We start from the raw sequence: 71,391 nt of genomic DNA, 5'->3' as shown, positions 1-71,391 counted from the left end.
CTGCTGCTCCCCCTGCTTGTGCTCGCTCTCTCTCTCTGTCAAATAAATAAATAAAATCTTTAAAAAAATAAATTTACTCAGCTGAACTTTTGTTTCTATTTTTTAAATTCTTTTTCAAGTAATCTCTATATCCAACATGGGGTTTGAACTCATGACCCTGAGATCAAGAGACATGTTCTACCAACTGAACCAGCCAGGTGACCCTACTCAGCTGAGCGACTGTTATTTAACTGGATAGAGCATAGGAAAATCTCCAGGATCTATTTTCTAGTAAGATAAGCAAGGACAGACTAGGATTACATCATCATTTGTGTGAGGAAAGGTTTAAAATGGGAATATATTTTCCTATCTTCTGGGTTTTGCATAAATACTGGAGGGTTGCATAAGAAACTCATCAACATGGTGGCCTGTAAGGGAAGGACACCTGGCAAGTGTTTAGGTTATGACAGCATGGGTAAAACCTTTTGATGTGTACCTTTTTGCATTATTGGGGTTTCTTAAACCCATAAGTGTGTTTCCCATTTAACAGTTAGGTATTAATTATGAAGCTCAAACCAAGGAGAGCATTTAGGACAGTGCCTCCAACTTGTGACATCTTGTCACTTGCTAACCACTAAATACATTCTTGTATATGCAGTGAATTTCTGGAGAAGATAATGAAGTGGTAAGGGGTGGGGGGTTGAGAAACTGGAAAACGGGGATGGGTGGGGGACTTATTCAACCTAAAAAATTTTATTTTTATTGAGCTATAACTGACATATAACATTGTGTAAGTTTAAGGTTTATACCATGTTGATTTGACTGACTGATTTTTGGTTTTGTTTTAAGTAGGCTCCCCACCCAGTATGGAGTCCAACACAAGCTTGAACTCAACGATCCAGGATCAAGGCGTAAGCTGAGATCAAAAGTCTGATGCTTAACCAACTGAGCCACCCAGGCACCCCAATACATTTATATATTGCAATATTATCACCTGATTTATTTATATATTACAATATTATCACCTGATTTGATACATTCATATGTTGCAATATTGTTACCTGATTTGATACATTTATATATTGCAATATTATCACCTGATTTGATACATTTATGTATTGCAATAGCATTAGCTAACATCTCCATCATGTCATAACACTTAACCATTTCACTATAGTGAGAACAATTAAGATCTAGTCTTTTAGCAACTCTGAAGTTTATAATACAGCATTATGAATTATAATCACAATGCTGTGGGTTACATCTCCAAGACTTATTTATCTACTAGTTGCAAGTTTGTACCCTTTGACCACATCTCCCCACTTTTTCCACCCCCTGGTAACCGCCATTCTACTCTGAGTTTCTAGGAGGTCACCTTTTTAATTTTTATTTATTTATTTTTTAAAAGATTTTATTTATTTATTCATAAGAGACAGAGAGAGAGGCAGAGGGAGAAGCAGGCTCCCCACTGAGCAGGGAGCCCAATGAGGACTCAATCCCAGGACCCTGGGATCATGACCTGAGCTGAAGGCACACGTTTAACCATCTGAGCCATCCAGGCGCCCAGAAGTCAGCTTTTTTAGATTCCACACGTAAGTGATATCATATGGCATTTGTCTTTTCTCTGGCTTATCTCGGTTTGCATAATGCCCTACAGGTCCATGCATGTTGTTGCAATCTTCTGTTCTTACATGTTGACCATGTACAAAAGTACTTTATACTTTGCAGTTTACCATGTAAACGATTACTGAGTCAAAGCTGGGCACAGTATAGAATCTGGCTAACAGGGAGCCTTATGCTGGAAAAGGAATGCTTCTGGAAAGAGCCTGCAGTGGGCTTGCCCCAGGGGAGAAGACATCTGGCTTATGGCAAAGGTAAAGATAGTGATAAATAGTAGCAGCTGATATGTCCCCAAACAGGCAGCTGGAAGCAAGGCCAGAATTTGACCCCAAGGGTTCATGATCTCCAGACTGGGGCTCTGCCCCGGCATCTGTTGCTGGGACCCTGTGTTCTGAGTCAGGCTGTGGTCGCCTCAGCCGACTGGGAGCGGTTCCAGGGCTGGTACAGGGTCCGAGGACGTTTCCAGAACCACGCCTCATTTGCCAGATAAACTTAGGCCTGGAGAATGAGAGACCAGGCGGGCCCTGGGGCTCTCTCCCCTCCTTAGGTCTCCTGCTATATTGTCAGACACGAGTCTGGGGTGGGGCATTTCAGGAAAGCGACTGGATGAATCTGGGTCCCGCGAGGGCTCCTGCATGCTGAGATCTTGCTCTAAGAACTGTGATGAGAAAGTGCATTTACCCTAGATATTGATGAAGATGACAAAAGTTCTTTTATTCTTTCCTTCAGCAAGAATCGGTTGGCTGCGTAGAACAGGGCAGATGGCCATGGATGAGACAGACGTGGCCCATCCAGGGCACACATGATCTGAGGAGAGAGGCAGACAATACAGACGGCAGAGACATGGATCGGATCCTTTCAAACATGAAAGATGCAACGTGAGGATGCACAAGGGTCCTGACCTGGTGGGAAAGATCACTCGGAGCTGGTGACATCCAAGCCAGAACTGAGGGATTAGGAGACGCCAGCCACGTAGAGAGTGGAGGAGAAGGAGTCTGGACATTTCGAGCATAGGGAGGAATCAGCTTCAGGACCCCGCATAAAAGGGGTGCAGTCGCAGTGTATGGAAAAAGAGCTTTTAGGCTAATGCAGTGTGGGACAGAGATGGCCAACCGGGAGGCAGGAAATGAAGCCACTGAGGTGAGCGGGAGCCGGATTGTGGAAGGTGTTTCAGGACATGATAATGACTCTGGCTTTTGTTCAAAGTGGAAAAGGAAGCAATTAGAGTCTTTTAAAACTGCAAACGACATAATCTGATTTCTGTGCTTTAAACCATCTTGCTAGGCAGAGAAAAGCCAGCAAAGTGGCTGGAGTAGAGACAAGAAGTGAAGTGAGTGAGGAGGCCAGAGCAGGCAGGGGCCCTGGGGAAAGATGCCGGGTGGCTGCAGGGGAGTGGGGGTCAGTATACTGACCGGGGCGACACCCACCCAGCGGTATTGACAGAGAGCACTGTCCCCGTTACAGGCCCTGCAGGTGAGGCCATGAGGTCCTCATGGGGTCGGACAATATGGAGAAACAGAAAACAGCAAATGATAGGACTGACCAGGTGCGGCTCCAGGGTAGGTGATCAGAGAAGGCCTCTCTGCCTGGGGCCTGAATGCCTTAGAGCAGAGCATTCCTGGGAATGGGAAGAGCAAGTTGAAGTGTGTGTGAGGGTGGGGGGGGAGTGCGTTTGCTCGGTCTAAAATGAGTCAAATGGGGGTGCCTGCCTGGCTCAGCAGGTGAAGCATGCAACTCTCGATCCTCGGAGTTGTGAGTTCGAGCCCCACGTCGGGTGTAGAGACCACTTAAAAAAATAAACCTTTAAAAAATAATCATAAAATAGGGGTGCCTGGGTGGCTCAACCGGTTAAGCATCTGCCTTCAGCTCAGGTCATGATACCAGGGTCCTGGGATCGAGCCCCGCATCGGGCTCCCTGCTCGGCGGGGGAGTCTGCTTCTCCCTCTGCCCTTCCCCCTGCTCATGCTGTCTCTGTCTCAAACAAATAAATAAAATCTTTAAAAAAATAAAATAAAATGAGTAAAATGAATGGTGTTGTAAGAGGAGAGTGGGGTCTGAGAACAAGCAGAGTTTGAGGGAGATATAGCTGAAAGGTCCTCAGGGAGTCCATTGGGGGCGGTCTACAGGGAGAGACACACACACCTGAAGGACAGGTATAGTCTTACTAGAGGGGACAAGTAGTGGTCTTATAGATTCACTCTGTAAGGACACATCCATCCAGAGTTCGTGGGTGAGATAATCTGAGGGACCCCCTAGCTCCAGGTAATGCTGACTCAGTGTTTTCATGACCAAGAGGCATCCATTCAGGACAAGGTAGCCCAGTCACCCAGCCAGCTCTATAGGGCCATGTCGTTGGGAGAGGGTGTCCGTGCCAAGATGCATGGACCTCCACTGTTCATCTGGCCATTTCTCAGGGGCCGAGCTTGCCACAAGCAACCTTGGTGGGTGAGGGGCTGTCTCCTTCCAGGACAAAGAGTAGAGGCTTGTTCTACCAGAGGTGGGCCCCCAAACCCCCGAGCTAGTGTTCTTCAGCTGCCCCCTCTGCTTGCCCAGACGGGACATGGGGGACCCGGAACAACATGGCACAAACGTGCAGCTCCTACTGTTGCGGTGCTGTGAGCATAAACCCTTTGTGTTTTTTTTTTTTTTTTTAAGATTTATTTATTTATTTGACAGAGAGAGACACAGCGAGAGAGGGAACGCAAGCAGGGGGAGTGGGAGAGCGAGAAGCAGGCTTCCCGCCGAGCAGGGAGCCCCATGCGGGGCTCGATCCCAGGACCCTGGGACCATGACCTCAGCCGAAGGCAAATGCTTAACGACTGAGCCACACAGGCGCCCCGAGAATAAACCCTTTGCGACTCAGGAGTGCAAGTCTTCTGCCAGCATCCATGAAACAGGGACATGAAAACTCATGAGTCTGTAAGAATTATAAAATGCCAGACCTTGACATGCATGTCCTTGAGGAGTGAACTGCCAATTCCCTCCAGTCTCCAAGGCTCACCAGGGGAGGTGGGCTCCGATGGGACTGTGGTCTTCCTTCCCATTCAGAGTTAGGAACTCAGTCTCTCAAAAGATTTGGAAGAATGCCTGGAACATAGTAAAAAATGTTAAGAGAAAGGAGCTATTCTTGGGAGTTATTAAATGGTTGTTCTGGAGGTAATGCAGATATACACTGTAAGAGGAAGCAGGGCTCATCTGAGGATATTCTGGGAAGCAAATGAATGCATCCAAGGGATCTGGGCTACAGTTTTATGGGAAGCAGATGAATGCACTTGGGAGTCTGGTCTCCCCCACTTGGAAGAGTTGCTCCTCCAGTGGTCATAGCTGATAGGATGATGACAAGCATGGTTATCTGTGCTTTTATATATTTATTAAATTATGTGTGTATTTATATGTATATAACATATATAAAATTATGGAGGCTGACATGTCCCAAGATCTGCGTCCAGCAAACTAGAGACCCAGGAGAGCCGGTGGTGCAGTTCTGGTCTGAAGGCTGACAGGCTTGAGACCCAGAAAGAGCCAAAGGCAGGAAACAAAAATGAATTTCCCAGTCCAAAGGCAGTGAGGCAGAAAGAATTTTTTGTTCTAGTCAAGTCTTCAACTGATTAGAGGAGGCCCACCCACATTACGAAGGGCCATCTGCTTAACTCAGTGTGCTGATTCCAAGGTTAATCTCCTCCAGGAACACCCTCACAGACATGCCTGGAATAATGCTTGACCAAATATCTGTGTACCTCGTGGTCCAGTCAGGCTGACAGGTAAAATTAATATTAACCTACAAGACTTTATCCGGGACTTCAGAGGAGGTGGCTCTGCTTCTGAGCTATCCTTGACACGTCTTTGGAAGTGTGCAGGGAGAGACTGAAGAGCATCATGGTTAGGAGCAAGAGTTTTGGTCCAATCCTGGCTCCACCATTTAAAGGTGAAATGCCTGTTGTATACTTTCTTACAAAGATGGCTGCAGACCATCCCTCCCGAATCTGTGGGATCATATTGCTTGTCCCACTGAGAGTTGGAGTTTGTTGACCTCCATGTGGTCCGATGACTTGCCTGGGCCAACAGAACATGCTGGGAGTGGTACTGTGTCACTCCTCAGCCTCGGCAGTACGAGACGTTGCAGCTTCTGATTGCATTGGGTTGGAAGCCAGCCACTAGATATGAAGCCTGGGCTAGACTCTGATGAGTGTACTGGAGAAAGACCCCCATATGCTCCCATCATTCCCACCAAGGCTCCAGGCATTTGAGGGATGCCATCTTGGATTTTCCATCTCAGCTCAGCCACCCACTGAACGCAGCTTCATGAGTCCCTCTAGTCGGCACCGCACGGAGCCGAAGAACCACCCGGCCGAGAGCCCAGCCAACCCCAGCAACCGTGGGAAGTAAGAAATTATTATTGTTTTAAGCTCTTCCAATTTTGAGAACTCTGTTGCATAGCAACAGATGACTAGCAGATTACTTCAACTCTCTGTGATAACACATACCTCAGATTAAATTATTTAATGCGTGGAAAGGATTTGGATCAACTCCTAACACAGTCAGTGCTCAATAACTGTTACCCTATTATGGTTACTCAAGCTTGATGAATAGGAGACATGCCAGGCAAGGACAGTCTCTATCAGAAGTGTGTTTCTGGCTGTCCCCTCGGGGCCTATTAATTCTGTGCAAATAAGAAATACGGATGATAAGCCCTATCCTTTATCAAAATTATCGTGGAAACCAGAGGCCCTGAGTTGCAACATGCAGTTACTGAGGAAAACCATCAATTTAAAAAAAATTTTTTTTTAAGATTTTAGTTTTTTATTGAGAGAGAGCGCGCACACAAGCGGGGGGGGGGGCGGCGCTGGTTAGGAGCAGAGGGAGAAGGAGAAGCAGGTGCCCCGCTGAGCAGAGAGCCCAACACGGGGCTCGATCCCAGGACCCCGGGATCATGACCTGAGCTGAAGGCAGTCGCTCAACCAACTGAGCCACCCAGGAGCCGCCCCCCACCCTTCTTTTTAGATTTTACTTTTTTTTTTAAGATTTTATTTATTTATTTGATAGAGAGACAGAGCGAGAGAGGGAACACAAGCAGGGGGAGTGGGAGAGGGAGAAGCCGACTCCCTGCTGAGCAGGGAGCCCGATGCGGGGCTCGATCCCAGGACCCCGGAATCATGACCGGAGCCGAAGGCAGACGCCCAACCAACTGAGCCACCCAGGCGCCCCTAAGATTTTACTTTTTTATGTAATCTCTACTCCCAACGTGGGGCTCACACTCACGACCCTGAGATCAAGAGTCACGTGCTCCTCTGACTGAGTCAGCCAGGCGCCCTCAGACAATCTTTAAGAAGTGGTTGACAGGAGTGAGCCCACATGGCTGGGTTAGTCATTAACCTTTGTGTAAATGGCTCAGAAAAAAGTGAACAAACATTGACATACCAAATGTCTTAAAATTAGAGTCCAAATTATATTTATCCCATAGCTCGCCATCATAAAATACTTGAATAACATTCATAGATTTTTTAAAAAATAGTCCCGAGGATCATCACCTCAAAACCTCAAAACTGTGACTGTTAGTATTGGACAGTTACATTTGCTGAAATGTTTGTTGTGAAATAGTCTGCCGACCTGAAGCTGTGAACCAAGTTTACGAAAGGAAAGGGAGCTTGCTTAACAAACTTGTGATAATTGCAGATGCCGGCTACACTTGGAGTGAGCATAGCGTAATGTATACACTTCTGGAATCACTTTGTTGTACACTTGAAACTACAGTAACATTGTATAACTGTTCTTCCATTTAGGGGCGCCTGGGTGGCAAGTCACTTGAGCATCTGACTCTTGATTTCCGCTCAGGTCACGATCTCAGAGTCATGAGATCAGGCCCCACGTGGGCTCTGCGCTCAGCATGGAGTCGGCTTGAGAGTCTCTCTCTCTCTCTCCCTCTGCCCCTCCCCCAACCCCACTCTCGCTCTCTTAAAAAAAAAGCCAAAATAAAAAGTATATTTGAATTTTTTAAAAAATGAAGAAAAAACATAAAAACTTGTGATAATTAACCACTGGCTGTGACTTTGCTGATATAATTTTAAGTATCTCAACCCATATAGAATATTGGGGAGGAAAAATTCTCCTCTACCCTTCAAAGGCTGGTCCAAGAATTAAACCGGCATGAGATAGATTAGCATGAAAAATCAAATTTACTTTCATACGTATGAGGTTCCAAGACAGAGAGGCAGGATGAGGTAGGTATCCATGCCCTGCTGAGCTAAGGAGTGGGCTGGGGGCTGGGATCTCAAAGGAGAGCAGGGCAGTAAGAACACACGTTTGGTAAGTAGATGTTTGCCCTGCCGTACAGATGGGGCACTCAGATAAAACTTATCTCTGATAATAACCTTTATCTGGGGGAAGATTCCAGTGTAGATTCTTCTAGGTAGTTAAGGGAAGGGCTAAACCTTCTCTTGAGCCTGCAGGGTCTCGATTGCCTTCCGCTCAGAATAATCCACATGCCAAAGTAGCACCTTTTTGGGGAGACCTGTTCTGAATCCCCTCAAGAAGATTGCAGACAGGGGTTTCTGGCTGGTTCAGTAGAGATCTCAAGGTCATGAGTTTGAGCCCCACATGGAGCATAGAAATTACTTTTAAAAAAGCTAACAGGGGCGCCTGGGTGGCTCAGTTGGTTGGGCGACTGCCTCTGGCTCAGGTCATGATCCTGGAGCCCTCGGGATCGAGTCCGGCATCAGGCTCCCTGCTCGGCAGGGAGTCTGCTTCTCCCTCTGACCCTCCCCCCCTCATGCTCTCTCTCTCTCTCTCATTCTCTCTCTCAAATAAATAAATAAAATCTTAAAAAAAAAATAAAAAAATAAAAAAAGCTAACAAACTTAAACTAGCCTTGGGGCGCCTGGCTGGCTCAGTCGGAAGAGCATCACACGACTCTTGATCTCTCTGGGTCGTGATTTCAAGCTCCACATTGGGTATAGAGATGACTTAAATAAATAAAACTTAAAAAAAAAAAAAAGATTGCAGGGGCGCCTGGGTGGATCAGTCGTTAAGCGTCTGCCTTCGGCTCAGGTCATGATCCCGGGATCCTGGGATCCAGCCCCGCATCGGGCTCCCTGCTCCGCGGGAAGCCTGCTTCTCCCTCTCCCACTCCCCCTGCTTGTGTTCCTGCTCTCGCTGTGTCTCTCTCTCTAATAAATAAAATCTTAAAATAAATAAATAAATAGATAGATAAACAAATAGGGGCACCTGGGTGTCTCAGTTGGTTGGGCATCTGCCTTTGGCTCAGGTCATGATCCCAGGATCCTGGGATCAGGTCCCACATCAGGCTCCTTGCTCAGGGGGGAGCCTGCTTCTCCCTCTGTCTGCCCCTCCCCCTGCTTGTGCTCCTGCACACGCTCTCTCTCTCTCTCTCTCTCAGGTAAATAAAATCTTTAAAAATGATAATGAATAAACAAACAAATAAAATGGAGGTTTTACATATGATTTCACTCATAAATGAGCAAAGGGGAAAAAAAGAGAGAGACAAACCAAGAAACAGACTCTTGACTGTAGAGAACACACTGCCGGTCACCAGAGGGGAGGTGGGGGGAAACCAGGTGGTACACGGACGAAGGAGGGCACGTGTTGTGATGAGCCCCAGGTGTTGTATGGAAGTGTCGGATCACTATATTGTACACCTGAAACTAATATAACACTGTTGACTAACTGGGATTTAAAGAAAAACTTAAAAAAAAATAGAGGTTTTATTGTTTTTCAGGTATGGTGAAGCCAACAGATCAGGACGATTGTCTGCCATTGAAAACATAGTTTAGGGGCATCTGGGTGGATCAGTCAGCTAAGCGTCTGCCTTCGGCTCAGGTCATGATCTCAGGTCCCCGGATCAAGCCCAGTGTCACTGGGCTCCCTGTTCAGCAGGGAGTCGGCTTCTCCCTCTACCCCTCCCCTCTGCTTGTGATCTCTCTCATGCTCTCTCTCTCTCAAATAAATAAATACAATTAATTAAAAAAAAGAAAGAAACCCTAGTTTATAACTGGTCTTTGTCTGGGTTCCTGACTCAGCTTCTAAAACTGTTGTAATTTCCTGAGTGATAGGGGAGGACAGGAGCATCTTTTTGTTCTAATATTTGGTCTTTGTGGGCAGTTCCCGGCACTTGGCTCCCAACAGCCTTGGACTCTCCAGAGTGGTGTCTTTTGTACGCTAAGGAGCTAACTGGTGGCCCCTACATGGCTTCAGCATGGCGACCGGCTGCCACCAAGACCCAGGCGTGGTTAAAGGACTGGAGCCTTCAGCCCCTGCCCCGGGCTGGAGGTCGAGTCCATCACCGATGGCAGGGGGCATGAAGCCCTGTGTCTGCCCCACCCCACCCCCCAACACCTTGCTCTCTGCATCTCTCTCTCTCTCTTTTTATAGAGGTGTTAGAGTCTGGGCACATGGGTCCTTCTAGGAGGTTGTATTTTATTTATTTTTTTAAGTAAACTCTATGCCCAATGTGGGGCTTGAACTCACCACCTTGAGATCAAGAGTTGCACGCTCTACCGACTGAGCCCGCCAGGTGCCCCCGTGCATCTCTCCTATTTGGCTATTCCTGAGTTGTATCTTTGATAATAAACTAGTTATCAGCAAAGCACTCTCCTGAGTCCTGCGAGCCATTCCAGCAAATTGTCAAACCCGAGGAGGTGGTTGCAGGAACCCCTGGTTTATAGCCATTCGGTCAGAAGTACGGGTGGCGAATTGGGACTTGGGGCTGGCATCTGAAGGTGGGGGGGCAGTCTGGTGGGACAGAGCCTTAACTCACAGGGTCTGATGCTGTCTCCAGGTACATAGGTTCAGAAGGGACCTGAATCACTGGACACTTGGCGTCTGGAAAGTTAGACAACTGGTTGTGGTGTGAGAATCCTCCCCACGTTTGCTGTCAGAACTGCCCATAGTAAAAACAGCACAGGTGCATTCCCAGATCCCAGGAGGAGGGGGCATGCCACACCAAGGGGAAACACCAGGGTCAGACAGGAGGCAGAAGGAGGGGGAAATGTGGCCAAGAGCCTGACCATGGGTTACTGTGGGAAGGCACAGGGGAGGCAGGGTGAACAGATTTAGGATGGGCTCTTGGCCATTAGGGGATGTCCCTGGTTGTCTGGCCCCTGGGAGAAGAGGGGCCATGAAGGTGGGCTTCTGCACAGGAAAGGCACACGCAAAGGCCAGTTTGCTGTTTCTAGGAATTAGCTGGACCTGAAAAGGGCAGTCCCTCCAGAGTCAGGCAGACCCCAACATGTCAAAGCATCGCAGAATAAAAGATGATTAATACACCCCTCCCTCCAAGGACTTCAATGTCTTGAGACAGTTTGGGGGGTCTCAGTTAGGGGGGAGGGAGCTACCGGCATGCAGGAGGTAGAGGGCAGACCTGTGAGCAGCCCCCACCCCCGCCACAACCCGCCACAGAATGACTCAGCTCCAGATTCCAGTTATGCTGAGCTTGAGAACCTTGCTTGAGAACAAACCCAAAGAGCTTATTTTTTCCACAGCTGATTCACGAATTCAGGAGACTTTTCCCAAGACCTCCCGTGTTCTGGGCCTTGTGCTGGAGCATGATGGCAGAACGATCCAGGTCCTGCCTTGGGGAGCCCTGTAATCCGCGGGCGCTGGCTGGTCCAGACCCGGGAGGTCTGAGAGGCCCTTGACAACAGCCCTAGAAAGAGTGGAACGAAGCGAGGGTTCTCTGTGCCAACTGTTTATATTCCTCTTCCTGAGCCTTTGATTTGATGAGAAACATGAGTAATTGTTTTGTTCTGCCGAGCAAAGTGGCATCTGCTTCATACTTGCCTGCTCCTTCTTGCATCTCCTGAGCTTGCCGTGCATCCTTGGGATGCACTCCGACACGCACCTGTGACCGGTTCTGTGTCTGTTGCGTGTGTGAGTACCCCGTGAGTGAGTGAGTGAGTGAGAGAGAATGCATGCCCGAGAATCTTGAGTATGTCCCCAAGGAATAATGAATACATGCAGGGAGAGGCAAGAATGATTTGGTTTTGCATCTCCCTCATTCCTTCCTTAACAACAAACACTGCAGAGGAAAATAACCTACAGACAACATCTGCAGGAAAACTAGGTGGGCAAGTGTCCCGATGAACCCTGAAATGCAAGCAGAGGGGCTGAGCCAAATGCAGACGTCTTTTTCGAAATCACAGCCTCACAGAGAGACGATAGCACTCAGGAAATCTCAGGAGGCACCCAAAGAGGCTCTGACGGGGGTCAGGAGAGGACTAGAAATGTTTAAGAAGATATCTTACATGTAAATTTTTTTAAAAAGTCAAAAAAAAAAAAGAAAAGGAAGATATTTTAAAAATGACAGCTGAACTGTAATAGGAATGAACAGACCCACAGAACACATGGTAGGTGAAATTGAGGATGGAAAGAAGAAAGAAAAAAAAAAAAACAGATATAAATGAGGAGGCTACAAACCATTCCCCAGAAAGTGAGAGGAAAGAAGAAAGATGAGGAAATAGCTAAAGAAGAAAAACCAAAGCAAGGGAGGGAAACAATGAGTAAAGTCAGAATCTAAAAAAAATGTCCTGAAACTCAAGATTTGGGCCTCCAAACTGAAGGGCCCAGGATGTAACTAGAAAAGCCAACCAAGGGGCGCCTGGGCGGCTCAGCTGGTTGATCCCGGGGTCCTGGGATGGCTGGAGCCCCGCGTTGGGCTCCCTGCTCAGCAGGGAGTCTGCTTCTCCCGCTCCCTGTGCCCCTCCCCCTGCTTGTGCTCTCTGTCTCAAGTAAATAAGTAAAATACTAAAATTAAAAAAAAAAAGCCAACCAAAACCAGTCAACATGAGGCATTCTAGAAAAACTACTAGTTGGCTTTTTTTTTTTTTAAAGAGGAAAACAATTATTTAGACATCTGAGCAATCGATCAAGTTGACTTAGAAGGGAAAGAAAATTAGATCAGCATCAAAAGTTTCGACCACAGCGCTGTGTTCCAGGAGAGACTGGTTTGGTAGGCATAGGATACTCAGCAGCATATTAAAACAAAGGAACAAAAATACATCTTGGCTGATTGGGGGAAGCAAGGATGACCCAGATTAGGAAATCAGTAATTTATCATAACTGAGATAAGTAGAAAAAAAAGCCTATGATCATCCCCAGACACGCTAAAGGGGCATTTGACAAAATGTACTATCTATTCTTGTTGGCACACAATGTATTAGAATGTGACAGTTCTTTAAAACATTAGATAGCTTAGCCTAAAATTCAGGATCTTGGTAAATAAATATTCGGGTAAATAATACAGCAGGAGCTAAACCTAAGTCAGGCACAAGATGAGAACCCCACTGCCTGGGGACAGCATGTTTTCCATTGTGTGCGGGTGAGCAGGACTTCTACCTGCCTATCAGCATTTGGGAAAATCTATTGATTTTTCGGGTCTGCCTGCAGGTTTTCCCACGCTTTGTGCAACCACGAGTGAAAGGAATCCAGTTGCAAATGACCCAGCACGACCATTTGCCCCACATTCTGTGCCCGCCTGCAGTGCTCAGGAACTCGGCCAGGGCGAGCCCCGACCGATGGGGGCGGGGCTGGGGGGTCAGGGTGACAGTTGGCCCCCCATCTTATCTCGCTTCCTTGAGGGGTTCTAACAGCACAGAGCGCGGCTACTTTCCTCCTGACTCCAGATGAGATTATCTGTTATCTGGGGAAAACCATCTAGGGGGACGCAACCTCATCCTTCTGCCCTGACCACCTCCTGGGTGCGCAGTCGCCTGCGGGCACTGTGGGCTGCTTGGTGCTGCCACGGACTAAGGGACAAAGTGACGCTTGGCCAGCTGGTGCTCTCTTCCTCCCGCTCCCTGGCTCCTTCCCTCCTTGGAGCCGGCTCCCTCCCAATCTCCTTCTCTCCCTTCCTCTTTAAAGAACTCAAGGGCTTGGGCGCCTGGGTGGCTCAGTTGGTTTAAGCGACCGCCCTCGGCTCGGGTCATGGTCCTGGAGTCCCGGGATCGAGTCCCGCATCGGGCTCCCTGCTCGGCAGGGAGTCGTCTTTTCCCTCCCGTGCTCTCTATCTCTTATTCTCTCTCTCTCAAATAAATAAATAAAATCTTAAAAAAAAAAAAAAGAAGTTAATGGCGTGCCCTGCCTTTAAATCACCACGTTATCCGGTGGCATTGAAAAATACCTGTTCCTTACTCAGAGCTGAATCCTCTGAGTAAAGGTGTCTCACCCGCGGCCCAGGATCCCACCCTCAGTTTTGCCCAAGAGAACAATGGCAGGCTTTCACTGGCATTCCTCAGTGTTTTATCCTGTTACAGGAACTTTGCCTACCTTGCTGCTTGGCAACTAGCCTCGTTGCTCACAGATGATTTCCAGGAGCTGCAACTCGGGTTACTCAGCCGTGAGTCATTTGCAAGTTGACGGGGCCAGCTCACCTGGCTTCCGCTCCCACCGCGACGCCGGCCGGGTTAGCACCTGCTGTGTCGGAGCGCCCTCTGCTGGTTGCTCTGTGGCTCTGCTGGCCGCGCGGGCCCTCTGCAGCCCCGGGCGGGCGCGCGGCGGAGGTTAGAGGTCAGCCTGCAAAACCCAGCCAAGGGCCCGCCCGCCACCCCTCCATCCCCCCCAACCCCCGCCTCCTTGGCCCCTAGAGGCATAATCCCGAATTTGGAGGCCACTGTCCTCGGGAGCTCGGCGGCTTTTGTTTTCGATTTTCTTTTTTAAAATTTATTTATTTTTTAATTTTTTTATATTTTATATTTTTAATTTTTATTTTATTATTTTTCGCCCTGATTGACTGCTGGGCAATTCGACTTAAGATAATATCCTGTATGGGGTGCCTGGCAGGCTCAGGGCATGGGGCTCTTGATCTCAGGGTTGTGAGCTCGAGCCCCATGTTGGGTCTAGAGATGGCTTAAGTAAATAAATAAACATACAAATATATATAACATTGTTTATGATTTTCTGCGACCATTAACTATGTGACTTGCACCCCACTGTGCTCAGCTGTAAAGGATGACTCCCACCTGCCCTGCGTTGTGTCCATTAACTTTCTTTTTTTTTTTCCATTAACTTTCTAGAGTGTGTGCAGATGTGTGGGGCCGGCACTGGTCCGAGTAGGTTTTCATACTAACTTTGACCAGTAGAATTGCTCCTAAAACTAGCCGGATGGAAGAGTTAATTCTGCGGAGATCATATCTCCGCTCGGCAATAAAACCAGGGCACTTTTTATTGGAGGCCCGAATCGAGAACACACTACATTTTGTTTGGATAAGATGACTCAATGCTTTTTTTCTTTAATTTTTGTATTGTTATGTTAATCACCACACATTACATCATTAGTTTTTGATGTAGTGTTCCGTGATTCATTGCTTGCGTATAACACCCAGTGCTCCATGCAGTACGTGCCCTCCTTAATACCCATCACCAGGCTAACCCATCCCCCTCCCCCCCTCCCCTCTAGAACCCTCAGTTTGTTTTTCAGAGTCCATCGTCTCTCATGGTTCATCTCCCCCTCTGACTTACTCCCCTTCATTCTTCCCCTCCTGCTATCTTCTTCTTCTTCTTTTTTTCTTAACATATATTGCATTATTTGTTTCAGAAGTACAGATCTGTGATTCAACAGTCCTGCACAATTCACAGCGCTCACCGTAGCACATACCCTCCCCAATGTCTATCACCCAGGCACCCCATCCCTCCCACCCCCCACCACTCCAGCAACCCTCAGTTTGTTTCCTGAGATTAAGAATTCCTCATATCAGTGGGGTCATATGATACATGTCTTTCTCTGATTGACTTATTTCACTCAGCATAACACCCTCCAGTTCCATCCACGTCGTTGCAAATGGCAAGATCTCATTCCTTTTGATGGCTGCATAATATTAAGGTCTGGAATATGCTTTTATAGAATCAATTGATTTTTTTCCCGTCTGTTGGGCTCCACATATGGACCTTTGGTTTTTTGTTGCTAAGCCACTTTGAGGGAGTTAGAGTGTGGGCCCTCTCTTGTTATAAATCATAATATCACAGACCCCCGTTCACTGCTTCCCAAGACACTGGGTCATGATAACATTCACTTACCTACACGCCCTCACCCAGCTAAGAAGGGCCATATCAGCAGTTAGGTCCTCCGAGCACCCCAGCAACAAACATACCTTCCTTTCAAGGCTTCTCATCAAATCTCCGTGTGATGCAGGGTATCCGTTCATTTTAACCAAGGCTAATTCAGATTTTTAAAAAAGATTTTATTTATTTATTAGAGAGAGAAAGAGAGCAGGAGCCTGGGGGAGGGGCAAAGGGAGAGGGAGAAACAGACTCCCTGCTGAGCGGGGGGCTCTATCCCAGGACCCTGAGATCATGACCTGAGCTGAAGGCAGACACTTAACTGACTGAGCCGCCCAGGCACCCCAAGCCTAATTCATATTTTTAAGGCTTAGAGGATGATCTTTTCTGAAATGTGAAATCATAGTGTCCATACGAATGTAAAAAGGAAATCTGTCAAAGATTTTATTTACTTTATTAATGAGGGAACTAGTAAGATGTTATCAGTTCCGAGTGTTTTTTTATAAACAACATATATATGCATATATGTGTGTGTGTGTGAATACATATCCCAGATTTTTTATTTATTTTCTTACTATTATTATTGGTGCAAAAAAAGTGGTTTTATTAAAGCACGGGGACATGACTCATGGACACAAAGTGCTGTCTTCCCAGATATCTTATAAGATGACACCCCAGCCAGCCCACCCTGTGGAGGCAGGCCTGGATATCATCTGTGTATAATGAATGAAGTCCATATGAACCTGCATATGATGAATGGAATATACAATGAATATCTAATGAGTGAAGATGCAGGCCAAGACCGAGAGCCAGCTCAAATGCAGGTGGCCATCTCCCCAGCAACAAACCTACCCATCCGTCTCTGCTCCCTGTGCAGCTGGGCTCCCCCCAGGCTGGCCAGCCAACCCCAGGCCCCTGCAGCTGGAGCCCTTCCTGGTGGCCATGGCCAGCCTATCCTACAGTGGCATCCTCAGCACTGTCCGGCACCTGCCTTCCTCAGGGGCTCCTCATTGGCCTGCTCCTCCTGCATCCTGGTGGCCTCCCTCAGCTACGGGAGCTGCCTCATCACGTCCCTGAACCCCATGCAGACCTCAACAACGGGGCGGCTTTCTCCAACACCACAGTGTCCCCACTGTGAGCCCCTCCATCTGCTGCCTTAGCAAATGAGCTGGTGCAGGGATTTGCTGGTCACGGGAAGAAGGTTTTCTTCTAAGAAGCTCAGGGCATAAGCTTTGCAGATGACTGCTTGTTACTTGCTTTGTGTGTGTGTGTGTGTGTGTGTGTGTGTGTGTGTGTGTGTGTGTGTGTGTGTGGTTTTTTTTTTTTCCAATGAAGGCAATCTTCCCCGCCCCCCCCCGACTTGAATAGGGAGGAAAAAAATCGCTAGTTTAAGAGCTGACTGTGGTTATAGTTATTCATTACAGGAGAATGGAAGATGGAAAAAAAATTGCTTTTTTGCTTCAGAAAACATAACCTTCTGGCATAATGCTGGAGGCTGTTAGTCACTCTACCTCCCCAGTCTCTACTTTAGCAAAAGAACACTTAGAATTTTATCTGGGCACCTGATGGCCCATTAGAGGCATTTGCCATTCCCCCCTTGCAGCTACCTTGGTCATGTGACTGTTTGGGGGGATTGGGGGTAGAAAGGCGATGATCTGTATAATGTATGGACTGTGGTTTCCTAAGAAAATTGCTTGCTCTCCATTTTTTTTTCCTTCCGTCCGCCTGCCAGCTGGGGTCTGGTGAGAGCCGCAGTGACTGCCTTAGGCTGGGGTGGTAAGGCAATCGCGGAGCAGTGTGGAGGCTTCCAGCAGCCTGGTCCCCGATGAGTCTGGAACAGAGCCACCTGCTGGCCTTGTACCAAGCACAGACTTCTCTTGGGGAAGGAAGACAGGCTGTCCTAGCTAGCCGTGTGGATTCTGGGATTCTGCGTTACATCAGCTTGGCAAGCTTTTCCCTACTCATTCGGCTCCCAAAGCTGATTCCCAGAGCAGAGTCCGGAGTGGGCAAGTCCAGATGAAGGGACAGAATGGAGAGGGTGGAATCCCGGAACTCGGGGAGAGTGGGTGGGAGGGGTCCACTTCCACTCCCAGAGCTTGATCCCCAGCTCAGGCCTCACCCCACTTCTCCTGGAACCACCTGCTTAGCCGGCCAACGGACGGGCTCCTGGTAGTCGTAGACTAACTGGGCGAAGGCAACATGGAATTCTACACCATGCTCACTTCTGCAAAGTGTCTCCCTCCTGCATTTGCGAAGAGAGCTTGTAACGGAGAGGCGTGACCTGGTTGGAGGCGTTAGGAACAGAACAGATTGTCTCCGAGTGCCTCGCGCTACTGAGTTTTAACATCCTCAGCAAGTGGCCTACTCAGCCTGGTTGGTCAGGGCAGAGTCAGTGGGATCCTGGGGGGGGTGGCTCCGGAAGACTGTCCCTGAGCCCCGTGGGGGAGGGGCCCACCGGGCTGGGCACTTCCTCCAGGGTCTGCGGTCGGAGCTGGTGAGGACACAGCTATGCAGGAAGTTTCACAACCCCGTGCACAGGCCCCCGGTGAATCAGTGACTGCGACCACTGGACAGAGAGGCCCTGGGCAGTGGGGACTGGTGAACTCGGCAGCTTTGGGGTGCTAAATGATGGCCTGCAGGTGACTTCGCTTCTTCAGGCCCCAGTGGACCCCAAATTGGAGGAGTCGCCTGGTAGGTCAGTAAGTGTCCTTCCAGAGGATAAGGCGTGTAAAAGCTGGACCTCAGAGCCAGACAGATGTGAGTTTGGAAGTCATGTCCCCTCATTGCCTCGCTCTGCCAAACAGGCACACTCTCTGGGGCTCCCCCTGGGCCTTGGTTTCCCCAACTGTAGGCTGGAAGGATGACTTCCATCTTATGGCCAGCTGCCTATGAGCTGGTGATGGTGGTGATGACAGCAGTGGTGAGTGCCCGAAGGGTGATACTCGATGTCCTCTCTACGTGACAGCAGGGTGAAGGTTAACCACCCGCCGTGGCCTCCCACAGGGCAGCCTCTGGTCTCATCCAGTGCCACCTACGGACTCGGTGTGCTGTCACATGTAGATCGTGCTGCTGATGGGAGTGGAGGCTCAGAGAGCTTTCATCATTCACCATAGAGCAAAGCAATTAAAATCCCCGCGAGTCACCTCCATAAACCCACCAGAGTTCCCTCCAGGCACCTGACACCTATTTCTTTTCCCTCTGGCTTTCCCCACCTGGCTTCTAAAATTCCTTTTTAGCCTGGATGATTTAGCACTGTCTGCAAACACTCACGCCTCGCACTTCAAAATCTGTGCAGTGAACAGGTCTCATACCTAAGCGACTTCTCAAAATGTTCCCTTGACAGAAACGGATCTCTTCTAGGATGGGGACAAGGGAATTCTGTTGCTAGAAAAAGTATAATTTCTCTGTGCCTTTATGGTATTAACATAAATATGTGCTTCTTGGCAGAATTACTTGGGGAATTTTTTTGAAAACATGTATTTGATGGCTTCACATCCCACCCCCCAGGCCCCCCAACAAAGATGCTGACTCAGGAGGGCTAAGAAGGGGCCAATTTAATATATATATTATGTTCATATATTTATAAATTATGATTTATATATATTTATAATTTCATATATAAGTATAAAATATTTACACTGTGTATGTATATTTGAAAACTTTATATGTGTATATGCACATATATATACAGATACACATATATTATTATATATAATTTTTAAAAATTTCCCTGGGGGCGCCTGGGGGAGCTGAGTGGAGTGTTGGACTCTTGATTTCAGTTGAGGTCATGATTTCAGGGTCCTGGGATCGAGCCCCGCATTGGGCTCCCTGCCCTGCGGAAAGCCGGCTTCTCCCTCTCCCACTCCCCCTGCTTGTGTTCCCTGTCTCGCTGTGTGTCTCTCTGTCAAATAAATAAATTAAATCTAAAAAAAAAAAAAGAATCAGTCACAGCAAAAAGAAACACCTGACTTTTATAGACGACCTGTCATGTAGTTCATTAGATCTTCACACCAATACTATGAAGGGCGTGATGTTATCATGCTCATTTTTTTAGGGAGGAAACTGAAACTTGCAGAAGGGAGTGGTTTGCCCAAGGTCCCAGAGCTAGCACAAGGCAGAGCCGAAATTCACACGCAGCCTGTCTGACTCCAGGACCGTGGTCTTTCCACTGCATCACACCATCGCAGGCTTGAACTTTCGTGACAAGAATTTTAGAGTTTGTCATCATGACCACCTTGACGCTAGATTCAGGCATTGAGGACTGGGTCAGTCTTGAGTCCGGAAACATGGTAGGAGCAAATGGACTGAGGTGGAAGAGCATAGCAAGAATTCTTTTTAACTGTTGAACTCTACACCAGGTGCCACGTGCCCGGTTCTGACCAGTGAAATGTAAGTCAAAGTGTGCTGTCTTCTGAGCAGGAGTTTGCTCTTCCTGATAAAATGATAGCACCCTTTCCTACTGACGTCTGCCCTGATCAGGGTTGGGATGCTGGAAGCTGTGGTGGCCATCTTAGGATGAGGCGTCAAGCATGACGATGGAGGTAGATGTCAGGGATGGAGAGGAATACACAGTGGAAAGAGCTGGGGTCCCTGAGAGTGCCGGTGAGCAACTGAGCAGCTAACCTTCAGCTTTGTTATAGGGGAAAAATAAAACTTACTTAAATCACAGTGGAATTGACAGGTAAAGACCGAATCTAAGTTGTAAAAATCATCATAATTTATGGTGCACCCAATGAAACAAATCATGAAATATGCTATTTTTGTCATATTTAAAAGCAATCCCTGTCTGGAGAGTGGATGATATTCTTTTTTTTTTTTTTTAAAGATTTTATTTATTTGAGAGAGAGAGAATGAGAGATAGAGAGCACGAGAGGGAAGAGGGTCAGAGGGAGAAGCAGACTCCCTGCTGAGCAGGGAGCCCGATGTGGGACTCGATCCCAGGACTCCAGGATCATGACCTGAGCCGAAGGCAGTTGCTTAACCAACTGAGCCACCCAGGCGCCCGAGTGGATGATATTCTTAACCTTAATGTTGGTTTCCTTGACCTTGATGATCTAAGAAACTTCTCTTGAACCTCTGCCAATTACACTGCTCTCTAGCAAAGTGTCTACAAACGGTGGAAGGGTTATAATGTTCTAGAGCTTCCTTTGCCTACTGGGGGGTATTATTTCACACATGCGTTCTCTGATTCCCCAAAAACGAGACTCAAGGGGAATCCACTCACACAAAACATTCCTGAGAACAGCAGACTTTACTGAAGATTTCGTGGAGGGGCAGAGGAGGGATTTATATCACTGAAATGACAGAGATATTTTAATGACAGTTTGCAGAACATCCATCACTGTTAAAAGTGTTTGCAAGAGGACCAGGGGGGATGGGGTAACTGGGTGATGAGGGGTTTCAAGGAGGGCACCTGTGGTGATGAGCACTGGGTGTTATATGCAACTAATGAATCATTGAACACTACATCAATAACTAATGATGTCCTATATGCTGGCTAACTGAACATAATAAATAAATGAATAAACAAATAAATATAATAAAATAAAAAATAAAGTGTTTGCAGGGGCTCTCATGGGTACCTCAACTTGTTCTAGCCTCGCCTTCTGTCTTTCATTCCCCTTCTCACCATCGTATGGACACCTGCTCACCATCTGGATCCCACTCCTCTCGTTACAGAAGTGTCTCCCAACCCCCCAACCCCCCAACCCCCCAACCCCCCAACCCCCCTCCCCCTAAGTTTCAGGCCACGTGGAGCACAGCCTTTGGCACCAGGCTTTGGCTGACCAATCAGAAGCAGCTGGGCATGTGACTGAATCTGGCCAATGAGAGCTGTGGGAAAGCGGGGCTCCCCTTCCGGGACTCAGCGGGCAGAACCTTACCTGGCAGGTGTTGCTCAGTGAGCTGACATGGGATGCGGAGATCTGTAGGCAACGAAACAAATGCAGAAGAAAGCAGAGCAAAGAGGTTCCCCGTGGCTAAGTTGTCTACCTAGGTCAGCTGTGCCCCTAGCAAGGACTGACCCTGGACTTAACTTTTTTTTTTTTTAAGATTTTATTTATTTATTTGACAGAGAGAGACACAGTGAAAGAGGGAACACAAGCAGGGGGAATGGGAGAGGGAGAAGCAGGCTTCCCGCCGAGCAGGGAGCCCGATGCGGGGCTCGGTCCCAGGACCCCGGGATCATGACCTGAGCCGAAGGCAGACACTCAACCTTGAACAGGAGCACACAGTTGGGTGCTTAATGATTTTTTAACCAATGTCACCCAGATAGTATCTGGGGCATCTTTGGCTTCTAAAACTCTCAACTCCATGGCTTTGGAGAATCCAAAGTGAACCCATATTTTTTTCTCATTTATGTAAATGCTTTTTATTTATTTACCCATGTTTGTTCTATGCCAAGGGCTTCTGAAGACATTTTTACGGAGGTTTAATCTTGACAGAAGTCTGGCTCCTTGCTAATGTGGACTTGGTCCAACGGTGCTGACATCAACTGAGAGCTTGTTAGAAATGCAAAATCTAGGGGCGCCTGGGTGGCTCAGTCATTAAGCTCAGGTCATGATCTCAGGGTCCCAGGATTGAGCCCCGCATCGGGCTCCTTACTAAGTGGGGACCCTGCTTCTCCCTCTCCCTCTGCCCCTCCTCCCTGCTCCTGCTCTCTCTCTCTCTCTCTCTCTCAAATAAATAACTAAAATCTTTTAAAAAAAGAAAGAAATGCAGAGTCTCAGGCCCACTAAATCAGAATCCTTATTTTAATAAGATCCCCAGGTGATTCATGTACAATGGAAGTTTGAGAAGCACTGGGCTCACGGTTTTGAGATTGTACCCAGCCATGATCACTAATCCCAATCCCCCTCTTTGAATAACCTCCTCCGAAGCTATATTCTTTGTGTATTCTGAGTGCTGCTGTATTCTGAGTCCAGAAAGCATTTACTGGCTCTCATAGTCCCTCCCCTCCCCTTTGAGCAGATCTGTCCCATCCCTGCCCCTAACAGCCATGCAGCTGGAGGGGTAGACTCACGGAGGCCACAGTAGTTAGTGAAAGTAGGAAAATAGAAGTAGGTCACATTTGAGGGTCAGATCCCAATACTTCACCTCTGAGATTCCCATTTTACATAAGTTATGTAAAGACTTGTCCTGCCTCCTATTTCTTCATTCCTTGGCTGAGCCTTCAGAGGTTTGGAGTGAAGGTAAGGTGACTCTTCCAGGGGCACACGGCTAGTAAGGTGGTGGGGTACAGGGTGGGGGAGAGAGACACTTGGGGGGGTCTCCATGTTGCACTGCTGTCCCCAGAAAGTCAGCAGGAACTCCCCCAAATGCTGTCTTCACCTTGTTGGCATGCACAGAAGCACTCGCTGGCTCCCTGATACCTATGGGAGCCACTCACATTTATGAGTCCTGGTGGAAAAACATTCCTAATCCCCTGTCTCCTGTTTCAGGTCGATCATTTTGTCTTCTTAATCAATCCAGACCAATAATAAAAATATAAAAATCCCTTCACAACTTTCCACCAGAGTTCCCCACCCCCATCAAGCATGCCACAGTTTTCATATGCAAGTGAGGAAGGTATTATCATTTCACAGAAAGCCTTCCCCACTTTCTCTATCCCCTTCCCCCATTTTCCTCTGCTTTCCTTTTCTCACACAGGATGATCTAGCCTGCACTGCCCATAGGCTGGACATAGCTTTAAGGTCTCATTTTCATTCCAAGTAGTTTAACAAAATACATATATTTTTTCTTCAAATACTGTGCCCTCCCTTAGGTGATGTCTCCACCTTGGGTCACATAAAATGTTATGTGTATGTGTGATTCATTCATTATATATCTCATCAAATACAATGGGGGCATTTCCAGCATTTCCAGTGCTGGTCTAGTTGTTGGGAAGAGAATGGTGATCAGAACTGTTGGGGCTGAACTGGACCCCCTTCCCAGGGCAACTGATACCTTAACTCCCAACACTGTTCATTGGTTTTACCTGTTTTTGAATTTCATACAAATGTAATTATATAGAACACACTTTTTAATATCTGCCTTCTCTTGTTTAATATTATGCCCGTAGGATCCATCCATATTATTTCTTGTAGTTGTAGCTTGTTTCTCCTCATTGTTTAAGGCACTGAAATTAGGATCCCTAGTTTCAGCCCAAGGCATCCTAAGTGAAACAGTGCTGCTTTGACCGCCCTCCCAAAATCATTAAATCCCTATGCCGGTCAGTCTTGGCTGAGGTACGCCGCAGTAAGGAATGAGCCCTCCCTCTTCGTGACCTACAGCAACATGTTTCCTTACAAGTTCACTGTGAGTCTGCTAGCCCTGGCTACATCTACATTCTTTTCATTTCTGGTCCAATGCAGACAAAAGAGTCTGTATCAGTTTCTTATGCCGCTATAACAAATCCCCACTATACACGTTGACTATTTTACAGTTTTGGAGGTCAGAAATTTGAAAGGTGGCTAAAATCAGGGTGTCAGCAGGCTGTTCCTTTGGAGGTTCCAGGTGAGAATCCACTTCTTGCCTTTTCCAGCCAGATATCAATCATATCACTCCTTCCTCTGCTTCCATCTCTCTTGCCTCTGACTCTGATCCTCTTTGGGGTGACACCAAGCCCACCGGGACAATCCATGGCAATGTCCCTGTCTCAAGAGCCTTCATCACGTCTGCAAAGCCTCTTCTGCTACCTAAGGTAGCATTTCAGAGGTTCGGGGATTGGGACACAGACATCTTTGGGAGACCATTATCCTACCACACAGTGGTAGGTATATGACAGTCTTGGGGCCAAGAAAAGAGAAAACAGCAGGCCCCTGCAAGTTAAGGTTCTTCATGCTTCTACCTGGAAGGGAGGTTTGCTCACATTTGCCCACATTTCACGTCCCTCTGGCTCAGGGGCCATCTGCCATTGCAGGTTCCCTGTCCAAGTCCCATACCAGCAGAGAGGATCCCGCGAGGAGGGGCGGTAGCTAGTTTGATAATAATCCAAAGGACCACAGGCACGCCAGCCAGCGCCAAGAGAAACAGCCGGAAGGATCAAGGAAGGAGTAGGGCTCTTGGCCAGGGGATGCGGGAAGAGGGAGCAGAAGTGAAAGTCTTTCTCACGGTGGAATGGCTCCTGGGATTTCCTAATCTGACCAAGTTCCTCTTCTTGGAAGGGAACAGTGCGGCGTGGGGCAGGGCAGGCGTCCCCTGTGGGTGGGGGGTGGGGGGACTCTATTTCAACACTAGGACTTTGCTTTCTCGCTCCTGCAGCCTGGCCTGAGGAGCCGCAGACGGTGGGCGAGCTGGCATCCCTCACCCTGGGCTCCGGCTTCTGCCCTTCGCGGGGCACGAGGCCGCCATGCCCGGAGCCACGATCAGCGACGGCCTCTGTCGCCTCTCGGCCTACCTGGAAGAACTGGAGGCCGTGGAGCTGAAGAAATTCAAGCTGTACCTGGGCACGGAGGTGGAGGCGGGCAGGATCCCCTGGGGGCGGCTGGAGCCAGCCGGGCCGCTTGACACCGCACAGTTGCTGGTGGCGCACTGCGGGCCGGACGCCGCCTGGCCGCTGGCGCTGGGCCTCTTCCAGCGCATCAACCGGCGGGACCTGTGGGAGAGAGGACAGAGAGAGGACCCGGTGAGGGGTAAGGAGGCCGCAGGTCCCGCCGGGGGCCCTTCCGCTAGCGACAGTCGCCGCGCGCACAAGACCCGGCTCTTGCTTCTGCCCTTGGCCTTGCTTGCGCTGCGTTCTGCCCGCGACGCCCTCGCTCTGCCCGGAAAACGCCTGCTTCACCATCAGAACCCGGGAGGCACTACCTCGTGCGCGAGTTCTTTCCTCCCGCTCCGGGCCTGCCCCTGGCCCTCAACCACCCCAGCTGGCTTCTGCAGCGCCCCGATTTCTCTCACTGTATCTCCTGTCCTATGAGATAATCACAGTGCTGCTAACACCCACTCCCTCCCATAACACAGCATCCACGGTGCACAGGACGCGCTCCGTGCTTTCCAAGGTGTACAAGGACGCGCTCCGTGCTTTCCACGGCGCACAAGGATGCACTCTGTGCTTTCAGTGCTGTGTGAGAGGTATTGTTAGGATCACCCCTGTTATAGAAGTAAGGAAACTGAGGCTCAGAAAAACACGATTTGCCCCCAGACAAGAGTTACTGGGATAAAACCCGCAGAGGGTTTCAGGCGACGCGCAGCAGATACCAGCTGCTGTTGAGGGTGGCGCAGATGAGAAAACAGAGACCCTGGTTTGTAGAATTTGCTACTCTCCATGGTGTAAATACTCCCGGGAGGGCTGATTTGAAGTTCCCAATGTGATGCCCACTGGCTTGTAATTCATAGAAATTTAGGGGCAGATTCTCTTGAGCTGGTGAGGCGTGATGACAAGAGGTCTCCTCAGATCCGGTCTCAGGTGGCTCCTTCTTTCCCTGTCTCCATCATCGGAGAAACATTGCAGAGGCCTCGGACTGCGGGAGTGTGAGACGTTCCATCTTTACTCAAGAACACCTATGAAAATCAAAGCGCTATCAGCAATAAAGAAAAAAGAATAAATGTATTCATTTATGATCTCATATAATTGTTTTACTTATAGAAGTTCTACATACTTCTTATAGGAAATTCAAATAATGTACAAGTATGAAGTGCCCCCCCCTTCTCCCATTGCACCTAAACCTCTCCCCGGCATCACAACTGATGACTTTGGGCAAGCATCCTTCTCTAGACTGTGTCCTTTCAATTCATCGAAAGGCAGCCCCATGGTCTGAAGCTCAGCTTATTTTTAGCTGTGTGGTGCTGGAAAATCGGTGTACCTCTCTGGGCCTCTGTTGCCTCATCAGTAAGACAAAAGGGACTGGACTAGCTCAGTGGTTCTCGCATGTTAATGTGCGTGGGAATCATCCAGACACCCTGCTGGGAAGGTAGAATCCGAGACCAGCAGGTTAGGGACACCAGGAATCTGCATTTGGATGTGGGTGGTGTTCATGGCACACTTCAGAAAACACTAAGATAAAACATTTCTGGGGGTGCCTGGGTGGCTCAGTCGTTAAGCATCTGCCTTCGGCTCAAGTCATGATCCTAGAGTCCTGGGATTGAGCCCCACATCGGGCTCCTGGCTCAGCAGGGAGCCTGCTTCTCCCTCTGTCTCTGCCACTCCCCCTGCCTCTCCCCCTGCCTCTCCCCCTACTCATGCTCTCTCTCTGTATCTCTGGGTGTCTCAAATGACTAAATAAAATTAAAAAAAAAAAACTCTGACGTCTTTGTCAGCTGTAATATTCACTGATCACCTTTTTATTTATTTATTTATAAAGATTTTATTTATTTGACAGAGAGATAGAGTGAGCACAGAGGGAGGGAGGGAGAAGCAGACTCCCTGCTGAGCAGGGAGCCCGATGTGGGACTCGATTCCAGGACCCTGGGATCGTGACCTGAGCCGAAGGCAGACGTTTAACCGACTGAGCCACCCAGGCACCCGCTTTTTTTTTTTTTTTAATTGTGGTAAAGTGTGCCTGGGTGGCTCAGTCATTAAGCGTCTGCCTTTGGCTCAGGTCATGATCCCAGAGTCCTGGGATCGAGCCCCGCATCGGGCTCCCTGCTCAGTGGGGAGCCTGCTTCTCCCTCTGCCTGTCTCTCTCTCTGTCTCTTATAAATAAATAAATAAAATTTTTTAAAAAATAAAATAAAATAAAATTGTGGTAAAATACACATAACAAAATTATTATAAATGAATTAGACTCTTCTAGATATGTCATAGAAGTGGATTCATAGAGTGTCTTTTTGTGACTGACTTATTTCACCCAACATGTTTTCAAGACTCATCCATGTTATAGCATGTGTCAGAGTTTTCTTCCTTTTTAAGGCTGAATAATATTCCATCGTATGGAATGCACACACACACACACAAACATTACATTTTAATTCATTCATCATTTACAATAACCGAAAGGTAATAGCCTTGGGTTGTTATTGATAATAATGCTGTTGTTAACATGGGTGTACAAATATCTCTTTGAGGCTCTGCTTTCAATTATTCTGAGTATGTACTCAGAAAAGAAATTGCTGGATCAAATGGTAATTCTATTTTAATATTTTAAGGAATGCATTGTTTTCCATCGTGGCTGCCCCATTTTACATTCTCACCACAGTGCACGAGGTTTCCAATTTTCCCACATCCCCGCCAACACCTGTTATCTCTAGGTTTTTGTGTCTTTTTTTCACCCCCATTTAAAAAAAAAAAAAAATCTCTGTGCCCCAGGTGGGGCTCGAACTCGTTGCCCTGGGATAAGGAGCCGCACACTCCACCGGCTAGCCAGCAATGCTAGCCCTCTGTTATATTTGTTCAAAGCAGCCATCCTAATGAGTGTGAAGTCCGATTTCTGTCATTTGTGATTAGTTTTCCCTGGGCATCACCTCAGTCCTTGTTTCCTACAACCTCACACATCCGGTTTTTGGTAAATCCCCGTACTTCCAGCTCCAAGCACTGCCTCCCAGTGCTGCCACCCAGTGGGTAACCCACCTTGCGCTCGGCTAACTGCCCCTAGCTCTGCTTTGCTTCCCACCCCACCCCCATCCCCCACGGCTTCTTACAAGCTTTCCCCACTCAGCAGGCACAATAATCTTTACAACCATTGATTAAATCATTCCCCTCCCTTGTTTTGAATCCTCCAAAGGCCTCCGTTGTGAATAGACTGTAATCCAAACTCCTCGACCTACTCCCACAAGATCTGGCTGAGCCTGTCTCTCCAAACCCACCCAGCACTTACCCTGAAGCTCATTCCACTCCAACTTCATTCCTATCTTGTGTTACCGTATTCTTCCCAAGGACTTTTACCCTTGCTGTGTGTGTGTGTTTTTTTTTTTTTTCTGCGTAGAACAACTTTGCTCATATATCTGGCCCCTTGCCATTTAGATCTCGGATTAAGTGTCTTATATGGTGTTCTGATTACCCCCCATTCACCCCATTGATGGAGGAGGGATAGCCCTCCCTAAATGGTTTTGGATGGCTGGACATATGACACCAAACCCAGGACAGATGAGACTGACAACAGTCACATGCACTCACAGCCCAGGGGAGGAGACCCCACGCACCATGCAGGTCTCACAGGGTTGCACTCAGGAATACAGTGAACCCGCAGGGGCTGTGGGAGGCAGGCTTTGTAGACGCAGGAGCATGGGGTGCTTTGTGATTCCTGAAAAAAGGATGAGATTGACTTGTTTGAATGATTTCATGGGCCAGCAGGGAACTGGAACGTTTGAGAATGAGGACCACCACGTGAGGTGCACTAGGTCTAGGAGATAGGGGATGAGGTGGGGGGCAGCTGGTCTACTTCTGCTAGGAAAACTAGTCAAGTGGGGAGCCTGTCCCACTGGGTGAGGGCATACCTGGCCAGAGCACCAGAACTCACACTTAGGCTCACATTTTGGGGGTCCAGTGAGGCTCAAAGATGCCCAGGAAACATTTGGAATTTTTGATCTTACAATACATCCACAGAAAAGCCTTTCCTGGCCACCCAAACTAAAATACTACTTTCAATCACTCTGTTATGTACCCTTGTTTAATTGTAGATATAACTTTCATCATTACCTGAAGTTATATGAAGTGCTTATTTTTAAATTTTTTAAAAGATTTTATTCATTTATTTGAGAGAGAGACAGAGCATGAGCAGGAGGAGGGGCAGAGGGAGAAGCAGACTCCCCACTGAGCCCAGAGCAGCTAACCTGGGTCTGGATCCCAGGACCCCTAGATCATGACCTGAACCAAAGTCAGGCGCTTAACTGCCTGAGCCACCCAGCTGCCTCTGAAGTGTTCATTTTTGATGTGCTCAACTCCCCACACCGCTGGAATATAAGGTCCATGGAGCAGAGCCCTTGTTTATGGCTGTGTATCCAATGCTAGCAAAATTTGCCTGGATAACATTGGTGCCCAATATCTGTATATTTGTTGGATGGATGGATAGATGGATGTGTAGGTGGGTGGGTGCATGGATGGATGAGACATGGCCAAGGACTGAAAGAGAGGGAGGAAATCCAAGCTGACTCACAACTTCCTGCCTGAGGGGATTTGTTGGATGGGTGGAGGTGCCAATCACCATGATGTGCACTCAGGAAGGAGAGTGGGTTATGAAGCACAAGTGCTTTCAACAGTGCATGTGAGGTGACTGCCAAACATTTGGGGTGTGGATGGGCAGAGAATTATGTAGACAGTTTGATGTAATAGTAACTAATATTTTTTAAATTGACATATGACTTATATTTGTTTCAGGTATGCACAGTAGCTAATATTATAGCAAGCTAGCCAGAAAAATGCTAGCTGATCTCCTAACATGTCTCTTCCAGATACTCCACCTGGTGGCCCATCCTTACTGGGAAGCCAGTCAGCATGTTCTCTGGAAGTCTTTCCTGGAGCTCCAAGAAGAGGTGAGCTATGAGCCATGTAGTTTGTAGAATGCACAAGCCACATGAATCAGACTATCCAACAGAGTAGATCAAGCAAAAAAAAAAAAAAAGACATTTATTTAATGTTGCCTATAACAAGAAATCTTGGGCTGGGTGGTTGCAGAGTTGATGTAGTAGATCAATAACACCATAGGGGCACCTGGGTGGCTCAGTTGTTGGGCGTCTGCCTTCCGCTCAGGTCATGATCCCAGGGTTCTGGGATCGAGCCCCGCTTCGGGTTCCCTGCTCAGTGGGAAGCCTGCTTCTCCCTCTCCCACTCCCCCTGCTTGTATTCCCTCTCTCGCTGTGTCTCTCTCTGTCAAATAAATAAAATCTTAAAAAAAAACAAACAAACACCGTCAAAGCCCCAACTTCTTACTGGTTCATTTGTCCTGAGACTTGTCACCTCATGGTTGCAAGGTGGCAACGAAATCATGCAAGTGAATTCCAAGCAGGGGAGAAAAGAGAGACAGAAGGCTTTTTTCCTTGACAGAGAATTGTTTTATTCAGGAATAAAATCCTTTCAATGAGCTTCCCCCTTCCCAGTGGTCATCCCCCTGCCCCCTGCCTCGGTCAGGACTGGGGCACATTCCCAGACCAGCCACTGGCAACAGGGAATGAGATTGCTCATGACTGGTTTAGCCAACATTCATCCTCCGGGGCTTGTGAAGGGACAGCATTCACTGGAACCAAGGGATCAGCACCATTACCTTAATAAAATCAGGATTGTTGGCAAGGAAGAAAGGAGTATGGGTTGCGGGACAGACAGCACCATCATCAACAATAACACCAATGATTCTGGACACCTTTCAAGGCTCCTTAATGCACTGGGCATAGCACATGGCCAAATACTGTAACTCCATCTTTGTTTTCATCCTTACTTTAAGCTTTTCTATTTTCCTATGTTCTCTGCTGATACTTGCTCCAGCATGGATATACTTTGAAAGCATTATGCTAAGTCAAATGAGCCAACACAAAAAAGATCCTGTGTGATTTCACTTATATGAGGTACCTAAAGTAGTCATATTCATGAGACAGAAAGTGGTCGCCAGGGGCTGGGATAGGAGGAGGAATAAGGAGTTAGTGTCTAATAGGCACAGAGTTTCTGTTGAGCATGATGGGAAAGTTCTGGAAACGGACAGTGGTGATGATTGCACAACTTCGCAAATGCACATAATGTCACTGAGTCCATCAAACACTTGAAAATGGTAAAAATGCTAAATTTTAGGTTATGTATATCTTACTACAATTAAAAATAAAAGAGTACATGCATTCCTTTTGAGAGCGTCCTGGGATCAAATTTAGATCTCTTGTTTACCTTCCTTTGGGCAGACAGTATGGGCCTCCAGTGATATCCAAATATAAAAGGATACATTTTCATCTGGACCAGGGTTCCCCCACCTGAGCACCACTGGCACTTTGGGCTGAATCATTCTCTGTTGTGGGGTATATCCTGGGCACCGTAGGATGTTGAGCAGCATCCCTGGCCTCCACCCACTAGATGGTAGTAGCCTGCCCCCCACCCCCAGTTGCTGCAGCCCAAAATATCTCCAGACCTTGCCAGAAATCCCCTAGGGGGGACACCATCACCCTGCTGAGTATCGCTGTTCTAGATTATGCATTCACTTCCATACCAAGTTGATTTCCCAAAGAGACTTTAAGCATGGGACTTATAGAACAGTAAGTTCTCTGGTGCAGATACGAATCTGCCTTTTTTCTTTTTTTAAAAATTTTATTTATTTATTTGAGAGAATGAGACAGAGAGAGCATGAGAGGGGGTTGGGTCAGAGGGAGAAGCAGACTCCCTGTGGAGCAGGGACCCCGATGCGGGACTCGATCCCGGGACTCCAGGATCATGACCTGAGCCGAAGGCAGTCGCTTAACCAACTGAGCCACCCAGGCGCCCACGAATCTGCCTTTTTTCAAAGGGGGCACGGAAAACTTGGCAGCATTGCCTTCTCAAACTTAAACGTGCTTGCAAATCACGCAGCAGTCTTGTTAGAAGTGCAGTTTCTGATTCAATAGGTGGGCAGTGGGGCTTACCTTTGCATTTCCCACCAGCTCCTTGTTGAGCCTACAAGGGATTTCAGTGTCTCTTCACTGGGAGGACCCGAGCCAACCGGTGGCTGAGATTGACGCATTCCTTAGGTGCCCTTGTGGTCTTCCATCAGCTCCTGGGCGTGGACCACCGTTTGAGCAGCAAGGATAGAATACTCTGTAAGGATAGTTCCCATGTTAGTGCCTCTGCTTCCCAAAGAAAGGGGAAATCTTGATAGAGAAGTACCAAGGTTCCCAGGCTCCATCCAGAAAACCGTCCCATGGATATTGCAGAACAAGTAGGCACTAGACTGTGGTTTGCTTTAACTCATGAATCCGTGAACGGTTGCTGATGAGTCTCCCACGGACTCCTCATTCCTCCCCGTTAGATCCCCGGGAAACCTACAGGGACTATGTCCGCAGGAAGTTCCGGCTGATGGAAGACCGCAATGCGCGCCTAGGGGAATGCGTCAACCTCAGCCACAGGTACACCCGCCTCCTCTTGGTGAAGGAACACTCAAATCCCATGTGGGCCCAGCAGAAGCTTTTGGACACTGGCTGGGGACAGGCGAGAACCGTGGGACACCAGGCCAGCTTCATCCAGATGGAGACCCTCTTTGAGCCCGACGAGGAGCGCCCGGAGCCGCCGCGCACCGTGGTCCTGCAGGGAGCAGCAGGGATGGGCAAGTCCATGCTGGCCCACAAGGTGATGCTGGACTGGGCCGACGGAAGGCTTTTCCAGGACAGGTTTGATTACGTCTTCTACATCAACTGCAGGGAGATGAACCAGAGCACCACCGAGCAGAGCGCCCAAGACCTCATCTCCAGCTGCTGCCCTGAGCCCAGCGTGCCCCTCCAGGAGCTTGTCCGAGTGCCTGAGCGCCTCCTATTCATTATTGATGGCTTTGATGAGCTAAAACCCTCTTTCCACGACCCTCAGGGCCCCTGGTGCCTCTGTTGGGAGGAGAAACGGCCCACAGAACTTCTCCTTTGCAGCCTGATTCGGAAGAAGCTGCTGCCCGAGCTGTCAGTGCTCATTACCACCAGGCCCACCGCTTTGGAGAAGCTCCACCGCTGGCTGGAGCACCCCAGGCACGTGGAGATCCTGGGCTTCTCTGAGGCAGAAAGGAAGGAGTACTTCTACAAGTATTTCCACAATGTGGAGCAGGCTGGCCAAGTCTTCCATTTCGTGAGGGACAACGAGCCCCTCTTCACTTTGTGCTTCGTCCCCATGGTGTGCTGGGTCGTTTGCACCTGCCTCAAGCAGCAGTTGGAGGATGGGGGGCTCCTAAGGCAGACATCCAGGACCACCACAGCGGTGTACATGCTGTACCTCCTGAGTCTGATGCAGCCCAAGCCGGGGAGCCCGACCCTCCAGCCCCCACCCAATCAGAGAGGGCTGTGCTCCTTGGCAGCAGATGGCCTCTGGAATCAGAAAATCCTGTTTGAGGAGCGGGACCTCCGGAAGCATGGCCTAGATGGGGCGGACGTTTCTTCCTTCCTCAACATGAACATCTTCCAGAAGGATATCAACTGTGAAAAGTTCTACAGCTTCATCCACCTGAGCTTCCAGGAATTCTTCGCTGCCATGTACTACCTCCTGGATCCCGGGGAGGGTGGGTCCGGCCCGGAGCAGACCGTGACAAGGCTGCTGGCTGAGTACGGGTTTTCAGAACGGAGCTTCTTGGCCCTTACCGTCCGTTTCCTGTTTGGACTCCTGAATGAGGAGACGAGAAGCTACCTGGAGAAGAGTCTTTGCTGGAAAGTCTCGCCTCACATCAAGGTAGAGCTACTGCAGTGGATCCAAAGCAAAGCTCAGAGCGAGGGCTCTACTCTGCAGCAGGGCTCCCTGGAGCTCTTCAGCTGTCTGTACGAGATCCAGGAGGAGGATTTTATCCAACAGGCCCTGAGCCACTTCCAAGTGGTCGTGGTCAGCAACATGGCCACCAAGATGGAGCACGTGATTTCCTCCTTTTGTGTGAAGAACTGCAGGAGCGCCCTGGCGCTGCATTTGCATGGGGCTGCCTACAGCACGGACGAGGATGATGGGGGGAGATGGGCTTCGGGGTCCCAGATGCTGCCCGCACAGTCGTAAGTACTCGGGGGGGCTCACTCTCCAAGTTCTTGCTCTCAACCGTGTTTGTGTCCTCAACTGGGGTTGATGTTGTCGCCACCCCAGGAGATACCTGGCAATATCTGGAGAAATGTTGGGTCGTCACAACTAGAGGAGGTAGGGGGTTGCTGTGGCATTTGGGGGATGCAGGCCAGGGATGCTGCAAAGACACCCCAGAGTGCCCAGGACGGCTCCCCACCACAGAGGATGGTCTGGCCCCCAATGTCAACAGTGTCCAGGTTAGTGACCTGCTCTTAAACAGTATCCATTTGGACTAAATTGGGGCCCCAGTCAAGGAGAGCATATCCAGCCAACAAATATTATCAAGGGTGTTTTTCTATAGGGTGCAGACAGTGTGAGTAAGCCAACAGTGCCCCTGCCAACCCAGACATCCTAATGGGAAGGGAGAGAGACAATGAACAGTAAATAAAGAAACAGGCAAACAAGAAAAAAAAATTGATCATTCAGGTAGTTTCAGATGGAGAGAAGCGTTATAAGGACAATAAAACAGGGTGGTGGGCGCCTGGGTGGCTCAGCTGGTTAAGCGACTGCCTTCGGCTCAGGTCATGATCCTGGAGTCCCGGAATCGAGTCCCACATCGGGCTCCCTGCTCAGCAGGAGGAGCCTGCTTCTCCCTCTGACCCTCCCCCCTGTCATGTACTCTCTCTCTCTCTCATTCTCAGTCTCTCAAAATAAATAAATAAATCTTTAAAAAACAAATAGAACCTGGGCTTTTATAGCATCCTAACACAAGAACAATACATTTTTAGAGAAGTGGCAAGACAAAGCAAAAGGACACTGAGTTTCTCCGGAGGTTAATTGTGGGAAGGCAGAAATATGGGGGAAACTAATGGGCTGATGTGTTTGTGCAGGTTTGTCTTGGAGCTGTAGGGGAGGAAAATTCTCTTCTCTCTTTGGGTCTCTGGCTGAGCCTAAGAATTCAACTGACATATGACAGATTCACAGGAGAAAAGCAGACACAGTTTATTGAATTTTCACATGTGCTTGGGAGCCTGCACCACAGCAGGAGGCTCTCATTCATTCGGATAAAAAACAGTCAACTTGTAAAGAATTGACAGGCCATCTGAGGACATGTCAGGCTGAATTTCCAATCAGCTTTATCATGTCATTACATAGAGAGCTACATTAAAGGATCTCTGAAATTAGGCGCTCCTGGTTGGCTCAGTCAGTTAAGTGTCCGATTCTTGATTTCGGCTCAGGTCATGATCTCAGGGTCCTGGGATCGAGCCCCGCATGGGGCTCCCCACTCTGTGGGGCGTCTTCTTGTCTCCCTCTCCCTCTGCCCCTCCCCCACCTCACATGCACTTGCTTGTGTGTGCTCTCTCTAAAATAAATAAAATCTTTAAACCTAAATAAATAAAATGAAAGATCTCTGAAATCAGGGGTGCGCCTGGCTCAGTCAGTGGAACATGTGACTCTTGGACTTGGGGTCATGAGTTTGAGCCCCACATTGGGCGTAGAGTTTACTTAAAAGAAAAAAGAAAAGAATTAACAAGACAAAGGGCTTTGGGCTGGGGGGCAGTGCAAGGCAACAAGGTTGTTTATATAGCCTTCTTGGCCGGGGGAATTCACTCTCTGGTGATCAGCACGCCCCTCTTCCTTCTGGTACAGGGAGGAGACCCTTCACGCAGGAGATTGATCCGCTCTCAGGGAAGAAGGGCCAGATGGTGGTGGGGTAGGGGGTCAGTGACCCTCCTGCCTCTGCCTCTTTCTCAGACTCCTTCAGCTCAAGACATTTGAGGTGCCACCACCTCTTGGGGTAGTGTGTTCTGAGCCACCCAGGCGCCTCTAAACATAGGTTTTAAGACAGACTGTATAACTAGAAGTAAATCAGAAGGCCTTACAGGCCGCATGTCATGCCCTGTGCCATGTGAGTCAGCCCGTTCTCCATCCCAGGCCGATTCAGAGGAAGGGACTGTCATAAAGATTTTAGAGATTCCAAAATTACGTATCTCCCAAAATTCCCCAGAAAGTGCAAAGCTTCTAATTATAGCTTGGTCTTTCTGGTTACCAGCCCCACCCAGAAGTTCACCCCGAGTCAGCTCATGAGAACAAAAGCTTCTCCTATCACCCAGAGAGTCCAAAGGATTTAGGAGCCCTGGGTCAGGGACGGGGTCAAAGACCACATATTAGAATGAGATGGTCCTAGTGCCCTTACCACTTAGGAAATCACGAAAGTATTAGGGGCTCTGTGCCAGGAACCAGGGGCAGAGACCAATATATATACTTCCTATTCTCTCCTAAACAGTAATTATAAATGCAAATGCTTGCCAAAGCTAGAGTGGGGGGTGGAATAATGCCCCCGCCCCCAAAGACACCTGCACCCTAATCCTGGAATCTGTGAATAGGTCACCTCCCAAGTTAAAAGGGACTTTGCAGGTGTGATTAAATTCAAGATCTTGAGGTGGGGATTGAGGTCTTGGATTATCCAGGTGAGACACCCGCCTGGACGCTTGCCCTGAGACTCCTTTCAGACTTCGGACCTCCAGAACTAGAAGATAACCGACTGTGTTGTTTCAAGCTGCTATGCTCGGGGAACAGGATTCAGATATCGGCAGGCTGGCCACCATGAAACCATCGAGGTTTCATGGAACAAGGTCATCACACACCCGGCTAGGGCGCCCTGCAGTTGCCTCGTGCTCATGAGGTCCCTGTGCAGCTGGACTTGGTGGTTTTTCAAGAAAGTGTGGAAACCCCTATTTTCATGTGAGGCCTCCTGATGTATAAATCATTGGAGGAATTCAGCTCCCAGGCCACAGGCTCATGATTTCTGGCTCTGGATCTTCAGTAGAGAACATCGTAATTTCATCAGCTGGAAGAAAGAGAGGGACTGCAGAAGACCACTAGGTTCATCTGTGTTTCTGGAACGTGCCAGAACACCTGGGAGGCTGTCTGAAACACAGATTTCAGGGATGCACCCCCAGAATCTCTGATGAAGTGGGGCTCCTGTTTCTGCCAGGCTCCCAGGTGCCGCTGCACCTGGCCTCCCTCCCCCAACTCTGCTGTTCAGCAGAGGTGAGGGGAAGGGTGGAAAAGGGCTCCCTGGTGTTAAATCAACAAGGAGCAAAGCCTGAACATTTTCTGCCCGGTCTGGGTGGGCTGCTAATGCTTGTGGGGAAAATAATAATAATAATAATAATAATAATAATTACAGTGGGATATTTATTTTTATTTATTTTTTTTTTTAAAGATTTTATTTATTTGAGAGAGAGAGAATGAGAGAGAGCACGAGAGGGAAGAGGGTCAGAGGGAGAAGCAGACTCCCTGCTGAGCAGGGAGCCCGATGTGGGACTCGATCCTGGGACTCCAGGATCATGACCTGAGCCGAAGGCAGTCGCTTAACCAACTGAGCCACCCAGGCGCCCTACAGTGGGATATTTAAAATACACGCATGAGGGGCGCCTGGCCGGCTCAGTCCATAGACTGTGCAACTCCTGATCTCAGGGTTGGGAGTTCAAGCCCTGAGTGGGGCTTGGAGCCTACTTTAAAAAAGTAACCAGTAAAGACGACAAATACTTCATAAAGCGGGAAGTGACACACAGTCCCCATACAATCGTTGTTCCGCGTCTGGCACAACCAGGCTTTGTCCTGTGTCCCCTCCTTGCAGACCCGAGAAGAACGTTTTGCCAGAGGCCTACAGCAAAAGGCTTGCTGCCTCCCTGAGCACCAATCCGAACCTGACGGAGCTGGTTTTGTACCGCAACGCGCTGGGCAGCCGGGGGGTGAGGCTGCTGTGTCAGGGGCTCAGACACCCCGGCTGCAAACTTCAGAACCTGAGGTGAGTCCAGGCGGGCCTGCACCCCTGTCTTCAGGGGGCTCCGTCAGAAAGACTAGACGGTGGTGCTCGCTCTCACTGCCCTCACGAAGCACCACAGACTTGGGGGCTTAAACAACAGAAATTCATTTTCTCACGGTTCCGGGTCCAGGTGTGAGCGGGGCTGCTGGGTTCCGGGTCCAGGTGTGGGCGGGGCTGCTGGGTTCCGGGTCCAGGTGTGGGCGGGGCTGCTGGGTTCCGGGTCCAGGTGTGGGCGGGGCTGCTGGGTTCAGGGTCCAGGTGTGGGCGGGGCTGCTGGGTTCCGGGTCCAGGTGTGGGCGGGGCTGCTGGGTTTGGGATCCAGGTGTGGGCGGGGCGGCTTTCCCCTCTGCAGTCTCCTCTCTGTGTGTTCACATCTGCGTGTCTGTGTCCATTTCCTCTTTCTGTAAGGACACCAAGTCACAGCGGTGACCTCATTTTAATTACTTCTTTAGAGACCCTATTTCCAAATACAGGCACACTCGGAGGTACGGGGCTTTAGGATTTCAGTGTATGAATGTTGGGGGACGCAACTCAGCCCATACCTACCAGAAGCAGTCAGTAGAAATTCCAGCATCATTATCTCCTGCTTCTCTTATTTTATCTCCTCCTTTCCAGGCTTCCTACCTCAAATCACACTCCCCGATTTCAAAGCGGAGTGCACAAAGCCTTAGTAATTAAAACAGTCTGGTGCCAGGGGCGCCTGACTGACGCAGTCGGAGGAGCAGGGGACTCCTGACCTCCGGGGTCCTGAGTCGCAGCCCCACGTTGGGCAGAGATTACTTAAAAAAAAAAAAAAAAAGTGAAGATGGTAAATTTTACCTTATGCATATTCTACCATGCTGTTACCAAACATGGCACTATTAAGGCATGGCTTACAGAAATTAGATGACAGCCAGCTGAGGGAACCAGGGGGGTCTGGACCCTGACCCAGAACACAGCCCTGCTCCCGTAGCCGGAGTCCTGAAGGGCAGACACAGGGATCAGGGCCCAGCAAAGCAGGCAACCATTTTGTGAGCAGGACATGGGCCCGATCCCAAAGACATAATAATAAATAATACCATACTTTCTTGAACCCGTGCCACGTGCAAGGAACCATGCCAAGAACTTATATTACATATGTCACCAACTCATTCAGGTCAATGCCATCAGCCTTGCTTTCCTGCAGCTCAGGGAGAGACGCAGTGATGAGCAAGCTTCCACGGGGCCGGCGCGTTCCTCGGGACCCACTGGCCATACGGCACCTCCTTCTCCAAGTGAAGGAAAAGCCGTAGAGCAGAGCTAGTAGGAGGGTCTAGAATTCCTCTCTAAGGGCACCTCTGTGACAGCATTTCCTTCACTGCAAAGCACCAAAACATCTTATGTTATTCTTGTTGCTTTTATTTATTTTTTTATTGACGTATCATTGACATACTGGAAAACTCAGGGGTGGTTTTTCTTTAATGTATGCACAAGCTTGTGCAAATGTCACCACAAACTCTGGGTAAAATTTTCCCCACAGCAGAAAGAGACACCCTAGCCCTTAGCAGACACTCCCCAACTCCCCCCCCCCCCGGCCCCTGGCACCCCCTGATCTCCTTTCTTTTACTTTAGAAAAAGGGGAGAATGGGTATAGACCAAAGCAAGGGGGGACAAAGGACAAGGGGCAGAATCCACCACCACGGTGACCTGGCCCGTCTCCCCTCCCTCCCACCCAGCCTGAAGAGGTGCTGCGTGGCCAGCTCTGCGTGCCAGGACCTCGCGGCCGCCCTGATGGCCAACCAGAACCTAACAAGGGTGGACTTAAGCTGCAACGGGCTGGGGCTGCCGGGCATGAGGCTGCTCTGCGAGGGGCTCCGGCATCCCAGATGCAGGCTTCAGGTGATCCAGTGAGTCTCCGCACCCTCTTGATGCAAGGCCACTGCTGTAGACAAGCCACCCAGCATCCCCTGGGGGGCTGCTTCACTCCCCTCTGACACTTGTGGTCACAAATGTGTGGGGTTTCCCGCAGCAAGCAACTCTGCCACACCAGTGGAGGGGTCCTACAGTTCCCTTACAGTTTAAGTCCATTCTGCCACCATCTACCTGGAGGTGGCGTCACGTCCCACAGGTGAGGGCTTGGTCCCCTGAGATGCCCCCTCATGCTTCCCCCCCCAGCTTCAGAGTCAGTTACAAACCCTGGTTGTCACCTGGCTTCTGAACCTGCCTCGGGTTTGATTAATCTCCTAGGGCGGCTCAGAGAACTCAGGGAAACACTTACCTGTTTATTAAAGACTATGGTGAAAGATGCAGATGAACAGCCAGTGGAAGAGCCACATGGGGTGAGGTCTGGGAGGGTCCCAGAGCAGGAGCTTCTGCCCCACGGAGCTGGGGTGCGTCACCCTCCCAGCATGGACGTGTTCACCAGCCTGGAACCTCCGAGCTGTGTGCTCTTGGGGTTTTATGGAGACTTCCTCTTGTGGCCCACAGATCATTAACTCCATTTCCAGCCCCTCCCCCCTCTCTGGTGGAGGGTAGGGGGCAGGGCTGAACGTTGCCAGCCTCTCATCCTGGCATGGTCTCTCTGGTGCCCAGCTGCCGACGGGAGCCCACCTTTTAGAACCAGAGATGCTCCTAGCGTTCTTGTCACCTAGAAAATGCAGGGGTTTCAGGAGCCCTGTGTCAGGAACCGGGTGGGGGCAGAGACCACCACATGTGTTTTATACTGTCTCCTGCCACGTCTCATCCTGTTGCTGACAGTGAACTCCTACTCAGCCTTTCGAGAACCATCTCAAACTCCCCAGAGTCTTCCCTAACTGTGCACGGTTTGCCAAACCTGAGTTAGGCGTCCCCTCCACTGTGACAGTTTTAATAAACAGTAACTCACTGTCCAAGCACCTACTGTGTGCCCTGCATGGTTCTACACCCTGTCCTTTTACTGAAGTATGTAGTCGTTGCAACAACCTTGGGAAGCAGGTGCGATTATTATCCTTATTTTAGAGGCAATGAACCTAAGGCACCGTGGCAGCTCCCTGAAACATGAAACAGACTTGCTGACAACTTGCTCGAAGGTGCAGGGCTAGTGAGCGGCAGAGATGGACATACCCAGGTCTTGAGCTCTAGAGACCCCACCCTGAGCTATGGTGCACTCCTGCCTCAATGGCACCACCTTCACTAGAGGATACTTGCTTACCCCTCTGCATCATCAGACGGGATGCTCCTTGCTGGAAATGATGAAGTCTTGTTCATCTCTGAGCTGTAGTGACACATGTGTAGGTTCGTGTTGGGTGATTCAAGGGGCTAGGGGATGAGCCAGCAGGTTAGAGGACAGCAAGATGGTGCCCTCTTCAACGTGTCTTTCCTCCTGAGGTTGAGGAAGTGTCAGCTGGAGGCTGGGGCTTGCCAGGAGATCGCCTCCGTGCTCAGCACCAATCGACACCTGGTGGAGTTGGACCTGACGGGAAATGCGCTGGAGGATTTGGGTCTGAGGCTGTTATGTCAAGGCTTGAGGCACCCAGTGTGTAGGCTGCAGATCCTGTGGTGAGTTCTTGATGGGGTCAACTTAAAACACAAGTCTCCTTGTATTGAGGGATGGTATAAAAATCCATCCACTATCTGTACACCCAAGGCTGTTTGTAACAGCCTTATTCACAAGAGCCCAAAGGTGGAAACAGCCCAAATTTCCATCCACAGGTTGTGGATGTGGGTAAACAAAATATGGCATATACATACGAGGGATATTACTCTATCTTTAAAAAAGCATGAAATCCTGACACATGCTCCGACGTGGATGAACCTGGAAGACATGATGTTAAGTGAAATGTCAATCACAAAAGGACAAAGATGATATGATTCCACTTATGATGTCCCTAGAAGAGTCAAATCCAGACAGAAAGTAGAACAGCGGTCGCCATGGGACCAGGGCAGGAGGGAATGGGGAACTGTGCGGAGTTTGTGTTTGGGACCATGCAAAGTTCTGGACATGGATGGTGGTGATGGTTGCACAGCCTTGTGAATATACTTAATGCCACTGAGTCATACACTTAAAAAAAAATGGTTAAAACAGGGCTGGTTCAGTTGGAAGAGGGTGTGACTCTTGATCCTGGGGGCGTGAGTTCGAGCCCATTTGGGTTGGGTATAGAGATTACTAAATAAAAAGGTTAGAATGGTATAAAGTAAGCTTTACACTCAACGTGGGGCTCAAACTCAAGACCCCATCAAGAGTTGCACACTAGGGGCGCCTGGGTGGCTCAGTCGTTAAGCGGCTGCCTTTGGCTCAGGTCATGATCCCAGGGTCCTGGGATGGAGCCCCGCATCGGGCTCCCTGCTCAACAGGAAGCCTGTTTCTCCCTCTCCCACTCCCCCTGCTTGTGTTCCCTCTCTTGCTATGTCTCTCTCTGTCAAATAAATAAATAAAATCTTAAAAAAAAAAAAGAGTTGCACACTCCACCGACCGAGCCAGCCAGGCACCCCACGTGATATATATTTTACCACAATAAAACATAAATAAACAAACATCAAGGGGATAGTAACATCAGTGACAAGCACCATAGAGCCCCCTAAAATAAAGGCCTTCCACAAAAACTCCTGTGGTCACCAGTGACAGACACCCCATCTCACTGTGGTTGAAGATAAAAGTGAAATTTGTTGGCCTCTCTGACCAAGAAGTCCGGAGGGAAATACTGGTTTCAAGCACAGCTGAATCCAGGGACTCACGTGGTAAAATCAAGACTCTGTCTCTGTCTTCCCTTTCTATATATAGGAAGACAATATGCTAAATGTCAACCAGGGACATCTTTGAGGGACAATAGTGTTTTCCTGCCCTATATTTGTATCGGTTAAGGCACTTCTAACAGCACCCCAAACACATTACTACAAACTTATGGCATTGCATCAAAGAGAGGTTGAGGAATCACACGTGATGGGCACAGAAATGTTGTTCTGTATTTTCTTGATTATTTTAGCCAAGAAAATGCATTGCACTAAAAATAAAATAAAATACACATATCATAAAATTTACTGTCTTACAATTTTTTTAAAGTAGTCTCTGCACCCAACGTGAGGCTCAAACTCACGACCCCAAGATCAAGAGTCGCACGTTCTACCAGCTGAGCCAGCCAGGCGCCCCTACCATCTCACCATTTTGAGGCATACAGTTCCGTGGTAGTAAGCACATTCACACTGTTGTGCAAACATCACCACCGTCCGTCTCCTGCATTTTCATCTTGAAAAACTGAAACTGTCCGTTCAACACGGACTCTCCATCTCCCTCCCCCGGCCCCTGATAACCTCTGTTCTACTTTCTGTCTTTATGAATTTGACTACCATAGATACCTCATATAAGTAGAATCACAAAGTATTTGTGTGTGTGTGTGTGTGTGTGTGTGTGTGTGTGTGTGACTGGCTTATTTTACTCAGTATATTTTCAAGGTTCATCCACGTTGTAGTGTGTTTTAAAGGTTCCTTCCTTCTTACGGCTGAATAACATTACGTTGCATGGATAAACCACAGTTTGCTTATCCATTCAATTTATCCACCGATGGACACTTGCTTCTACCTTTTGGCTATTTTTTTTTTTTTTTTTTTTTTTAAAGATTTTATTTATTTATTTGTGAGAGAGAGAATGAGAGACAGAGAGCATGAGAGGGAAGAGGGTCAGAGGGAGAGGCAGACCCCCTGCTGAGCAGGGAGCCCGATGTGGGACTCGATCCCAGGACTCCAGGATCATGACCTGAGCCGAAGGCAGTCGCTTAACCAACTGAGCCACCCAGGCGCCCTACCTTTTGGCTATTTTGAATAATGCTGTAAACATCGGGGTACAAATATTTCTTTGAGCCTTTACTTTCAATTCTTTGGGCTATGCAACCAGAAATGGAATGGATGGATCATGTGGTTATTTTTTAATTTTTTTTTTAAGTTTTATTTATTTATTTATTTGAGAGAGAGAGACACAGCGAGAGAGGGAACACAAGCAGGGGGAGTGGGAGAGGGAGAAGCAGGCTTTCCTCTGAGCAGGGAGCCCGATGCGGGGCTCGATCCCAGGACCCTGGGACCATGACCTGAGCTGCAGGCAGACACTTAACGACTGAGCCACCCAGGCGTCCCTATTTTTTAATTTTGCATGGAGCTGCCATATTGTTTCCCAGCACCACTGTACCATTATTCACTCTTACCGACAGTGCATAAAGTTTCCAATTTCTTCACGTCCTTGCCAACGCTTGTGATTTTCAGATTCTTTTTTTTTTTAAGTCTTAAAAAACTGTATTATTATCATTTTTTATAATGGCTATCCTAATGGATGTGACATGGTGTCTCGTGGTGGTCTTGATTTGCATTTTCCTAATGATGAGTGGTGCTGAGCATCTTTTCATGTGATTTTGGACCACTTGTTTCCTTTCTGTGGAGAAATGTCTATTCAAAGCTTTTGCCCATTTTTTAAAAAAATGAGTTGTTTGTTTGAAAACTATTACGATTGGGGATAGGGAGGATAAAATTGGCGCTGTGTGGAGAACTCCATGATGCTGAGTTGGATTTTCTGCAGGTTGAAAATTTGCCACCTCACTGCGGCTGCCTGTGAGGATCTCGCCTCCACCCTCAGCGTGAACCAGAGCCTGACGGAGCTGGATCTAAGCCTGAATGACCTGGGGGACCCCGGGGTGCTGCTGCTGTGTGAGGGCCTCAGGCATCCCCAGTGCAAGCTTCAGACCCTCCGGTGAGTCCTGCTTTGCTCACCATCACCCGAGTCCAAATCCACAGTCCTTGCTCTTATGTCTGGGCTTCCCGGGATCACGCTCACGTGACCCCTCTTCCCGTAACTAAGCTCTAGGATTTTTCTGCCATAGGGCATTTGTACAAGCTGTTCTTTCATCCTGGGGTGCCCTTCTGCTTTGCTAACCCCCCTTTTACCCTGGTGACATCTGTTTTATCTGTTAGGACTCAAAACAAATTCTTCTTCCCCATGCATGCCTTCCCTGACCCTTGAATAGGGTCTAGATTCCTAGTTGTGGGATTTAATTTGATCTTATGCTTCTCAGCATCACGCATTAAAACTCATCATTCGCGTGACCTTCCAAAAGTGCAGGGGCTCTGTCAGCTCTATACCCTGATGGCCACTATAAGAACTGATTCAGGGGTGTTTGGAAATACATATATTTTAATTTTTTTCTTAAGTTTTTTTGTTTTAATTCCAAGTTAGTTAACATATATATTTAAAGATTTTTATTTATTTTGACAGAGAGAGAGACAGTGAGAGAGGGAACACAAGCAGGGGGAGTGGGAGAGGGAGAAGCAGGCTCCCCGCGGAGCAGGGAGCCCGATGTGGGGCTCGATCCCAGGACCCTGGGACCATGACCTGAGCCGAAGGCAGCCGCTTAACGACTGAGCCACCCAGGCACCCTCGTTAACGTATTTTTAAATGAGTGAATGCATGAATACACCCAAGGAACAAAAAGAAAACACTGAAGGCTGTCAATTGTCAGAAAATCATTTTTTGGGGGCGCCAAAGGAGAGTCTGTCTGTCCTTCAGAAGCCCCATCTACTATTTGATGTCGTTCACGCTGGAAGGATTTTTTTTTTCCTTTTGAGGCATTGTGAATCACGTACCTTCTATTGCTTTTGTTACATTTGGAGAAGTGCCCTGTTTCTTCACATTCTTCTCTCCACCCCATCTGGTACCACAATATCACTATGGACCCACACACGCCTCTGCTTTAATTCTGTCTCCTTCATTGGCACCCCAAAGCTCATCTACAGGCATGCCTGTCTCTATTTGATGTAAACGATACATCTCACCAATGTCTCCGCCCCACTGACCATTATACATTCAGGATGCGCTGACCTGGTGCAGACACATCTAACGCGTTCCTTTGAGCTGACCTGCATGCCATCCTCTGCAAACACCAGAGGCTGTGGAGTCACGCCCCTCCCCCCACCCCCACTCTGCTGTTCCTTCTTGTACGTGTCCCTTTCTGAACCCCAGTGAGATCCCACCCCCGGGGGCCGAGTCGCACACTCAGCCTGAATTTGCATCCCTGATAGCTCAACCCTTCTGAATAGCTCTCTGGAAAGATCGGCAGTTTACTCTTCCACTCGCAATTTAGGAAAGCTACTTTGCCCGTTATCTTTATGGTTATTCAACTTTCTATCTTTAAAGCCCTGGTGGGTGTAAAATGTTCTTAAATGGCATTTCCGTGTTGATGTGCTTATCAGCTTTTTTGGTTTCCCCAGTCTGTGAATTGCCTATTCATATAATTTATTTATTTCTGTGGTATGTGTCCTACATTTGTCTTGATGCGCAGATGTTCCCTGTTTCAGACATTAATCTTTTGTTGACTGCATACCTTGGAAATGTCTGCTCAGCGGGTCACCGATCTGTCAAATTGTGGATGCTTTCATCAAACAGAAATCTTTACGTTTTGATGTCAAATCCATACGTATTTCTATGATTTATATTCTTGTGACAGGTCTCAGAAATCCTTTGCCAGGCACCTGGCTGGCTCAGTTGGTGAAGCAGGCTGACTCTTGATCTCGAGGTTGTGAGTTCAAGCCCCACGTTGGGTGTAGATTACTAAAATAAATAAAAAATAAATAAAACTTTAAAAAAAAGGAATCCTTTGCTAGTACACCATTGCAGGTGTACTCAGTTTCTTCTTTGTGTTTACATGTGTGGTTAGGCTTGGTTCAGTTTTCTTTTTCTAATTTTTGCGATGCCATTTAATAAAGGATCCATGCTTTCCTTGCTGATTTTAATGCCAGTCCCATTGCAAACTATTTTCCCATATTGCAGGGTTTTTTTTTTTTTTTTAGGTTTATTTATCTAAGTGATCTCTACATCTAACATGGGGCTCAAACTCATGATCCTGATATCAAGAGTCCCTTGCTCCTCCGCCTAAGCCAATTAGGCGCCCCTCCCCCATTCTATGCTCTCCACGTGTCTGCGCTCCTAATCTAATTTCCTGCCATTGTAATTGCTGTAATTTGTTACATGCTCCACTGTTAGGAAGAGTCTGTCTTTTGCTTTTTGTTTTTGCAGATTTTCAGTTATTCATAGATATTTATTCTGCCATTAAATTTTATTTTATTTATTTAAGAAAAAGATTTTATTTATTTATTTGAGAGAGAGAGAGAGAGAAGGAGCAGTGGGGAGGGGCAGAGGGAGAGAGAGAAGCCAACTCCCGGCTAAGCAGGAAGCCCAATGTGATGTGGGGGTGGGGGTGGGGCCTCCGGCTGAATCCCAGGACCCAGAGATCATGACCTAAGGCGAAGGCAGATGCTTAACCATCTGAGCCACCCCCCTGCCCTTCTGCCATTAAATTTTAGGATGCATTAAAAAAAAAATTATTTTTTAGAACACATTGGTCCAGTTACCCCAGCGTGGCTCTTATTGACTGAGGCCAGGCTCCTTCTCTTGTCCAGACACATCAGGCCAGACAGACGTTTACATTTACACAGATCCTGTGCGTCACCCTCGAAGGAAAGGAGAGTTCAGAGTTTCACCGTATGGGAGCTATATCTCAGGCAGAAATGTCTGAAAACTAGGAAAAAAATACTATACTCTGAAATATAGCACTTCTGACTCTCTGAAGCCCCCCCACAGTCTTCCGACTTCAAGGGCAGGGACTGTGGCTGAGGGGGCCCCAGGTCTGTGACCTTGAGCAGTGCACGGCGTCTGTCTGTCGGGGCCTAGAAGCTCACGGGTGTCATAACAACGGGTGTGACGCCATTTTCCACCCAGCAGATATCGCCAGGAGCAAAGGAAGTAATGCTTACAAATCACTTGCTGTTGGGGAGCCTAGCCGGCTCAATCAGAAGAGCATCCGACTCTTGACCTTGGGGTCGCGAGTTTGAGCCCCACGTTGAGTGTGGGGATTACTTAAAATAAAGACAAGATGAGACAAGACAAGGAGACCTATGTAAATCATTTGTTGTTATGGGTCCATGTGTTCAGAAAATCCCCGTGTTGAAGTCTCAGCCTCCAGGCCCTCAGAGGGTGGCCGCTGGTGGAGATGCAGTTCTGGAAGCTGGAAGCTGGGAGATCAGGTGTCGGCGAGGGCTCCAATATTGAAATTGGGAGGGGCACAACCCAGCCCATTACAGGGGCTGTTGCAGATAAAATTAGTTCGGGTGGGGTGCCTGGGTGGCTCAGTCCGTTGAGCGTCTGCCTTCGGCTCAGGTGATGATCCCAGGGTCCTGGGATGGAGCCCGGCATCGGGCTCCCAGCTCCGCGGGAAGCCTGCTTCTCCCTTTCCCTTTGCCTCCCCCCCTGCTTGTGCTCTCTCTCTCTCTCTGTCAAATAAATAAATAAAATCTTAAAAAAAAAATTGGTTCAGGTGAGGGCCTGCTGGAGCGAGGCGGCCCCGAGTAAGGTGTCCTCATGAAGAAGGGAAATTCGGACACAGCACACACACAGGAGGATGCAGTGTGAACATGGGGGCAGAGATCGGGGTGATGCTTGTACAGGGCAGGGAACACCAAAGACTCCCCGGGGCAGAGCCTGGAGCAGGTTCTCAGGGCCGCGGAGGGAACCAGGCTCCCAGCGCCGTGAGACAGTCAGTTTCTACCATGTGAGCCACCAGCGTGGGTACTTGTTACAGTAGCTGCCGGACGCTCATACCCTGGCACCCGTCCGATGCCCAGCCCATACCAAATATTCCTGTGCTCCTTCCTTCCTGCTCCCCTCTCTCTTTCTTGTTTCTCTCTCCCTTCTGCCTGCCCACCCGCCTGCCCCTTGCTTCTCCCTTCTTCTGTCTGGGGGCACCCGGCACGGGAGCCCTCCCCGGGGACGTCTGCGGCCTGAGTGAGCTGGGCTCTGGGCGTCCTGTCTTCCAGGTTGGGCATTTGCAGGCTCAGCTCGGCCGCCTGTGAGGGTGTCTGCACCGTGCTCCGGGTCAACCGCCACCTTCGGGAACTGGACCTGAGCTTCAATGACCTGGGGGACGCGGGCATGTGGCCGCTGTGCGAGGGGCTGCGACACCCCACCTGCAGGCTCCAGAAACTGTGGTGAGCCCTGGGCGCTGGGACGGGTGGGGGGCCGGTGGTGGGGGCGTGTCCCTGTCGTTGTGCGGAAGGGCCAGCCCTCCACGGCCCTGGAAGACACCGGGAGCCCCGAGAGGTGGACAGAAAAGCTGCAAACAGCTCACAGAGGAATTCGTTCTCTGTGGGATGCAAACACAAAATGCCTCACTTTCCCTTCGCTCATTGCCTGTAAACATTTGCTGTAAAATTCCCCTTTCTGTTGACATTTACTTGCGCAGATGCCTGGCTCTTCAGTGACCTTTATAGAATAAAAAATCAGTCTGCTGCAGTGTGAATTCCAGCCAAATGTGAACTGTCCCTTCCTCCTCCTTCTTTCTCCCTGGAACCTGCCCAGCCCCCACCCCGAATGACTGTCTGTTTCTATTGTGGTCGTTTCTGCGTCTCTCGATTATCTGGGGACCTGGGTAGGTGGGCATCGAGACGGGGGCTCAGGCACAGCACTTTCCCCTTACTGGTGCTGCTAGGGTCCCGGGGTGTCAGTATCTCCCCCCCATCTGGCAGGTATCCAAAGGCCACCTCTGTCTTTGGGATCACATGTGTGTTCTTACGGGACCCCCACCCACACCCCCAGGAAGTGCCCCAACTGCTCAGTCTCCTGACATGGAATCTGGGTCGACCTCCTTGCATAGCCCCCTCCCCCACCACGGGTCTCACCCTAACCTTCCTCTCCGGACCCTTCTGCACCACGCTGGTTTTTTCTCTTCCTCTGCAAGTCCAGAGCTGTTATCTTGTACCTCCTTTTGGAAGCTGGCATCTCTTGTCTCACAAGCTCAGCCAAACTAAGATTAAAATATTTCCACTTAGCATCCCAGCTGTGATGGTACTTCTTTCCGACGGTTGCTGTGAGGAGTGAATGACGAAGCAAACAAAGCCCTTAGCAAGGTGCTCAGCACAGAGCTGGCCCTCAGTAGATACTACTACCTGTTCTTATTGTAACAGCAGAGAATGCAGGGAAGAAACACAATGCGAGGCAGATTGGAAATCAGAGAGAATCAGATGGCATACTGTTTGGGCAGGTGGCAGCCCAATTCATACTGGCTCCGGAGGGGGGGGGAGGAGGGCTTATTGACTTGTGTCACTGTCCTTGCTTCAGGCATGGCTTGATCTAGGTGTTTGGACACTTTTTTTAAAGATTTTATTTATTTATTTGATAGGGAAAGGGAGAGCACCAGGAGGTGGAGTGGCAGGCAGAGGGAGAGGGGGAAGCAGGCTCCCCGCTGAGAAAGAAGTCCGACGTGGTGCTTGATCCCAGGACCCTGGGATCATGGCCTGAGCCGAAGGCAGCCCTCAACCACCTGAGCCACCCAGACACCCCTAGGTGTTTGGACTCTTGATCTCTATTGTCTTCCGTACTTGTTGCTGTATTGATTCCTCTCTTGAATAAGTTTAGCCTTGATCCTGCTTGGTGGCACAACACCTGCAGCTCTAAGGAGGACTTCTTCTTGCCAGGTCTGAGTTCTGAAAGAAAAACTCCAGGAAGCAAGTAAGGTTCTGATTTACCCGTTTTGGGTGGGTCCTCTGTCCAACTGAAACCGTTCATGGTAACTGGAGACATGGAAACCAACCAACTCAGGCCTGGATCCTGAGCTGAAGGACAGTATGAACCCCAGATGGACTGAGACTGGGGTTTCAATGAGAAATTGGGGTAGAATTACCAGGAAGGGAAGTGGGTACTTGACTGCAAAATCAGTGGGCATCCTAGAGAGATGGAGCTGTGAATTAACAAGCATCCTTAAATGCCTCTCTTAAATGTTTTCCATCACCACGTTGGCCTTAACCAGGACCAGTTGGGTTCTACTCTGCTTTCTCTTAAATTGGTCCCCTGAAAACATCATCCTGAATCCCTCTCAAGAGACTTTCCAAAATAGCTCCTTACGTTTCTTCAACCGCTCCTTGTCTTCCACAGGCTGGATAGCTGTGGTCTCACAACCAAAGCCTGCGAGGATCTTTCTTCTGCCCTCATGGTCAGCCAGACCCTGACGGAGCTCTATCTGACCCACAACACCCTGGGGAACACAGGGGTCAGGCTGCTCTGCAAGGGGCTGAGTCATCCCGGCTGCAAACTTCGAGTCCTCTGGTGAGAGATGGGTTTCTGGTTCTGAAGGAGACAGGGGCATGGGGCTTGGAGGTGGGAGTGAGCGTCAGTAGTCGAGATCCATGGTTCGGATGGAAAAATAAGCTAGAAATTTGGAAACATTTCCTTCGTGTGCTAATGTGTGCAATTAGTGTGGATTGCCGAGGAGGCCTTACTTTCTGTCCTCACTAGCTGGGTGACTTTGGGTGATTCACTGAGGACCGACTTCCTAGTCTGTCAAATGAGGCCGTTGTAGCTTAGCGAGAATCTGGAATTACTCTGCCAGGCCTCAAGTTCTAATTCTGTCACTTCCCAGTTTTGTGATGGGTTTCTGCAAATCGTTCCACCTCTTGGCTCCTCAGTGTCCCCCAGACTGAATGAGCAGGTCAGGGACATACGCTGGTGTGTAGCTTGGAGTCCAGCCTGGTTCCCGATGAGATCTGGTTTCCAACGAAGTACTAGATAATGAAATTATGGTAATAAGGCAGGAGGCGTGATAGATTTGAATGCCACAGCAGTGGCCTGGAATAATGTGTCCCGCTCTGTGTCCTCAGGTTATTTGGAATGGACCTAAATAAAATGACCCACAGAAGACTGGCAGCCCTTCGGCTAATGAAACCTCACCTGGACATCGGTTGCTGAACACCACTGGCTCTTGGAGTCAGGACAGAGGAAGTTGGTCCCAGGACCAACGCGTTAGTCAACGTGTGATACCAGCCTCTTTTATGTCCTGCAAACTCCCACGCAGGTTAAATCCCTTCTGCTTGGGGACTGTCATCAACGTGTGATGGAGCGTGGAGCGTTAGTTTTGGGAATGCAGATGTCATGGAGAGAACTTAGGACAGGGCCCCAGATGGTTCTCAGCAAAGGGTGATTTTGCACCCCTCACCCTCCCCGGGGCAATTGGCAATGTCAGGAGACATTGGGGTGGTGTTGGGAGCTACTGGATGTAGTGGCTGGAGGCCACGGATCCTCCCAAACAACCTGCAAAGGACAAGACAGCCCCCTACGGCTAGAGTGTTTAGTTAAAGTGACATTTGTGCAAGGTTGAGAAACCTCATCCAAGGATCAGCGATGCAATGAGGGTGCCAGGCAGCGTGCCTTAGGATGCTGGTCATGCCAACAGCCACACCCACACCCTTGCAATCTTGTTCTGCACATGGTCCTGTCGCCAGCCTGGAGGCAGGTGCACCGCGGTTGGACCCCTTGCCACGGTTAGCCGACTGTAGGCCGGCCAAGAACCTGTACTGTGCTTTGGATAAGAACTCGAACAAACGCAGGTTTTCCCTGTTGGGAGATAGGGAACCTCAGCCCCAGCCGGTGGTGGGCAGGAACCCCCAAGGACACCGTGAGAACGCTGCTCACACTGAAGCCCTAAGTGAAAGGTGTCTGGGAAAGACTGGAACTTCCTAGGAAGCAGAGGTTAATTTGTCGAGGAACTCGTGACTTGTAACCCATGGACGTCTGGAAAGGGAAGTAAATCCGATTCCGCAGATGTCATTCCTGTGGGCATCAATAAATGTCCCAGGAACGGTCACGTCACACTTGGCTCCTGGAAATCCAGCCCTTTCCATGACTGGGCCCCCCTGTAGCATGTCCGCCTTGTCCCCCTTTGTCAGCTGCTTCTGAAACAGCCCCCCTTCACGGCCCCATGGGTCACGACCCAGGCCCTTTGCTGGAGCTGAAGTAGAAATGCAGGCCCGATGTCCAGATTCTGGGCTGCCTCTCGAGGGGCAGGGTCCGTGAGTGGCTCTTGGGAAGGACGAAGGTTCAACAGGACGCCTTAAGGTATGAAGGCTCCTGGCTAGATAGTGGCACAATGGAAGGGACGAGGCAGCTCCCTAGGCCTGACTTTGGGGACCGTACTGCAGTACTTTGGGGAGACCCGTGGGTCACAGCCCTCCAGGACCAGGTAAGGTCTGTTCCACTGAAAATGGTCATGAAGCCTAGCAGCCATTCCCAGTAAACTCTTAACCAGCAGCTAAGTTAATCGTGTACTGAGTGCATTTTGCCTTAACAGGAAAAATGGCATTTTATGACACAGCCTAAAGTAGCAACGCTGCAGGGTGCGCTCCCCCCAGCACAGGCAGTGTTACATTTTTTCCCCACTGCTCACGACCTCGAAGTTCTGCATTCAGCCACTTGAATCCTACACAGGACTACAAGGCGCACATTCCTGACACCCTCCACCCATTGCCCATTTTCAGTATGGCCACGTCTTGAGCGTAGCTTATCTCAAAACACTTGGGATTGTGGAGAAAGGGTCTTTTAAGTATCAGGGTGACTCCTTAATGGGAGAATAGGGAGACCGTGGCACGTGTCCCCATGTTGGGGTGGGGAACTGCAACCATTTGGTGCTTCCCGTGCACGTTTTCACACCTGCACATGGGCAGCCATTATGGGCAGGCATTTCCTTTTGGACATTAAGCTTAAGCATACAGATGTGAAGCCCAAGAACCAGCCCCTCCCTCCCCTCCCCACGGCACTGGACAGGGCCTATTATCAGGGTAGTCAAACCACAGAAGCCAACATACTTGGTTCGTATTTTATTGGAACTGACTTGAGACTGATTTTCACCATTTGAGACGTAATTACAACAGGACTGAATGAAGAGCAGAAGAAGCCACCCACAAATGAGTAAACTGGAAAGGTTCATTATCTTTGGAATTGAGGGAAATATCTGTTCAGAGCTTAAGGAGGGAAGGTCCTTAAATCAAGACTACTGGGTCAGCTTATGGAAATAGAATTCCCGAATTGCACAAATGCCCACTAGGCAGGAGAAACGGGCAGGGCAGAAGACGTGGGCTGTGGGGACAGCTCGTCTGCACCAGGGACGGCTGGGCTGGGTCCCGGGGGTAGGAGACTGAAGTCTAGAGGCAGGTTAACACATTCACCCAAAACCCTTGTTTCCCAGTCCGTCTCGAGGATGCAGCAGTTTTCCTCATACAAGGATACACAAAAATGGGAGCACTTTCCAGGCAGAGAACGGGGAGTGCCCTCATTTTGTGTATCCCAGTGTGAGTAGTTGGATTCTGCTCCTGGAAGCCACCGGAAAGGGTGTCGAGCCACACGCGGCATCAGGAAGCCTAATACAGAAGTAAGTTAAAAACATTAACACTGAAACGTCCCCCAGTTCCACGGTTGGTTGTGAAATGTCCAGACGCTTCCTGAATGCTAAAATCCCCATTTACCCAATTTACCCATGGATAAAGGTCTCTGTTGATCCAGAAAGCCCCGAAGACAGCTGGGGCCAAAGAGGATCGGGGTTCCCTTGATGGTGCCCACCAGTAGCACCCAAATATTGTAGCACTTTTCACAGATTTGATCGAAGAGTGCTTCCACATTTGAGTGCCACGGGAGAGCTGTAGGGACGTGGCCTGGACGGAGCTTCCGCTTGACCCAAAACGGCTCAGGACGGTCAAGGCGTCCCACGGTTCCGAGCAGACCTTCTCAATCGGGGACCCTCAAAAAATGGCGGCACTTCCCTCCTTAGAACAGAAAGTGCCCCCACAGTTTGAGTGCCACAGGTCGAGGATCCACGACTGGCCACGAAGGGAACCACTCACCAGGTAGTAAGTCATAAACGGCCAGTGATTAGACCCGCCTTACCCTTAAAGGTCTGGGAGATACAAGGGGACCGGACCATAAAGCGAACAGATAAAAGGTCACCCAACACCCCCCCAGTTTACCACATTACATCCATTGAGAACATTACACGTAACCCCACTCACGGTCGAACACTTAAGGTTTGGTGATGTCCAACAACAGGCCTGGTTTGTAGTTTTTGCTGACAGTGGACGTGGGAGATTTAAAAAACTGGCTTTATTACCCCAAAAGGCACAGATTAATCCACTTTCCCACTCAATAACCCACTTTCCCACTCAATACCATGTAAAACCCCACACTCTGGACACCCATTCATCTGAATGGAAATCCACAGGGAGAACCCACAGGATATGGGAAGGTTTGGAAGGTTTGAGAGCCTGGGGTGGGGGAGACTCAGGAGAAAACGGTAAGGAGTGGGAGAAAGCAGGCAAACTTAGTAAGGAGAAGCGGAAGGGAAGTCTCTACCAAGGGGAGGAAGAGGAAGAAGAGGGGCAAGTCATACTCACAAGGGAAGAGAATGCGGTCACGCGGCTTCCCGGGGCAGGTAGCGCTGCTGGGCTCTTATAAAGGCTGATGGCCCGCTCTCCCTTGACTCTGGGGGAGGACCCTTCCCTCCTCCACTTCTCCGCCCAGACCCACCTGAGTGCCTCTGATTGGAGCTGGTCTGAGCCAGACACTCCCTTACCTGTTTGTTAAACAGTTTACCCTTTTGTTGGGTGTCTCTCCTTGGGGAAATGCGGATAAGTGACTAGAGGAAAGTAATTCCGTCTCCTGGGGTGGGGGTCGGTTATTGATTGAGCAAACATTTAAGCATGGTCTGTATTAGATTTACTGAACTTACGAGATTTACCAGGCACTTTGCTGAACTCCAGCGGTGGGAAGCATGAACAAGACCATGGATTGTATTGTCTAGAACAGTGGTTTCCAACCAGGGGTGGGTTTCTTTCTCCCCAGGGGACAGTTGGCAATGTCTACGGACCTTTTTGGTTGTCAAAACTGGGTTGTGGGGGGCAGAGTGTGCTTCCACCATTTAGTGCCTGGGGGCCAGGACTGCTGGTAAGCATCCTCCAACGCAGGCAGCCCCTCTCGAAGAGGGGTCCCCAGCTCCAAAGATGAGGAACTGATTTAGCATAAGCCTGATGAGCAGGAAAAAAAATAATAAATACAGCCCCCTGCCCCATAACAAGGACACATACATATAATTGCTGTTCAAACAATTTCATCTCAGTGTTGCAGCATACTCCTATAAATGTTGGTGTTGGGAGCTCACCTCTTGTGTTTTTAAAATTCAATAGTCTGTTACAAAGTATTTAAAAGGGTCGCCTGGCTGGCTCAGTCCATGGAACAGGACAAGCTTGATCTCAGGGTTTGTGAGTCTGAGCCTCCTGTTATGTGTAGAGATTACTTAGAAATAAAAAATTAAAAAAAAATCTTAAAAAGTGGGCGCCCGGGTGGCTCGGTAAGCGTCTGCCTTCGGCTCAGGTCAGGATCCCAGGGTCCTAGGATCGAGCTCCACATCGGGCTCCCGGCTCGGCAGGAAGCCTGCTTCTCCGTCTCCCACTCCCCCTGCTTGTGTTCCTGCTTTCGCTGTCTCTGTCAAATAAATATCTTAATACATACATACATACATAAAAGTGTGCATGTTTTACTCAATTCACGCATCTTGTTGAGGTCTGAGGCCTTATTGGAATTCTCCCCATGGCAGATCTTGGAGGTATACCTGAAGCCCATGGGACCTGCTAAAGGAGGTTGGGGGAATTAAAATATATAAGTGAAGCTATAGAGAAATAGATAAAATGTGTTTTAAAGGCTGAAGGGTAATATACAGAATGCTTTTATTGTAATTTCATGAATCCCCTACTGTTAGACACTTTCAATTTAAAAAAAAAAATTAGGATAAGTTTTTTTTAAGTATGCTCCACGCCCAATGTGGGGCTTGAACTCCAACCCCGACATCAAGAGTTGGATGCTCTACCAACTGGGACAGCCAGGCACTCCAAAGTTTTAGGATAATTTAAAAAATTATCCAAACTTTTCTGAGAGCAGTTATGAGAGTGCAGGCATTTCTGACGTCATCTAGGAATCCGAGTTAACCTTCCAAAATCTGTGGGCAGTTGACAGGTGCGACCATGGAGATGCAGTGATTTGCCTGGGGAAAAGAAGGGCCAGAAAGAAGTAAGGTTTAGAAGTCCAGGTTCCAAATTCTTGCTTTGGTCCTTGTCAAGTTGCTGGAGAGCACCTGCTCCAGATTCACATCCGAACCGGCCAATCTCCACTCCCACCACACCTGGACGCCTGGACGCCTGGACCTTCAGGTGTTTCTCCAAACTCAGCAAGCTCTCTCCCAACACGTCACCTTGTCCTTGCATGTTTCTGGGCCAGTGGCAGCTTTCTCCTCCCGCCCTTGACCCCCATAGGCCTTTCTCCTCCTACTGAAAGTCACCTTGTCTAGGGGGCTCCCCTGGGTGCTGCATAGATAGCATCCCGGTATCCCATGTTGACTGCAGGCTCCACCAGCTTACCAGTTCTATTTCTCTAATAAAGCACTTACCAGTTCTGGTTATTTGCCAGTTTTTTACTTGCCCCTCGTGCTTAGCTCCTGGGGAACAGTGGCTTGTCTGTCTTATTCACCTTCCCCCCCCCATCACACACAATCCCCATCCCCAAAATCAGTCCTGGGTCTGACACATGGTAAAGATGCAGCAAGCATTTTACCCCCAGGGTGATAAATGTGGTCAAAGCAATTGAATTTAAGGAACATTAAACAAAGACTATATGCAAAGATGATTTTAAGCAAATTGATAGTAAAAGACCCAATTTGATATTTTCCCCAGTGATTTGTGATCTTTGTGGTGAGACAGTGTAAGAGAATGAGCCCCTCTCGCCTTCCTCTGATGTGCCAATTCCAAGCTCGGTCTAACCCTTGCTATTTTTGACAATTTCACACGTCCATCGAAAGTCTCAAGTTAATATCATTGTTAGCTATTTTATCCCCAGTGTTTTGCTTTCTTTTTTCCCCCAGTTTGATTGACTTAAAGTCTCAAGTTAATATTCTAAAGATTTTGGGGGGTGGCTTTTTTGGGGGGGGATTCCTGATAGAAAGAATCAGAAATTCCATAGACTCAATTTGATAGCCTGAGGTGGAGGTGGTTGGGGGAGGTCCAGGATACACCGAAGCAGTTTTGCCTAATCAGGAATTCTTCCGGCAGAATTGGAAGGTCTTCATTTGCAAGTCACTAGATCTCGTTGTCATTACAATCACCCTGGACGCCTTCCCCTACACCCTCCCCACCCAGTCCTCAGCACTATCTGGCTGGTCTCCATACCAATGAGAATAGATTCTTTTGTGAAGATCCCAACGGTTTTTGAAATCCTTTTACGTCGGTATTGTTCCCTCTAATCTCATATTCTATCGGTCCACAGTTACCTGCAGCCCCGGGGGTGGGGAGGGTCGATAATCCTATTTATGACATTAAGAGAATCCTGCCATTTTATCTAAAGGTACTGCTTTGGGACGAGGTTTGGGAGACAACGTGGGGGAAGGATTCTTTCCTGAGTAGCTGAGACGCTTCTCAAGGGCACACAGGACGTCTACTGATGCCTGTCCTGTTTATCTGTGTGCCCGACACCTCCAAGACTCAGTACACATCCCTCCATATATCCTGAGACTTAGGGGTGCTGCCCTTGGGCCTGAGTGGTGGCAATACAATGGTACCTAAGAAACACTAAAGCAAAGTCCTGACTCGCCTAGAGTTGGCATTCGAGTGGGGAAGAGAGTGGGCAAAGGAGCATCATCAACCAACAAAGGATGTGGTTACATTTGGACGTCACACCCCATGTAATGGACATCGGGAGGCCTGGAACGGTGGATGTACAACACGGGAGGGTCCACGTGTCCGGATGTCACCTCCCCGGCTCCATGCAAGGCTTCGGATCAAATCGTGCCTCCTTCTGGAAGCTTCCTCCAGTGGGATTTTCTAGAGGAGCAGTTCCTGATACTCTCCCCCACACTGCATCTATAATACATGTGATTATTACACTGACGTCATAAACCCACATGTTTATTTATTGTCTGTCTCCACAACTAGAATGGGAGCTTGTTGAGGGTAGAGCGTTCTCCTGTTTTGTTCAAGGATGTATTTCCCAGTGCCTGGGACGTCATAGAGGCTCGAAAATATTTACTGAGTAAAGGAATCTGTCAAATGGAAAAAAAAAAAAAAAGATCAAGTCTGGGGAAACACTTTAGAAACTGAAGGAATCCAGGTGAATTTGCTGTGTTGTGATCATTTCTGTATTTGAAAAGCATAAGCAAGCCTCTACTTTTAGGAACAGCCTCTGAACACCTAGCAGAAGCCTTTGGGAGACACTCTGAGATGTTCATCAGAAGCATAGGGCTTAGGGTGTAGTGGGCTTTGAGTGAAACAGCCCCAGTTTGAGACATTTTTTGAGGCATCTTTTTTAGTAGGCTCCATGCCCAGTTTGGGGTCAGTGGGCTTGAACTCACGACCCGGAGATCAAGAGTCGTATGCTCTACCTACCGAACCAGCCAGGAGCCCTTCGCTTGGAGGCATCTTTGCGAGTTTTGTGCTGGTTTTTGCCTTGATACATTGTATCTCCACCAGGGTGCATGCATACCTTGTGCGGTTAGGAAATCCAGGGAAGAGGGTGAGTTTCTGTCTCTCCCAGATGTGCTGAGGGGCCGAGGGAAGGAAACTCGGCGTCTGTAATGTCAGGCCTCCCGACCCCGGGGTCGCTCTCAAAGACGGAAAGATGCTGAAGTTAAAAATGGACATGACCCACAACTTGTAGGTCTGTTACATTCCCAGGCCGGTGGAGGTCACCCCCAAGTAGTTGACTTGGTAGGAAATCGGGGTTTCTGGTGCTAAATGGGGGGCCCCTCAGACCGGTGGTGGTCCTGCCCTCTGGATTGAGGGAATTGGGTAAAGCAAATCCCTTTGGTCATCAGCCAGAAGTGCTCAGTTTGGGGCCAGCAAGGATCTGGCCTCCAAGGTCACTCCAGGTCCCTGGACCTCTGCGTCCATCTGAGGAAGCCAGTGATGATACTCTGCAGGTGGTCTGGGGGTCTTGTAGATAATGCTGTTAAGGAGACCCTCCTGGGGTCTGTTCCCTCACTGGGTTAGGGTTAGGGTAACCCTCTCCCGTCCTTCAAATCTCCCCTGAAAATACCCCTCGTGAGAACGTCCTTGACCTTCGGATCCTAGCCTGTCACGCCCCCAACCTGCCACCTCACACCGCGTTATTTCTCCTCAATACCCTCATTGGACGAACTGTGCATTGGGGGTTTTGTTGGCCCGTGTTGGGCTTTCCCAGTGTCCTGAAAGCAGGGATGGTGAAGAAGGGCCTTCCGGACACTTCTGTGTTCCGGGAAAAGACTTTCTGCAAACCACTGCCTTTCTCTATATGCCCACGGAACGCCCCTGTCCGAAGACAAGGCCAAACACGGACTTCTGCCCTTTCAGCCTGAACCCGCAGACAAGGCCAAACCCAGGCCCCGGACTCCCTGTACTGTGTCCCCACGATGCTTTAGCTGAAGTGAAAATCCTAGAACCAGAGAGGGTAATTAATGCTCCCTGGCCGGGGGCCCCCGCAGACCGGTGATCACACTGTCCTGCCCGTTCCTTCCTAAAATCTTCCCCGGCAAAGCCACTCTGCCCAGATGCTCCGATCATCGCTTGGGTCTGGAATGTTCGCCCAGCTGCAAGAGCATGAACGCAACCAGTTTCCTTCTGTGTTTGGCTGTTGTCCTCGGTCATTGCTTTGTTGGCTTTCTCTCCCACCAACAACAGAATGTTGTCAGAAAATGGCTATTCTGGGGACACCTGGGTGGCTCGGTCAGTTGAGCATCTGCCTTCAGCTCAGGTCATGATCCCGGGGTCCTGAGATCAAGTCCTGCGTCATCGGGCTCCCTGCTCGGCGGGGAGTCAGCTTCTCCCTCTCCCTCTGCTTCCTCCCCTGTTCCTGCTCTCGCTGTCAAATAAATAAATAAAATATTAAAAAAAGAAAACGGCTGGGGCGCCTGGGTGGCTCAATCGTTAAGCGTCCGCCTTCAGATCAGGTCCTGATCCCAGGGTCCTGGGATCGAGCCGCACGTGGGGCTCCCTGCTCAGTCTGCTGCTCCCTCTGCCCTTCCCCCCTGCTCATGGGCTCTCTCTCTGTCTCAAATAAATAAATAAAATCTTAAAAATATATTTTTTTCAGTATGAAGGGGCAGCGGGCTGGCTCCATTGGTGGAGACTCTTGATCTCGGGGTTGTGAGCTCAAGCCCCACATTGGGCATAGAGAGTACTTAAATTAAAACACACGCACACACACACACACACACACACAAAACAAAAAACCCCCCACCCTATCATTGTCATCTGCAAGAGAAGTGCTCATCCATGGCAATTTATGTAACAATTTTTAATTTTTCTGTGACCCTTGTTCTAAGTGGGAAATCGGAGACTTCTGGCCTGGGTAGTCATTACAAATCTGTCGGTTCAGAGTTGACCAGACAAAGCCACATATGTTCCACTTTAAGTGAAGAGTAAAATCCAATTTCAAAAGGACATGATAATGAGATGAATAGTTTCTCTCCCAAATAGATTACACGTAGCTAGACTAAAAGGGAGTTCCATATTTCATTCTTATTTTTCACTTTCGTGATGTCAGTTCTCAAAAAGTTTGTTCACGTGAGTAGATGAGAATGCGAGAGTTTTGGCACAGTGAAATGCTCCTCAATATTTTTAATTCTTTTTAAATGATGTGAGCTAATATATAACATTTAAAAAAAAAAAACAAAAAACTCCCATAATCCTTACTTAAGCTGCCAGCGTGAGTTGCTTTCAAATCCCTTTTAAGTTATGTACCCAAAATGACACTATATATCATCAAAGATTATTTTTTAAAATGAAATGACAAATCAGTTAGCACCTCCAGTTTGGTTGGCAGGAAAGAATAGGAAAACACACTTTCTCAACGGATTCCCTTGAACCTCCCTGTGTCTGCTGACCAGGTAACAGGAGGCCGGTTCAAATTGGAAAGTGCTCCAAGGGTCAAATTCACCCAGGATTTGAGAGACTTCGTAAAAACAAACAGAAACCAGCCACAGGGTCTCCCAATCATCTCAGTCATGTTGTCATATTGATCTCAGAAATGATCCTGTTTTGGACTTACTGGGTGATAGAAAGTAGATTAATAAAATTAACCTCACCTGTGGCTTTTTCATTTCTCTTCCTGTGCCTATTAAAATTTTTCACCTTTCGGGGCACCTGGGGGGCTCAGTTGGTAGAGCACGTGACTCTCAATCTTGGGGTTGTGAGTTCGAGCCCCACGCTGGGTGTAGAGATGACTTTTAAAACTTTATTTTTTTTCCACAAAACTGAGTGAATTTTGTTTTCTATTTTTATTTTTTATTTTTTTGTGAGTAAAGCCATAGAAGTTTATTAAGTGAAGATAGAGAAAAACTCTCCAGAGTGACAGGGGTCCCGACATGGTTGCCCAAAAATTAAAAAAAAAAAAAATCTTTAAACATGTTTACCTTTTATATGTGGCTCACATTTTATTTCCACCGGACAGCCCCGGGCTGTGTCTTGTCAAGTTTCCACAAACACACGTGTGGTCTCACAGGCTGCTAGACGTGCAGTGTTGGGGAAACCTTTAAAATTTGCGAGGCTGTAAGCAGGGGCTGGGGTGCAGGGGGGAGAGACTGCGGGCTTTAAAATCCGGGCTCTGGCACTGCCTTCATCCTTCATGTCCCCATTCATGAAAGAGGGACAGCCCCAGCTTCGCGCGCTAGGTAACAGTATGGCTTTCCTTCGGGGAGGGAGAGGACGTCGTCTTTCATCCGGAAATTCCATTTCCCTCTTTCCAGAAAAAAAAAAAAGTGCTTTTTTTGTGGATTTGCTGTGTTTCAGGTGTCTTTCACTCAAAATAGCCAATGATGCAGAGCAGAGCGGCTTCGTTTGGCGTGGCACGTTCTGAAATCCTTCAGGGTCCAGACTCAGTGGAGGAGACAGATTGAGCTCAGTGCTCAGTGTTAACAGGGACAAATGGGGATTTGCAGCTGGGGAGGTGGTCAGCGGTTGGAAATTCATGAGAGGGACGCCTCGGGTCCAGGGGGATGCTTACTGACCCGGCCTCACAGGCTTTTGGCAGAGGACGGGGACATCCAGAGCGGGGATGGGAACTCCATCAGATATCGAGAGTCATCAGATAGCCAGGGCGGGGGTGACAGCAGGATTCTTTATCAAGACTGGACTGGGCAGGTCTAAAAGGTCGGACGCCAAGGTCGAGGTCAGGGGAGGCCGGGGAACAGTTTGATCAGGGACAGAGCCCTCATGCTCAAAATACACGAATCCCAAAGGAGGAAAAGATCCGAGAGCTTGGGCTAGAAGCAAAGCGGGTGCTGAGCCTTGAGGACTGCCTGCGACCGGTCGTCTCCGCACCCACAAAGTCCCATCTCTGGGGCCTCGGGAACCCACGGTGATGGGGGCGGGGCAGGGGTGATCCAAATAGGACTGGGAACCAGAGGTGGGAACTCCTCCCTCCACAGGGCTAGGGAAAAGACAGTCGGACCCTCATTCGGGCAAAGGAGACTTGAGGTGTTTAGGGAATATTTTGAATACCAGGAAATACAAAGGGTAGGCATGCATCAGTTAATAATGGAAAATTCAGTTCTGTTTACTAAGCCCTGGGGGTTGGAGGGTAGGGGGTTGGGGGGCGGGGAATGAAAGACACTCCCAGTCACTGGATTTCTAAGAATTTGCCAAGCCAGAGACCTTTTTTTTTTTTTAATTTAAAGATTTTTTTTTTTTTTTTTTTTTTAAAGATTTTATTTATTTATTTCAGAGAGAGAATAAGAGAGAGAGAGAGAGAGCATGGGGAGGAAGGTCAGAGGGAGAGGAGAAGCAGACTCTCCGCCGAGCAGGGAGCCCGATGCGGGACTCGATCCTGGGACTCCAGGATCATGACCTGAGCCGAAGACAGTCGCTTAACCAACTGAGCCACCCAGGCGCCCTTAATTTAAAGATTTTTATCTTTAAGTAATCCATACACCCAACGTGGGGCTCGAACTCACAACCATCAAGTCTCACGCTCCAGCAACCGAGCCAGCCAGGCTGGTCCTCAGACTTTTTTTTTTTTTTAAACAAAACTTTAAATTTTAGAACAAGTTTAGATTTATAGAAAACCTGGAAAGATAGCACAGAGTTCCCATGACACTCTGTATGGCCAGTTTCTCCTATTATAAATACATTCGTATTTGTTACAGTTCAAGAACCACTATTATTGGGCGCCTGGGTGGCTCAGATGGTTAAGCGTCTGCCTTCAGCTCAGGTCATGATCCCAGGGTCCTGGGATCGAGTCCCACATCGGGCTCCCTGCTCCTTGGGGGCCTGCTTCTCTGTCTCTCATGAATAAATAAATAAAATCTTAAAAAAAAAAAAACCAATATTATTAATCTTGACCACGGATCACAGGTTTTTCAATTTCCTTAGGGCTTTTTTGTTTGTTTGTTTGTTTCTTCTCCTAAAGTCCAGGCTCCCACCCGGGAGACAATACATTTCGTCTTCATGACCACTCCTCAGACTTCCCTTCTCTTTGGTGACAATGACTGGGTTGAGGCATCCTGGTCAGACTTTGTAGAAAGTGCTTCTGTTGGGATTTGTCTTATGTTTTTTTTTGGTCCTGATTAGCCTGGGATCATGGGTTTTGGGGAGAAAGACCATGGACATGCATGCCTTTTTCATCACGCTTCAGCTTCAAGGGGACATCCTGACCCAGACGCTTTCCTTGACCAGACTGCAGTCAGGCTCCCCAGTCTTCCTAACTAGGCCTTGACCTTGGCCCCGACCTGTCTGGGGCCTGCCCCACCCGTCTTAGCAAAGAATCCTGCTGTCACCTCCTCCCACCCTTGATTTCTGATGCCCCCTGATAGCTGATCGAGTTGCTCATCCTCCACCTCTGATGGCCATGTCCTCGCCCACCCTCCGCAAGAAGCCTGAGGCCCGCCCAGTGGGAATCGCCCTCCCTGTGGCCCCCCTCAGTAATTTCCTACCCACGGACCCCCTCACTCTGCTCCTTGGCCGTACCTTCCTCCCTGCCTTCCTTATGGAATTGAGCCCAGCCCAACAGCTCCCCGTTACTGCAGTCGCCATGACCCTGTAGGGGTTCAGAATGTGTCACCCTAAAATAAGCCACTTTGGCATATTACGTATTTTGAATTACAGGTGCAAGAGGCCATTTTGACCTTCCTCTGTCCCCCTGAAAGCAGGACATAAATCTCTCAGGTGAAGGACACCTTCCAGCACAGGAAGGTACACAACCACCTTCCTCACCAGAGAAGGGGAACCGAGGGCCAAGGGTGCTGTTAACGACCCCAATCCCAAACCCCTTTCTCTTGTAAATTCTTAACAACTTTCTTTTTCTAAAAGGTCTAATAGCTTCCCGCTCTGGTCACCTTTGAGTCTTACATCTTTGTGGGTCCCCCGCACGCACGTTATATGCACACAAAAATTTGTTGTACCTGTTCGTTGTTTTATTATGTGCGGGGGTCCAGCTGGGGGGTGTCTCAGCCCAGAACCTAGAAGGGTCCTAGAGAATTATTAAGAATTATTTCCCCTTCCTGACAATCCCTAGTCATTTGTCTTGAATACACTCTTTCTTAACATTTTTTTTTTTTTTCTTAAGTAAGCTCTAGGCCCAACATGGGGCTGACCCTCACGGCCCCAAGATAACGAGTCGCCTGCTACATCAGCTGAGCCGGCTAGGCACCCCTGGTGTGAGTTTTTAGTGCACAGATGTTCCAAGGAGAGCAAGCCTGCCTGAGGCGCACGTGTGCCCTAAAGCTGACAGCCCTCCTCAGGCACGGCAGCCCCGGTTAGGCTCGATTGGACACCAGAGGCTCGTGCCCCGTGCAGGACAGCATAGATGCACATCTGCATCCTCGCCGGAGGTCTGGATGGGTAGGGAGGTGCAAAGTGGCTGGTGTGGATGCTGTCAGACGTGCAGACGTGGGGGGACAGGGCAGAAGGGACGGAGCCAGAGGGAGGAGGGCAGGGATGGCGGCAGTCTAGGAAATAGGATGAGACTTCAAGGCACGAATCACACAATTTACAGCTTCTGCAAAAAGAGATTTTAGGTGCTGGTGCCTTCAAGGAAGAGCTTGTGATGAGCTTGATGTAAAAAGGTTTTTTGTTTTGTTTTGCTTTTTTTATTTTATTATTTTTTAAGATTTTATTTATTTATTCATGAAAGACAGAGAGAGAGAGAGAGAGAGAGAGAGAGAGAGAGAGAGAGAGAGAAGCAGGCTCCCAAGGAGCAGGGAGCCTGAGGCAGGACCCGATCCCAGGACTCTTGGGATCATGACCTGAGCTGAAGGCAGACGCTTAGCCATCTGAGCCACCCAGGCGCCCTTTTTTGCTTTTTAAGTGACACAGATCAGCAAGAGTTCTGTTCACCACGGGGAATTCCTTTCGGATTACCGAAGAACCCTCGGGGGGATTGAGGTGGGGCAGAAATTTCCTTTCTGCCTCTTGAGGATTTGCTAGGTGGGACCGGGTTTAAGTTTCCAGAGCCCACTCTTAAAGATTCCTGTGATACACTTAGTTGTCCAACAAGTATCCCTTGACACCTACCACTTTCCAAGTCCAACGGTAAAGGAGAGATGGAGCTCCTTCGTACCTGGGGCCTGCCGGCCAGACCTCAGAATGTGAAAGGGCTGGGAACTGAGGCGGGGGGGGGGGGGGCAGCGCCCTGGGGCTTGGGAAGTTGCGGAAGGTGTTCCGGAGAAAACGTTGGGAGGGAAAACTTTCCTCTTCCAGCCCGAGTCCAGCGCTTGGGGGCCTGGAAATTAACTGACAATGGTCAGATTAACAGGAGAAAAGACAGGTTTATTTACACGTGCATGAGGGACCTCCCAGTAAACTGGAGGAAGGGCCTGAAGGAAAGTTTATATATATCAACTTAACAAAAGGAGGGGTGTTAGGGCTTCAATGGGAGAGGATGGAAGATTCTTTGGGGCTTTTTGATGCTAACGGAAATGGGCAGACGAGTCCATCCTGGCAGCCGACTTTGCCGGAAACTCCCCCCGAGGGGTGTTGAGGGCAGCTGTTTTTTTTTTTTTCCCCCCGGGAGGGAAGTTTATCTAAGATTTCTTTTTGCATCTTCTCTAGCTCAGATGTTTTCACTTTGGGACAAAGATACAATAATCTCGAATGGCAGCTCCAGGGCTCCACGTGGGTCCCTGCTTCCGAGCCTGGTGAGACAGGCAGTAAGGTGCGTGGGGGGTACGTGGGGGTGGTTTGTAGGAAACGTTGCTAACATTTGCATTAGCGGGATAAAGAGCTGGTTCTGAAAGACTGGAGTGTTTTCTCAGGGCATTATGCTAAGTAAAGTTAAGTATGGCAGAGAAAGACAAATACCATATGGTCTCACTTATATGTGGAATCTTAAAAAAATTTTTTTTTTTAAATAGAAACAACCCAAACTCATCAATACAGAGAACAGATTTGAGGCTATGGGGTGCGGGGGGTGGGGAATGGATGAAGGGGTTAAAAAGTACCAACTCGCAGCTATAAAGTAAGTCATGGCGATGTAATGCCCCGTATGGGGACTACAGTTAGTAATACTCGATCGTATATTTGAAAGTTTTCATCACAGGGAAAACAAGATTACAACTATGTATGGCGATGGATGCGAATGCTGGAGGAGATCTTCCTGAGGCTGGGGATGGAGTAGTGGGGCCCCTGAACAGGGCTGAAGCTTCATGAATAGGAACCTGGTCTCTGAAACAGAAGCTCCATGAGAGGAACAGAGATCGGGCCTGAATGAATTAACCATGTGTCCCCAGAGCAGTTGCATCTGATCAATATCTGATGAGTCATTTATGAATATTACCCTACGGTTTTTTTTAATCGTGTGTCAATTGGAAATTCAATCAGCTATGTTCCTGCTTAGACTGCTGCTGTCCCCATTTTGCAGATGGCGCACGGAGACCCCGGCAGGGAGGGTGTGAGGTCCCAGCTGCCATCTCAGGTAACGGACCAAGGAGTACATGTGGGTACCCACCAGGGAGAGGCCGGTGGAGACGAGAAATAAGCCCCCAGGAAGATGCACATCTGCAAATACAGTTCCTTTTGGGGTGAGGACTTGTGTTTATTTCGTTTAGAAGTGTCCTTTGTGACTCACTTTGTCCACTGCTCAGGCCACCCTGGGCTGTGGCTGCCTTCCCCTCCGTTGGGGACGGTCTCAGACGCATCTCTGGTGTCATTTGGCTTTGATGCTGGCCTGCAGAAAGCTGACTGAATGTGCACAGACGGATGGCTGGATGGACGGGTGGACGGACTGATCAGTGAGTCAAGGAGCCCCACTACAGCAGATCCCAGGGAGGAGCCACCAGCCACAAGAACCCCGCTAGGTGGCTCGGTTAACGGAGGCTCCATTTCCCAAGTAGGGAGTGTTTGCTAATCGGCATGCCCAGCGCCCGAGGCACATTCTTTCCTGTATTTGTCCCCCCAGTGAGGAAGGCGTGGGGTATTTGAGAAGTCAAGCCATTTGTTCAAGGTCATGGCGGATGGAGGCTTCCTACAGTTCTTGGTCAAAGGTACGCCTGGTACATCAGGGTTGTAGTCCAAGAAGTGTAGGAAAATCTCCGTCCCTGCCCAGCTCAGAGCCAACGGCTGGGGAGTGTCTCCTTTGGCCGGGGAAGGAGGGCAGGGCAGAGAGTGGTTGGTAGAGTCTTCCTCCAAGGCCCATGAGACTGGAATTCAGAAAATAATAGTGGTAATAATTATACTACATAAGAGCAATGGTGATAATAGTAATCTCTGTTACTAGAAAAATAGCAACACTTCTAAGGAGTAACCGTAACAGTGATAATGTTAATGCTTATGACTATAATAATAGTAACACTGTGACACTCTAGTAATACTGTATCGTCTTCCAGTCCGTGAGAACTTATTACAAGTAAGACAAGATACCAAGCGGGCTACACAGAGATGCTTTCCTCCATGCACAGCCTCATTTCGTACATCTCCGGAATGAGGATCCTAAAGATGGTGATTTCATGGTGTTAGTGAGGGCCAGGAGGTGTGAAATGAAATAAGGAGGTGTCAGGCTTTCAGATCAGTGCCCCGTGAAGTGAACAGAGATGACTGCCCCCCAAAACAGATGGTCAAACATTTGGAATTCTGTGTCCCCAGTGGGCAAAGGATATGAACAGTCTGTGGAACCAAACTCATTCTGTTGAAGAGCATCGAGGAAACAGAATTGCTCACTGAGGCTGTTAGCGCACAATGGCCGGAAGCTGGGGTGGGGGGGCCTGGCCCTTAAAATGACAAAAGCATTTGCCCTTTTACCATTTCTTGCTACTTAGCCTGCAGGTATAACAGCACAAGCACAGAATGTAATGAGCACGTTATTAACTGCAGCATAAATATGAGGAACAATCTGTCAGGGCACCTGGCGGGCTCGGACAGTGGAGCGTGCAACTCTTGATCTTGGGGTCGTGAGTTCGAGCCCCAGGTTGGGTGCAGAGATGACTTAAAAAAATAAAACCTTAGGGGTGCCTGGGTGGCTCAGTTGGTGAAGCGACTGCCTTCGGCTCAGGTCATGATCCTGGAGTCCCAGGATCGAGTCCCGCATCGGGCTCCCTGCTCAGCAGGGAGTCTGTCTCTCCCTCTGACCTTCTTCTCTCTCATGCTCTCTCTCTACCATTCTCTCTCTCTCTCAATAAATAAATAAAAAAAAATCTTAAAAAAAAAAAAAATAAAACCTTAGAAACTCAGTGAGGGGCTACATAAACATGATGATCCACACACACATATTGGAATAGAATGTAATTGCTATGCAAAAAAGTGAGGAAGCTCGGATTTGGAAAGTTTTGCAGACACACTGCTGAATTAAAAAAATTTTTTTGAAGATTTTATTTATTTGAGAGAGAAAGAGAGAACAAGCAGGGAGAGCAGCAGAGGGAGAAGCAGGCTCCCTGAGCAGGGAGCCCGACACGGGGCTCGATCCCAGGACCCCGGGATCATGACCTGAGCCGAAGGCAGATGCTCAACCGACTGAGCCACCCAGGTGCTCCGCCCCCATTTTTTTTTAAAGGTGTAGGAGAAGGCATGTAGTAATGGGAGAAAATCCTGTTCAGTATGGGGCAGCAGGAGATACAGTAAGCGGGGCCCGCAGGGCCTACATTTATTTGGGGGCTCCGCGCATGACTGAGAGTAGAGAAACAAGGGTGGATGGGAGAGACGCCTGTCAATTTTCATCTTCTACAAATCATTTAAAAAACCTGAAACCAGGGCACCCGGGTGGCTCAGTTGGTTAAGCGACTGCCTTCGGCTCAGGTCATGATCCTGGAGTCTCTGGATCGAGTCCCGCATCGGGCTCCCTGCTCAGCAGGGCGTCTGCCTCTCCCTCTGACCCTTCCCCCTCTCATGTGCTCTCTCAAATAAATAAATAAATAAATCTTAAAAGAAAAAACCCAATCAGACCTGAGTGATTGTTCATTTTCCAAATAATTTTCAGGAATACTTTGGGTTTTGCCTTCCTCGGGGGCCACTCTGCATCCCAGGGGCATGAGTTTGGGGACAGGGGGGGTCATGTCGTCACCTGGGGGCCAGGACTCGGGGGCTAACATTTGCGCACAGCTGAACAGGGTCTGGCTCGCTTAATAACAGGAGGAAATGAAGCACAGAGGTAGATATTAAAGGCGTCTGTGGCTGGCCTGGGGGTGCAGCCGGTGTTGGACCCAGGACCCTGGCTCCGAAAGCGTGCTTGCGCCGCGGGGCGAGTCTGGCCTGGCTGTTGTTTTCCTCCTACTGGCAGAAGAAGGAAGTGCCCGCGGCCTTGGCGCCTCTGCTTTACCGGATGGCCTGGCTCGGCGCGCCCCCTGGTGGCCGCGGCGGGAAAGCGCATGCCGGCTCCGGTGCTCGCCAAGTGCTCGCAGGAATCTGCATGCAGGCAGTTCGGTTTATTGATCTGCATCTGTACACGCTCCCTCTGGTGTGGAGCACTCTCATCTCCCCTACCGTCCTGGAGGGGGTTGGGGGGGACGAATTCAAATGCACAGTGCCTGTGAGCTACCTCCCCAGACGCGCCCCCTGCAAACCCCTCCCCACCCCCGCGGCCTCCCGCAGGGCGGCTCGGTCCCCACCTGCTGACCAATCAGCGCGTTGCGCTCGCCCTACATCCAGGCAGGCCTCCCCGGGATCCGTGCTCGAGCTGGACCAGAATGTTCTCCAAAGGCAAATAATTATCCCGACATGAAACCAGCCAGAAAGACCTTACTGGTCCCCAGTGTCCTTGGAAAACCACATCCTACCCAGCGCTCTCAGGTTAGACCTCAATAACCTTGTCCCTGTTAGTTTCTTCAACGTAATTACTTGCTCTCGGCCCCCCTCCTCTTTACGTTTCAGGAACGCTGGCTGTCCTTCATTTATTTTCTGACCGAGGGCCGTCAGCGTAGGATTTTCTCTGCCTGCAACGGTTTTCCCTAGCTCATCACCGGGCCAACCTCTGTGCATCCTGTTACACCGAAAGGCAATGCGATTTCCTTAGAAAAACTGCTCCCGACAAAACCAAATGCCCCATTCTTCTCTTTCGCAAAACAGATCACTGTTTTGTTTTGTTTTTAATTCTCAGAAGCTTCTATTATAGCTCTGATTTATTTTATTATTTTTATTTTAGACAAAATGGTGCAGCATGAACAAGAGCATACTGGGCATACTGATCTTGCTGTTGCTTGTTAGG

The 71,391-nt window shown here is 49.0% G+C and overlaps 1 protein-coding gene across 1 annotated transcript; it reads left to right on the top strand.

Moving 5' to 3' along the window:
• Positions 1 to 24,931: 24,931 nt before the first annotated feature.
• NLRP12 (NLR family pyrin domain containing 12) lies at positions 24,932 to 51,675 on the top strand. The gene is made up of 10 exons (XM_027619352.1): positions 24,932 to 25,214; positions 29,905 to 29,985; positions 32,430 to 34,131; positions 37,782 to 37,952; positions 39,665 to 39,835; positions 41,295 to 41,465; positions 44,467 to 44,637; positions 48,753 to 48,923; positions 50,866 to 51,036; positions 51,588 to 51,675. The coding sequence occupies exons 1-10, from the start codon at positions 24,932 to 24,934 to the stop codon at positions 51,673 to 51,675; spliced, it is 3,180 nt and encodes a 1,059-aa protein (XP_027475153.1).
• The last annotated feature ends 19,716 nt before the right edge of the window (positions 51,676 to 71,391 follow it).

Source organism: Zalophus californianus, chromosome 17 (assembly GCF_009762305.2).
Source record: "Zalophus californianus isolate mZalCal1 chromosome 17, mZalCal1.pri.v2, whole genome shotgun sequence".
Taxonomy (NCBI): Eukaryota; Metazoa; Chordata; class Mammalia; order Carnivora; family Otariidae; genus Zalophus; species Zalophus californianus.
Note: the sequence above shows the minus strand (reverse complement) of the source record. Positions and strands in the feature narration are given on the sequence as shown.

Bases quoted from the DNA above. Each gene is read 5' to 3' on its own strand.
- NLRP12 (XM_027619352.1), top strand. From the start codon at position 24,932: ATGCCCGGAGCCACGATCAGCGACGGCCTCTGTCGCCTCTCGGCCTAC. The intron at 25,215-29,904 runs GTAAGGAGGCCG...TGTCTCTTCCAG, and splicing joins GAGAGAGGACCCGGTGAGGG to ATACTCCACCTGGTGGCCCA. The intron at 51,037-51,587 runs GTGAGAGATGGG...CTGTGTCCTCAG, and splicing joins TGCAAACTTCGAGTCCTCTG to GTTATTTGGAATGGACCTAA.